The sequence below is a fragment of the Miscanthus floridulus genome, chromosome 7, assembly GCF_019320115.1.
Source record: "Miscanthus floridulus cultivar M001 chromosome 7, ASM1932011v1, whole genome shotgun sequence".
Lineage (NCBI taxonomy): Eukaryota > Viridiplantae > Streptophyta > Magnoliopsida > Poales > Poaceae > Miscanthus > Miscanthus floridulus.
The window spans coordinates 8,171,820-8,242,537 of record NC_089586.1 but is presented as its reverse complement, the minus strand read 5'-3'; the positions used below and the strand labels follow the sequence as shown (position 1 = coordinate 8,242,537).

The 70,718-nt window shown below is 45.3% G+C and overlaps 3 protein-coding genes, 1 non-coding gene and 2 pseudogenes across 5 annotated transcripts; 1 reads left to right on the top strand and 5 right to left on the bottom strand.

The window, feature by feature from the left end:
• Window positions 1-525: 525 nt before the first annotated feature.
• LOC136462471 (glutamate receptor 3.1-like) lies at window positions 526-12,549 on the bottom strand (annotated as a pseudogene).
• Window positions 12,550-25,069: 12,520 nt separating this feature from the next.
• Window positions 25,070-31,001, bottom strand: LOC136462470 (signal peptide peptidase 1-like; annotated as a pseudogene).
• Window positions 31,002-32,454: 1,453 nt separating this feature from the next.
• Window positions 32,455-38,175, bottom strand: LOC136466496 (uncharacterized). Of its 2 annotated transcripts, none has more exons than XM_066464929.1 (9): window positions 37,846-38,101; window positions 37,346-37,372; window positions 35,552-35,631; window positions 35,261-35,333; window positions 34,809-34,929; window positions 33,913-33,967; window positions 33,467-33,491; window positions 33,199-33,290; window positions 32,455-32,931 (listed from the first exon to the last, which is right to left on the bottom strand). In XM_066464929.1, exons 1-9 carry the CDS (start codon window positions 37,966-37,968, stop codon window positions 32,901-32,903), a joined length of 627 nt encoding a protein of 208 aa, XP_066321026.1. In that variant the 5' UTR covers window positions 37,969-38,101; the 3' UTR covers window positions 32,455-32,900. The 2 variants fall into 2 exon arrangements, with proteins under 2 accessions (XP_066321026.1, XP_066321027.1); XM_066464930.1 differs by having other exon boundaries at window positions 32,458-32,931; window positions 34,872-34,929; window positions 37,846-38,175.
• Window positions 38,176-38,236: 61 nt separating this feature from the next.
• LOC136466495 (protein LPA3-like) lies at window positions 38,237-41,963 on the bottom strand. Its single transcript, XM_066464928.1, has 12 exons — window positions 41,495-41,963; window positions 41,314-41,344; window positions 40,573-40,665; window positions 40,417-40,479; window positions 40,212-40,323; window positions 39,690-39,775; window positions 39,533-39,591; window positions 39,359-39,461; window positions 39,202-39,262; window positions 38,924-39,006; window positions 38,716-38,796; window positions 38,237-38,602 (listed from the first exon to the last, which is right to left on the bottom strand). The coding sequence occupies exons 1-12, from the start codon at window positions 41,842-41,844 to the stop codon at window positions 38,543-38,545; spliced, it is 1,182 nt and encodes a 393-aa protein (XP_066321025.1). The 5' UTR covers window positions 41,845-41,963; the 3' UTR covers window positions 38,237-38,542.
• A 132-nt stretch (window positions 41,964-42,095) lies between these two features.
• Window positions 42,096-42,168, bottom strand: TRNAA-CGC (transfer RNA alanine (anticodon CGC)). Its single transcript has one exon. It is a non-coding gene; the product is annotated as a tRNA-Ala (tRNA).
• A 1,318-nt stretch (window positions 42,169-43,486) lies between these two features.
• Window positions 43,487-44,660, top strand: LOC136462469 (DNA-directed RNA polymerase II subunit 4-like). Its single transcript, XM_066461567.1, has 3 exons — window positions 43,487-43,711; window positions 43,840-44,236; window positions 44,324-44,660. The coding sequence occupies exons 1-2, from the start codon at window positions 43,663-43,665 to the stop codon at window positions 44,220-44,222; spliced, it is 432 nt and encodes a 143-aa protein (XP_066317664.1). The 5' UTR covers window positions 43,487-43,662; the 3' UTR covers window positions 44,223-44,236; window positions 44,324-44,660.
• The last annotated feature ends 26,058 nt before the right edge of the window (window positions 44,661-70,718 follow it).

The following is a 70,718-nucleotide window of genomic DNA, read 5'->3' as shown; positions in this document are numbered from 1 at the left end:
AGGATAATCGAATAGTGATCACAGCAATCCACAGGCCGCAGCAAAACAAACACAGCACGAAACTAATTGGACTGAAGCAGACAGTAAGATTATTTATGAATCGAAACCCACAGCCGCAACAGAGAAATGAGAGATCTCGCCGCACGAACCACTAAGTTAAAATATCTAAAGTTTGACTAACTATATATAAAGAAGATCAATATTTTACGATATCAAACAAGTACCGTTACATTTATCATAAGATATACTTTTATATACACTTATGTGGTGTCATAGACATTAATATTTTTATCTGTATACTTGGTTAAACTTTTGCCACTTTAATCAACAATGCATCTAGAATTGTATTCTCTTGTGGACAAAGGTAGTACCTTGTGAAATCAATGTGTTCCAAGAAAAAAAAAAACTTGTGAAATCAATTCATGGTGGCCAGAAGATGCATCGCAAGCATAACGAGAGAAATCTGAAAGAACAAATCAACTGAAACAAACATTTATTCCATTCATAGCACCATCATCATTCGTGAACAAGGGTTGACTCTACAATTTTACAGTTTTGCCAAACTCGGACTACTTGTTATCCACTTGACCACTTATCATTGGGCGGTTGGGGTTGTTGGCATTGAACTTTTTGAGAGGCTGGTCCGCTTTTTCTTTGGTGGCGGCTGCCTGTCATCGACGAATGAAATGGATTTTCTGAGGCTGCGCTTACGATGTCGATGATCCTGCATCCACGGAAATTGCTGATCCCGGCTGTTTATGTCTCAGGTACTGCCGTAGCATGATGCCGAAGTAAATGAGCAGGGCGAGGACACATGCTGCGCCACAAATGAGGAACAGGCCCATGAAGCTCTCAAGGCGGAGCTGGTTCGAGTCCACAAACTCAGTGTTGTCGCAATTGCCTGTCTTGAGCCACATGTCATGGATCTGCTGCAGTTCCCCACTCTCCGACAGTGTTAGGATTGCGGTGGACATGTCTACTTGCAGAGGGGAATCCCTTGGAAATACCTGATAGAGTGAGTTCTGTAAGAGCTATGTTCGAATTAATGAAACGAAGTTGCTACACTCTTGACATTAGACCTCTGCTGCAAATAAGTGCAAGGAAGGCTCCATAGTCTTAGAGAACGTGACCTTTCTCTTAAGAAAAAACTAATCTTGGAGTGTACTATCAGTTATGTGAACACTGGATGGAACGCTTGTAGTTAATGATGTAACACTACTTTGATAATCTCGAAGGAATTATAAGATGTGTTTCTGTTTATATTTCTACTAGAATGGAATATATTTCAAGAAAACTTAAAGTTAGATGCACTTACAAAGCCCCATCCAGAACTGGTGAATTCTGAGCCAGCAACAGCAATCTTGCAGTAAGTTGACAAAAATAGCTCAACATAGGGGCGCTCTTCAACAATGGCCATAACACCTCCTTTCTTCGGGCCTAACTTGAGGTTTTCAGCGTATTCTTCAGGAGAATCAAGAGCTTTTAGCCTCGACGGTGAGATGTTCAGTTGCTTGATCATGTATTCTTTGGCAAAAGAACCGGCGTGGAAACCAATAGGACAATCACTATGTTTCAGGTCATCAAGTCCTCTTATCGAACTATCAAGTTGTTGCACGGTTAGGAAGGAAGTAAGACTTGCAGTATAGCTTGATTGAATGATCAATACAACAAATAGCCATATGATCAAAACACCACGTCCTAAGGTACTCATAGTGTTTTCTCCTGGTAATAAAAAATAAGAGCAAAGGTGCCACATCAGAACAGAGGGTCAATTATACTGAAGGACAGAACAGGAAAGGTTAGTTTACTCACTCTGTACAAAAAATAGAGTCGAAAAACTAAACCTGCAGAGAATAAATAATATCATAAGAATTACTTTCAGAGGAAAGAATCAAGCCATCAGACAAGCATTTAACAATATGTGTGGAGAAGTACTTTGATAGGCAAAACTAAAAAATAGAGGATAATATACCATAATATCACGTGACATAGATTATGAGAGTGCAGACATCTTTTCTTCAACCAATCTAAATTACAAGATTTAAGTTCCTTGTTCATTGCTAGGTGTTCCATTTGGACAAAATGTCAATGTTGAAAAACACAGCTTAAGGCTGCCAATAAAGTGTAACATGTTGCACGGAAACAAAGGAAAAAAAATAACATTTGTAAGTGAAAACAAGATGTGTGTATATTAAGTGCAAAAGATGCGATTCAGATCCTTACCAAACAGTAGTTATTATTTGTTCCCGTGGCGAGCCGCGAAATTCATCATTTATTCGATGCTCAAGAATCCAAATAACCACACCCACAACAAGAATAGACAACCCTGTAACACCCCACATCCCCAATGTAAATGGCTGCAAGAATGCCAAAGAATTTGTGTTATGCTTTTCTATCGGAGCCAAGATAACCAGGCCAGACTGAATGAAGGGCTGGGTGAAATCAACAATTTTAGTTCGGCTCATTGTAATTTCGATATCCCCTATTGCTGCATCAAGATCCTGCAGGATAAAGTAACTCTGATCACTACTATACATGATGAAATGTGGAGGAGGAAAAAAAATTGCATGTCCACACTTACATTGTCCGCAACCATCTGTGCAAGTTGGTCATAATGAGGATTTTTAGTACCATTGCCGAAAGGTATAAACCTGTATGTAACTGGATAAGGAAGCAATGCCAATGCTTGAGTGAAGACATCGATGCAATAGCCCTTCATTGATCCAGTAGCATTATCTTGGCCAACAACCTCTTTAAAGCTATATCTGTTAGGGACGCCAATTTTCAACTCCTTGGCATTGGAAGGAAAGGCCCAGCCTCGAGGCTTCTATGCAGTCTGTCCAGGCCAAATGACATCATAGAGTTGTTCATTGGCAAGAGAAGTATTAGGAGGCTTCGAATATAGGTCCTCTGGAAGTACAGTCGATAGCAATCTTGTATAGTTTGACCAAAAACCAATGGTCCTCATGCCATTCCCAATTATGTTTATGATATCATAGGCAGGATGAATGAGTTCATACAGAGCATTAAATTGCACTTCGCCAGACACCCCAGTGAAGTTCACATTTCTAATCTTATCCAGTAATTTGTTTCCCATGTCAAAAATACTCATGGCTTCAAGGTGAAGTTTTCCCCCAGTTTTGTCACTCAACCTTGAATCATTTGTAAAGGAAATCCTCCCACCATCATCAAAGAAGGCATCCAAGGCCCGAGCTACAGTCCACACACTATCATAAACATAAAAACCATAAGCACTGATGCGAAGATCACTGTGGTTGTATTTCTTGCTTAAGCTGCTCCACCTGGACACCAGATTACTCTTCATCTTTGACTTTGGAGTGTGTGGACGTACAGTCAGAACACCTTGCATGCCATTTATAGTTTCAGCAGGGACCGATGAATTCGCATCAAGATAAGCAGAAAGCCAATCAGTTGCAATCCAAACAAAGCCGTTGCCCATCATGTTTAGTGAATTAGCAATTGACAAAAGCTTGAGTCCGGTTCCCGAACCAGTATGGAGGATAATAACACGAGACGCCATATTACTAACAGTAACCAATAGATTTATAAGCTCACTTGGTTTAGCATTGGAACGGAACCCGACCTTGTATGAAATTTTGCAGCGCCTTGCAGTAAGTTCATCATCCAAAGCAGCAATGCCGTTTCGACCATAATCATCATCAACGTATATGGCAGTCACTATCTTCCAATGGTAGTAATCAACAACTGCCGCCACAGCTGCCATTTGGTAGAGATCGCTGGGCATAGTCCGCATGAAGAATGGGAACTGGATTGATGATAGAGTTGCATCCGACGCAAAGGACATCAAAGGAACTTGGAGCTCATTTGCGACATAAGTAATGATATGAGCAATAGGAGAGCACTGTGGCCCGATGATTGCAATAACATCAGTCGCCATGTACTGCAAAGCTGAAAAAAAAGGAATATTGTATCATCATCACAAGTCTAGAATGGAAGCACGCAGTATTGAACAGTGAAATAAAAAAGGGAATCGGTATTAAAGTTGGTCTACCTTCAACCATGCCAAGGAAACTGTCATCACAATTTGTATCCCTCGTGTCAACTCGTAACATTGTTCCATTTAGAATTGTTGGATCTGAGTTGATATCATCCACTGCTGCATGGATGGCAACATCTGAAACACCTCCAGTGGTGGAGTTCAACTGAAGAATAGACCCAATACTCACAACTGGCGGCCTTGCAGCTAAGCTTTTGTGAATCCCATTAGGGAGGATAAACAGGGAGAGAACCAACAACATGAGAAAAGCTATCTTCATTTTGGCCGAAATATTTCAGAGGCTGTTACAAACATATGCAGAAGTTGGCAAATTATCAATGAGTGTGTGAACCCTATCGAAAGAGAAAAACATAGAGCCACCTTATTATTAGGATGAACATGTGCAAGAGAATAAATATACAGGACGTTTACTTGTAAATTGAAAGGAAAACAATAAGAAAAAAGGAGATCAACAAATATAGACAACAAGAAGAAAATATAGGAATAACATGAACATAATGGACTGAACGTTTGAAAGAAAAGCAACTTGGTGACTACACTAGATATATGATGAATGAAAAAAGAACTCATTTCTAATATGGTACAAATGTTTTGATAGGTGCCAATCATGATATCCACTTTCTGTATTTCCAGAAGGAAGATAAAGAGAAACCAGCGAACAAAATCCCAGCATTGATCAACCCTCACCAAATGAAGCTTAAATGGATCATGGATTCTTCTGGCAATCATCATCCAGAACCTAACTTTGCTCATATGGTCCTATCCCATAACCTAGATGCAACGTGTGGTCTCCATGAGTGAACAGCGATAGATAAAACATGTGGTTGTCTTACTCGATCCACATATTCATTTGGTGCACCCTTTCGCTGTGAACGAAAAGAAGAAAAGCTGGATATTCATACCTTGGCACTGTGCAAAGGCATAAGAACCAATCAAGGTATCAATTCTATTCCTTGTGTCGATCAGACCAGAAGAAAAAAACACGCATTCCACTCTGTAGTATAATCTTATTTTCTTTTAGTAGTGAAATGATGAGGTCAGGTATTGCCAAGCACGCTTGCCATGAGGAGGTACGCTTCCATACACACTAGTTGTACGTTCCAACAAACTTTTAGGGAGGGGGCTTCCCAGAAAAAGTGCAACAATGCCTGACATATCCATGCGGTTCGTGCTCGTTTTAGCAAGTGACGATCGACAGGACGGACCTAAATCACAGATCTTCTAGCGAATTCCTTGCTCCAATCAAAACCCAACAGTGTCAGGTGCTAACAAATGTTACTACTAGAACTAGGAGAAGTACAAAGGATCAACAGAGATGCGCAGGAACTAGTCCAAGAAGAACTTTTGCTCCAAATCACCACTAAGAGCAAAGGAAACGGCCCGAAACGGCAGCCATTGGCAGGTGGAGACATAGGACGTGTTTGTTTGCTTGGCCCGAATGGGGAGTCGAGCCCGGGGATGCAACCTGACCTGTTTGTTTACCTGGACTAGCCCGCGAGCCAGGCTGGCACGACCCTTAAAGCACCCCTGGGACTAGCCGCGGGGAAACGAACCGAGCTCTACTAGAGCAGGTGCTCGCCTAGCTCATTTCAGCCCCAGACGGGTGGCCATGGAGGGCTCGTGCGGGAGGCGGAAATGTCCGCACGCGGCGCCGCTAGGGTTTTTGGCCTCCGATTTATCCCCCTCGTCGTCTTCTCCACCGCTTCTCGCTCCCTCGCTCTCTCCGCTCTCACTTGGCCTGGTGTTGACGACGCGGTAGCAGACGCTCCCGGCCCTTGGGGTTGGGGAGTTCACCCGCTGGCGTCGGTGTGGTGGAGGTGGCGTTGGTGTTCTGCCTGCTACATCTCAGTCTCCGCTCAGCCAACCGCTTCATCTCCTTCGCGGGGTGCTAGCTGGTGGTGGTTAGTGTTTCGCGGGCCTCTTCTTCTTCCTCTGTTCTGGATATGCTTCCTATCGAGTTCATAAACCCGGGGTCCCTCATGGACCGGCTTCACAACAAAGGCTCAGCCCAGCAAGCAACGTTGCAAACAGCGCTCAACTCATGGGCCAGCCCAAATTCCTAAACAACAGGTCGGAAGGGCTATCCAATCACTGATCGGAAGGCCTGGCCGAGGAGGAATGGCGCCTGCCTCCGACTCTGGCTCGCCTCTCTGACCGGAGCGCTCGCTTCGGTCTCCAGCCCGCCCCCTGACGGCCTCTCCGATCGAAAGACTTGGCCAAACGTCGCTTCCGACATCTACCCGCGTCTCCGACCAGGGATATGCCAAACCCCTGCTTACAAGCTCCTTTTCAACTGGCGCAATCGGTGCCGACTGGGGCCAACCGACCGGGGACGCCCGCTCGGTAAGGACCAGGAAACGGACAGAGAAAGTAAGGCAGGGCGCACAAGTCAAATCGCAATACCAGGGACCGTACCCTGTGCACTTGCCAGGCAGTACCCTGCGACTCTCCTGGCACAACAGAACTCAAGCAGTGTTGTAGGTGCCGATATTTTCCCCTACAGTGTTGTGGGCGCCATTAACTCCCATACCAGGCAAACACGGTAAGGCTCTCCCCACATGCCTCTGGGCATCAACAATGTTGTGGGCACCGGCATTTACCGTGCCAGGCGGACGTGGTAAAACCCCTTGCATACCTCCGGGTATCAACAGTGTGGCAGGCGCCGATGTCTGCCATACCCGAAGAAGGCAATGCGACCTCCCACATGCATCTGACATTAAACAGTGACATCGACAGTATTGTGGGCGCCTACCATCATCTTGTACCCGCCGACATGGGCAACAAGGCTTAGTAGCACACGCACTCTCACTCTCTCACTTGTAAGGTCATCCCCTTCATCTATAAAAGGGGATGCGCTCTCTCCTAAAAAGATAAGTTCATTCAGATCGATCAAGTTCACATAGCGCATAGCGGAGCTCTCGTCACTCTTGGCCCCTCTGACCAGAGTCCGACCGGACCTCTTGTACACCCCATCTTTCTCCTTCTTGTTTGTAACCCTACTACAAACTTCGAGCACCTAGGCTCAGGAATAAAGTCACCGATCGACTCAAACTGGACGTAGGGCACGTTGCCTAAACCGGTATAAACCCTATGTCATTGAGTGCTAGGCCACCTCCGATCACAACATACGGCAAAACTACAAATATTTATGTGTTGGTCACTTTTTGCACCGACACTTCCTCTTCCTGATTACTATATGCAAATGTAGTTCACTCTGAGGCCAACAAAGGCATGCCTGAGTTCTAAAAATTGTGTTTAATGCCTGCATGTAGATGGATCCAACGAACCAGCATTCTATTATGGCCACTCAAGCTGTTGCCATGGTTACTGTCATGGTAGCTTTTGTGTTTTCCATAATAAAGAGGCTAAGGGGTGAGGATGAACCCATAGCATATGGTCCTAGGGCTATAGCAGATGAGCATAGGCACAAGAACTTGTAGCTCATTTACAACTCTACCGATGCAGAGTGCATTGCCATGCTAAGGATGAGTAGGGGCCCTTTATTTGCTTTTTGTAATCTGTTTAGGCAGAGGGGCCTTGTGCTAGACAATATCAATTCAAGTGTTGAGGAACAAGTTTCTATGTTCCTGCATGTTGTTGGCCACAACTAGAGGTTTAGGGTTGTCCACCAAATTTTTAGAAGGTCCGTGGAAACCATATGCCACCATTTTCGCCAAGTCCTATATGCAGTTAGAGAGCTTAGAAATGAGATGATCAAGCCACCTAGCCTTGAGACCCACCCAAAGATTTTGGGCAGCCAAAGATGGAACCCTTTCTTTAAGGTACCTGCACATTTCTATCGAGTCCATTATAGGTACTTGAATTACTTAACATAACTGTCTAAAATTAATTTGATTATGTCTGACCTTGTCTCTAGGATTACATTAGGGCAATTGATGGCCTCATGTGTTGGCAAAGGGTGCCTAGACACATGCAAGGTGCCTTTAGGGGTAGGAAGAGTAAACCCACACAAAATGTAGTGGCTATTGTGGACTTTGATCTCAAGTTCACCGGCGTACTAGCTGGGTGGGAGGATTCAGCACATGACGCTTTGATACTGGCTGATGCTATTGAGAGAGATGATGGGCTGAGTGTACCAGAAGGTAACTCATTGTCCATACAAGTCATACTATTGTGCACATAACACACACATTCTTACCAAAATATGTTAATTGCACTTGTAGACAAGTTCTACCTAGTTGATGCAGGCTATGCTTGTCGGACGGGGTTCATGCCACCCTACAGAGGTGTGTGGTACCATTTGTCAAAGTATTCTAGCCAAAACTATCCTAGTGATGCCAGGGAGCTATGCAACTTGAGGCACTCTTCACTTAGAGTGACGATTGAGCAGGCTTTTGGGGCTTTGAAGAACCGCTTTTGTATTTTAGACAATAAGCCCTTCCACCCATAAAAGACCCAAGTGAAGCTTGTCCTTGCTGGTTGCATACTGCATGATTGGATACTTAGTTTTGGCATTGATGATGTTGTGCCAACAGAAGAAGAGTGTGGCCTGCCAATCTCGAAGTTGATGTAGATAGCCAACCTGTGAATGAGTAGCAATCCTAGGAGAGCACTGGGATGGCAGCTAGAAGAGATTTTATTTCTTCTAGCATGTGAGCCAATAGAGGTACTTCTAGGACTTGATAATGTTGGGCACATTTATGTAATAATTTCAAACCATTTAGGCTACCTTTGTATGGAATAAGTGAGCGGTGTCTGTGAGCTTAATATGTAATGGACAATGTTGAGACTACTTTTCATTTTGCTTTTTCATGTTGGTTTGCAACTTAATCTATGAATGATGCTCTTATGCTATTAAGTTGTTGTGTTAGTTAAATGCTACCTTGTTGCCCTACATAGGATGCCTACTGTCAATGTGTTTGGTGATGGTGCTGCTAAGGGCTTTGTCACTGCTGCCTCACTCATGGGGGGTTGGGGTGTCTGCTGCTACTCCTACCCCTGATGTTGGGGCTCCTCCACCTGCTAGTGCTAATGGGCAACCACCTACTGTTGTCAATGGGGCTGCTACTGGTGCTAGGCCACCTATGAGGTGGACAAACAGCACTAGTGGGTTTGTGTTGCGTAGGATTAGTCAGCTCATCCAAACTAGTGCTAGGGCAGACATGGGTTCAAGGAGAAGGATGTAAACCAGGTGGCTGAGGCCCTTAGGGAGTTTTTTGGTGAGGAGGTGACTTTCGCACAGGTGTACAACCACCTTAGAAAGTGGAAACAAAGGTGGAGAAGGGTGTGCAAGTTGAAGGATCTAAGTGGGGCACTTTGGGATGATGACACCAAGGCCATCATGTTGGAGCAAGATCACTATGTTGGTCATGTTAAGGTACCGCCTTTATTTTCTTGTAATACTTACTATTTTCAATTGTTGCAGCTTACTGTTTTGATATGCATTGCACTAACTTATGCTTGTTTCTCTTGTTGCAGGACCACCCCAAGGATGTTGACTTCCTCAACACCCCCATTAGGTTCTATGAGCAGATGGAGACAATCTTTGGCAGCTCCATGGCCACTGGTAGATTTTCCTTGGGGTGAACAGCAATACAATTGACACATCAGCATGGAAGATGCTTGGAGGGCACATTTGGGAGCGTGGATGACAAGACTGAGGATGGGGAGAGCAGCAAGGCAACCGACTAACTGAGGTGCTTACCCCAACTGTGGGTGGAAGAGGAAGAGGTCTTACTTCACTGAGGATGGGATGTTGCTCATGACCAACATGACTGATGCTATGAACAATGTTGCGGATTGGGCCTTCTCATGTTGATGTTGATCTCTACCAGGCTGTCATGTACATGCCTGGTTTCTCAGAGGAGGCTATGATTGTTGATTTTAGCCACCTGTGGGACAACATGTCCCAAGGTAGGGCTTTTGTGGACATGGTGGACAACCATAGAGTTCTCTGGCTTTGCACTTTCCTGGCCAAGAACTACTACCTCTAGGCTACTTGCACTCTACTTCTAGAGCAAGCTAGAGGAGGGAAGAGGTTGAGAAGTATATGTTCTCCACCCTCCTTAACCACTCTCCTTCCCAAATCTTTTATGCAGTGACATAGGATCTTTTGTGCAACAAGGTAGCTTGACTGACTAGGGGTTTTTTCATTGCTCATTTGGGGGGTGGCTAACTCTATGTAATATTTGTCCAACTTATTGCTGGTTGTAGTAGCCCTAGCTGCTGGTACTTGATCTGGTGAGGCAATGTGATGATGTTGTTGATTTAGTGAACACAACTGCAGTGACAACTGTCTTACTGCTTCATATATCTATCTTACTCATGTACACATATGTCTTACTATCTTCCTGTCTTTATTTTGCTAGTACTTGAACTTATGATACATCTATCTTACTGTTCTGTTGTTTTTGTTGAATGTTATGTACCATGGGCCACATCCATTATATTGGTTACCAACACTCCAATGGTACATGTGCATGTCATGCTAGAGCATGAGGTACAGATGTATCATTTTGGTGCTAGTAGTAGTGCATGGGGTGTTGTCCCATGGTAGCATATCATTCAGTAAAAATGATGCTGGTTTGGACTACTTATCTGTGAAGGTGGGGATGACATTTGGTTATGCCTACGATGATGACAAGAACTATGATGAGGTGGCACTTGTTAGTTTTCCTGTTGATCTCCTGGTTGGTTTTTCTACTGATCTCTTGGTTTTCTGTCTATGGTGCAGCTAAGCCTGTCTCTTGCCTATTTGTTCTTATGTCTAGGCAAACAAACATGCCCTTTGGAACAGTATTGTCATGTGCTTGCTGTTGTCCAGTGCATGCTTGAATGAACCTTTTTTGCATCTTTATGGTCCAGTGCTTGCTTGAATTATGCCTTCATCTTCAGTCTTGTTAAGTGCCACCAATCATTCTTTATACATATGAGATGTTGGAAAAAAATCTAAGGCCACTACTTATATTTGTTAGTGATGTCTATGATGTTGGATGGATTATAGGAGCAGGCCGTCTAGTTTGCTTTCTGTGTCTCCTCCTTGTGCCCAAACCAAATGTCAGTTTGGCTTACAACAAGATGAAGGCATCTAAAGCAAACTATTGGTTTGTGACCAGCAACCACATAATTGAGGCCTGGAGATCAATGCTGCCAATGATGTTTACTTTCATTTGCTCATTGTTATACTACTTGTCAAAACTGATGCAGCATGTTTGGGTTTTGCAGAAAAGTGATGACTGGATGCTATGTTGTGTTCAATGGCTGTCGGCCTGGAGTTTACTCCAACTGGCCTGACTGCCATGACCAAATCCATGGGTTTTTCCTGATGCTTCTTACAAAAAGTTCAGCTCCTATGATAATGGAATTGCTACATTCAACTCAAGAACCAACTCAAAGCCAGGCACAAACACCATCCCTTTGTGGTAGTTGAAGGTAGTTAGGGAAAACTAACACATGGTCCAAGCAAACAAACAAGGAAACATGGGGATAGTGTGAGCCAGCCCCAACTGGTCTAGGGCAAACAAACACCACCGGTTGCATTGGCTAGGGTGGCCTGGTGCTGACCAGACCCAACTGGTATGTGCCAGCCACCCTAGTCCAAACAAACAAACACGCCTATAGGGATTTGCTCGGTCGGCTCCAAGAACAAAATGGTGGAGAGGATGTGTCATGTGCCTAAACCAGAGGCCCAGCGTCGGGATCAATGGGCCAGGAGAAGCCCACGACCTAGCCCTGGCCGACCCCGGGAACCCCCGGCGCACGGCAGCAAAGGCGCTCGGCCATGGGGGTGGGCCACCTCCGCTTCTCGAGTCTCCCAACATTCAAGGTGATTTAGAAAAAAAAATGGGGGAAGTCATAAAAAGGTAGGGAAATAAATAGAAAGTTGCTTAGATAAAATAAATTAGGATTTAGTCACGGAATAAATAAGTTTGCTTGTAAATGAAACCATCCGAATCTATAAGGACTCTTCTCTTAGTTTTTTGGAAGAAAAGTCTAGATTGTTTAAGGACAAGCCTCCAATAACTATATATAAATAAAGGGGTCATGTGACCACAAGGAATAAACAATTCTTCCCCTGTCCTCTCCCTCTGCCACCGCCTCTCCTCCCCATGTGCCCGTGCCCCCTACCCTAGCCGCCCGTTGCCACCTGCGCCCTTAGCCCCCCTCCCCCCTGCCACCCCGACCAAGGCCGTGACGGGATGATTTGTGCTACAGAAATAGCAAGCGTGAGGAGGAGGAGAAAGGGACTTACGTCGGAGCTGGCGTCAGTGCTCGTGCTCCCCCGAAAGAAAGAGGAAATTAATCTTGATCGTCTCCAAGGGGAAGCTTGACTCCAAGCGGTGGCGCGCGGTGGCCTTCCCTGGCCCTGGACCTCCCCATTTGCTCTTCAGGTCATTTTATTTTGGAGCTGGCTGGGCCTGTGCAGCTGTGCTGTGGAGCCAGCAGCCAGAGGAGAAGACGGAGACGGCGATGGTACTACGTGGCAGCAGGTGGGCCCCACTCGGGGGAGCAATGCCAAGGGTAATCATACCCGTACCGTACGACGTACGTGGTGCACCACGTCAGCCGTGAGCCCATCATTCGTTGTTACTATATACGGAGTAGCAGGTAGGTTCGCACGTTCGCTAATGAGTCCGTGGAGCGGCCATTGCTTTCAGGTTCTGATCTCGGCCGGGTTGCAAAGCTGGTGAGTCCGGCTCGATCAGGTTGGAATAGTTAATTCTTTTTCCATATCGTCTAATCAGGAGAGATGAAGCCGGCCGGTGGACAGGTGTTTGCATGGATACGATGATTAGGAAAGAACCACGAGGAGTCCGAGAAGAATACTGCAGTTGTTTAATTGGCCTGTGCTAGGAACGTGCTCACATGATTGGCCGGTTGTGAGTAGGAAAAGGACTCTATTTTGTTTCAACATGCACAATGATCAAAATACGACAGCATTGGTGGTTGCATGCATGGCGACGAGCCGACGATCGAGTCCTCCGATCCAGCCCCACCGATGCTCTTCATCTGTCCATCATCGCAAACAATGCAATTTGAAGCATAGAAGCGCACTCTTATCTCCCTGGTTACGTAGTTGCAGATGACAGGCCGGCCGGGGGGCAAGGCATCTTCTTCAGAATTCATTTTACCATGCATATCCATGGTCCATGCATTAGTATATATCCATTGCTCCCGGTGCCTGCAACCTTGAGCCTAGCTTGGAGTGCATGCAATGCCATATACTAGTAGTAGATTTTATTTTAAATTTGTCTGTTAATTTTGTTTCCTACTACCACAGAATAAAGATATATAGCCATAAATTTACGGCTCAAAATCATGGCATAGATTTTTATGATTGGGCAAAGAAAGGAATACGGATTAAATTAAAGATAGATTATATATGTTCGTCTCCTGATGCTGCTCATCAAACATAAACTAAGGCATGATATGATTGAGCAGTAATTGTCTTGATCACTGCTGTTAGCTAGCTAGCTGCCTCGAGTACTACGTGCAAGATGTATGTATATGTACGTATGTTTCAGAGACAGAGACAGGCACAAGCTAAGGGTAACATCAAGACAAAATACTAGGAGATGGGAACAATGACGAAGGTGATAGCTAGCATGCGTGACAGCTTCCTCCGAATAATCATTTTCAGTACTTGCTGAAGAACCTACTCGATCGTTCCATCCATCCACCCCCATCGATCTCAGTATAATTCTAGTTTTTTACCCAAAAAACAATTAATAACCTTACTTAGCAAGTGACCCGACCTGTTTATGATTGCTGCTCGGTGCATCTGGAAAGAAAGAAACGACTTCATTTTCAATCACAAAATCCCAACCTTGACGACCTGGAAGCAGCTCTTCAAGACTGAAGTTAAACTTCATCTCTATAGGCTACCTAGCAATCACCGTGGGTTAGTGTTGAATTGGATCAATCTGTTGTAATCAACTCTTTTCCTTGGTGGCTGTTGCCACTTGTTACTTTCAGCTAGCTAGGTGTGAGTTTTCTTTTTTTTTTTTTTTTGTTCTTGTTAGCAGCTAGCTAACGCTCTGTTCTTGCTCTGTACTTCTCTGTTTTATTAATATAGTGCTGGGAGCAGTGTGCTCCACAGTTTCCCTTCCACCCATGCATTTTTATTATATTAGACTGTGGTTAATTTTACTTAGGAATAATTTGGAAACTCAAATCCCTTTGAAATCCCTGACTTTTTCCAGGGCGGGAAATCCATGGAAAATAATTTGGCCTGTGCTAGAACGTGCTCACATGATTGGCCGGTGAGTACGAAAAGGACTCTATTTTGTTTCAACATGCACAAGGATCAAAATACGACAGCATTGGTGGTTGCATGCATGGCGACGAGCCGACGATCGAGTCCTCCGATCCGGCCCCACCGATGCTCTTCATCTGTCCATCATCGCAAACAATGCAATTAGTTTATATCAAATCATGAGAGTTTGGCCGCCTCTCAGGGTGTCCACGTCGCCCCGAATTCTCCTGGCCATTCAATCATCCGTCGTGTGGCCCAGATTTCTTGTAGCCGCTTCTGTTGGAATCAGCTTCTGTCGGCTCCTCGTCGCTCTAGGTTGATTTTGCTAGCTTCTGCGGCTTCTCGTGCGAATCCGGTGGAGCAAATATATACTCGAGCTCCTGATTCTCCTTCAGGAAACTTCTCATCCCCTCCTCTCTCTCTCCTGTACGCTCCCACCCTCGCTCCCCAGTCGTGACGCGACCGAGACGACGGCGCAGGGCGACCTCGGCAGTGGCCGGCCCTCCCCGCGGCCGCGGCCACCCTCCTCCTCCTCCTCCTGGCCCTCCACCACGCCGCTTCCTCCTTGCGACGCAAGGCAGCGGGTTGCGCGTCCTAGGGTTTGGCCCCTCCGTCGCCGGTCGTCCCCACGGGCTCGCGGGCAGCCAGCGGAGGCCCTGACGCGGCCGAGGGCTCTGGCGGCGGAGTGACCTCCGTGGTGGGCGTGGATGACGATGGGGAGGTCACGTCGGCAACCTCGGTGGTGGATCTGAAGCGGCCGCTCGCGGGGCCCCTCCCGACGGCGGATCTGAGGCTGGAGCACGACGTGGAGCTCGCGCCAGCAACGGAGGCGGTGGATCTACAGCCAGCAGGCGGATCCAGCGCGAGGCCTCCCCATCTCCACTAGATCCAGCTGCATGGGCTCCACCGATGGCCGGTGCGCTGGCTAGACGGTGGCACACGTCCGCGAGCTGGCCCCCGCTGCCCCCCGCAGGTGGACGCCGCCGTGGCTGCCACCCCGACGCGGCTTCATCTCGCAGGTTCGCCTCTCCTCGCGCGCCGCGCTGGCGGGGCGATGGCGCACCCGACCTGCTGCGCAGCGCCGCGCGTGGGCCCTGACGGCGGTGGACGTCCTCGGCCACGGAGCGGCACGACAGGCCCATGCCGGTAACCGCCGCTACTTCCCCCACGCTACCCCTTCCCGCCGCTCCACGCGTGCTCCACCAAACCCAAGCTACCTGCGCCGCCGCTGCTTCCCCCGCGTTGCCCCTTCCCGTCGCTCCGCGTGTGCTCCACCAAACCCTAACTGCCTGTGCTCGGCGGCCATGCCCCTGGCCGGGGGTGGGTGCGAGCGCGCTGCTGCGAGCAGGCCCGCTGGCTGCCGCCACCGCTGCACACTGTGGCCGCGGGCCACGGGAGAGGTGGCCGCGGAAAGACTGTTGCCCGGCCGTTGTACACGTAAAGGTGTGCTCTCTCTCTCTCTCTTGCTTCCCTCCCCTTCCCTTGCCGGCTCTGGCGACGGATGGCCGGATCCGTCGGCTGCATGGTTGGATTTCTTCGCTCCCCATTCAATCTATGCAGTGAATCGGGTGCCAAAAAATTCCTTTTATCTCCTTTCATACCTTGCCGGCGCGCGAGGGAGCGCGTGATGAACTAGTTTGAAGCATAGTAGCACACTCCTCTATCTCCTTGTGCCTGCAACCTTGAGCCTTGGCGTGCATGTTTGGGCAAAGAAAGGAATACATGCATGCAATGCCATATACTAGTAGTAGATTTTATTTTTATTTTCTCTGTTAATTTTGTTTCCTATTACCACAGAATAAAGATATGCCCATAAATTTACGGCTCAAATAAATCATGCCATAGATTTTTATGGTTAATTGGGCAAAGAAAGGAATACAAATTACATTAAAGACAGATTATATATGTTCTCCTGATGCTACTCATCAAACATAAACTAAAGGCATGATTGAGCAGTAATTGTCTTGATCACTGTTAGCTGGCTGCCTCGGGATTTGAAGAAAGTGTACTTTTCCTAGTGTGTGTGTGTGTGTGGATGTACTGCGTACGTATTATATAACCACAGTTTAGACGGTAGAGAAAGACTATCTAATAACAAGTAATATACGTGCAAGATGTCATATGTATGTTTCAGAGACAGACAGGCACAAGGGTAACAAAGACAAATACGTCTCGACAAATACTAGGAGACGAGAATAATGACGAAGGGGACAGCTTCCTCCGACTAATCATTTTCAGTACTAGCTGAAGAAGCTACAGGACCATCCATCCCCATCGATCTCAGTATAATTTTTGTTTAAAAATACAATAAATTTTGTTTAGCAAGTGAGGAACCAAGTTATCATGAGGTTGCTATTTTTATCCATGTTCCACCTTCTCTTTTCTAATCCTCCTCTTTCACTTGATACCTGGGTCCGCCGGTGTATGTGCATGCATGTGTGTGAGAAGAATATCAAGCCTAAACATGTTTGCCACTCGCCTGTTAGCGACCCGATCGGGACGAGATCGGACGCGGGGAAGAAGAGCAGTGCCTCGGGCCGACGACAAAGTAGCTAAGAATTTTGTTACAAGTAATTGGATGATTCCCCTCTTTAGCTCTCTGCCTCTCTTAACTACTACTCCACTGGGGCGCACTGGACGCAAGCCCATTGTGGGCCGTGTACCTTGGAGCTCTTGCGATGGGCCTGCTTGCTTCTTCTCGATTGTTGGGCTTCTTTGGGCTGGCTTAGGTGAGGAGCCGTGACATCCCCCCCCCCCCCCCCCCCCCCTTGGGAACCGGCATGTCCCCAGGCCGGAGCTTGTGGGAACTGCTGATGGATGGCTTCTACGTCTTCCCATGTTGCCAGTGAAGGGTCGAGGCCTGACCACTTGATGAGGAGCTGGGGTACTGAGCCTTCACGCTGCTTCTGAAGACGACGTTGGAGTACTGCTTCAGGCACTTGTAGGTTGTCGTCGATGTCAGGAAGCGACTACGAGACGATGTACTTCGTCGAGGATGCCGGCTTGAGGAGCGACACGTGGAAGACCGGATGAATCGACGAAGAAGGAGGAAGTTCAAGCTTGTAGGTGACGGAGCCGATGCAGTTGATCACCTTGTAGGGGCCAAAGTAGAGGAAGGAGAGCTTCTGATGGGCTTACGGCGCGTATGAGGACTGCACGTACGGCTACAACTTCAGGTAGACGAAGTCGCCGACGACGAAGGTGCGCTCGGACCGGCACTTGTCTGCTTGCGCCTTCATGCGTTGTTGAGCTCGGTGAAGGTGTTGACACACAGACGCCATCATGGTAGCACGTTCAGAGAGTAAGTCATCCACCTCGGGTACAGAGGAAACTGAAGATGCTGAGATACTGAAGTGGAGGGTAGGATGACCATAAAGTTCCTCGAATGGTGATCTATTGATGGAGGAATGCAGACTGGTGTTGTACCAGAACTCTGCTAGCGGAATCCACTTCAGCCATTGTCATGGACATGAATGGACGAAGCAGCGGAGGTACATCGTGAAACATTGGTTGACGCGCTCTATTTGGCCGTCCGTCTGTGGGTGGTATGCCGAGCTCATGGACAGTGTGGTCTGGGCAAGGCGAAAGAGCTCGCGCCAGAACACACTGGTGAATATGCGATCATGGCCACTAATGATGTGTGTTGGGAGCCCATGAAGTCGGTAGACATTGTCCAGGAATGCTTGAGCCACCTGCTGTGCATTGAACGGATGTAAGAGTGGAATGAAATGTGCAAACTTGCTAAACCTGTCCACGACGACCATCAAGCGGGTTGCAGCACCGGATCTTGGGAGGCCTTCGATGAAATCCATAGATAGGACCTGCTAGGATTTAGTTGGGACCGGCAGTGGTGCCAACTGGCCAGGGTAGTGTGCACGATCAGGTTTGGCCTGCACACAAACTGAGCAAGTAGCCACAAAATTCTTGACATCCGTCTTCATACCGCGCTAGGCAAACAGTTTCTTAGGGCCTGTTTGGGACTACTCTGCTCCACCTTTTTCAGCTCTGCTCCATCAACTCTACCACAGAGCAGCTCCACTGTGGAGTTTCTGGAGCAAGTGGGCCTGTTTGGCACGCAGTTTAGCTCCAGCTCTGGAAACATGAGGTTTTTACAGGAAATGTCTACTATGCCCCTGATCGATGTTTGGTGTATGTTCTGTTGTATGCAGAGCATGTGTAATTGAATATTTTTTTTACCAATTCAAATATGGTGTAAATATTATAATCTCATTTAATTATTGGAGAAAAGTAAAAAACAAATATTTTGGCCAAATAATTCCATACTTTTATCACGTAAATTTCAGAGCGCTTGATGGATAATTGACAAAGTTCATATTTCATTTTTAGCACTCCAAACGATCGCTCAATAACATTGCGGATGGATGAGTGAACATCTGGAGTGCTAATATATTGACAGTGGTATGCAATGAGGTGAGTCAGAAATATATGCAGGCAGTATATGAAGGCTCAAGGATATGGTGTTTATGGCATAACTAGAATGCATATACCGATCATTGTAGCACCGGTACAGTTGACAAGCCAACATAGCAAGCGCGAGACCCCATGAATTCGCAGCGCAATCTGCAAATTCCTCAAATGCAGCAAGGTTGACAAGAGTACCACGCAGTAGTAGGATGAAAAGCTGCAGAGCGTGGATGTAGCTGATCGCGTGCCTTTCCAAATTGTCAAATTCGACAAGCCAATCGTATCCCAACAGAAGAGAGTAGGATCTGAAACCTCTGAATCGTTCCAACACGAAAACAAAGAGCCCAAGGCGCACCATCGACCCAAATCGAGCCCGCGACATCGGAAGCGACAGAACAGACAGAGCATGCAAATCAAACGCAGATGCAAGGGGCAGGCGAGGATCGTCGGAGGAGACTGGCCCACCCCACTCCCACCCACCCACCGTGTTCTGCCAGCGGTCCTGGGCGTTGACGTCGGCGCCGTTGGCGATGAGGCACTCGGCGACGTCGTGCCAGCCGTGGAGCGCGGCAACGTGGAGCGGCGTGCGGCTGTCGTAGTCCCAGGCGTTGACGAGCGCGCGCCCCCTTCCGAAGTCCCCGCGCCGCTGCTCCCGCCTCCGGATCCCCCATCCGCCGCAGCGGCGTCCTCCTCCAGCAGCTTCCGCACGGCGCCGACGTCGTTCTGGTGCGTGTGCCACAGGATGAGCGATGTGCGGGCGACGAAAGAAGTCGCGAGGGAGGAGGCAGGTGGACGGGGACTCGCGGAGGGAGAAATAGAACGAATGGGTATTCTTGTGTAACGAGTGGCAGTGGTGGATAATTTTTCACGAACTCCACGAGGACATACAAAAGGCTATTTTCTGAAGTACCCCTTGAGGAGCTCTGAGAAAAATATAGAGTTGGCCTCTAGCTCCACCTTTTTGTTGGAGCAGAGTTCTTGGAGTTTGACCTATTTGGTTAGCTAAATTTGGAGCAGAGCTAGAAAAGCTGAAGTGGAGCAGTCCCAAACAGGCCCTTAATCTTGCTGAATGTAACGGGAAACCCAGAGTGGCCTCCCACGGCGCTGGTATGCATAGCAGACATGAGGAGCTGTTGGAGAGGAGTGTTGTTCCCAATCCAGATACGATCACACAGCCAGAGGATGCCATCAGTCAGAGTATAGGGTGGGTGCGAGTCAGGGGCCAAACTCAGCTCTTGTATAAGCTTCAAAGCTGCAGGATCCTTGTCATACCCAGCCACCACATCATTAAGCCATGTCGGTGTAACAGATGATAAAGCATGGACCTGAGCAGATGGAGACGGATGACGGGATCGCGTATCAGCGGCCTGGTTAGATGCTCCTGGTTTGTACACAATCTTGTACTGCAATCCCACCAGCTTAGTGTAAAGCTTAAGTTGCCACGGATTATGGAGCCTTTGTTCTATGATGTGTACCAAGCTCCGTTGGTCAGTGAAGATGTCGAACTCTCCATGTGGAAGATACACACGCCATTGTTCGACGCTACCAGCATGGCCAGGTACTCCTTCTCATAGGTTGAAAGTCCATGTGTTCTTGGTCCGAGGGCCTTACTGACGAAGGCCAGAGCGTGGCCGTCTTGAAGTAATACTGCACCCACACCATAATCGCTGGTATCCATCTAGATCTAGAATGGCTTGGTGAAATCTGGTAAGGCTGAGACCGGAGCCGACATAAGAGCTTGTTGTAATGCCTCGAAGGCCGACTGATGAGATGGTGTCCAAATAAACAGGGCCCCTTTCTTGAGCAGGTCTGTAAGAGGTCAAGCTATGATTGCAAAATGGCGCACAAACTTGCGGTAGTAAGCCGCGAGACCGAGGAAACTCTGTAATTGTTTCACATGTTGAGGAGTCGGCCAATCTTTGATGGACTGGACTTTGCTAGGATCTGTTGCAACACCAGCATAGCTGACAACATGGCCCAGATATGAGATGCTTTGCTGTGCAAATCGGCACTTGGAGAGCTTGACCTGCCACTGATCTTTGGCCAGAAGTGATAGCACTTGCTGCAGATGTTCTTCCAGTGTCTTACTATAAACTAGGATGTTATCAAAGAAAACAATAACACAACGGCAAAGAAGAGGGTGCAGTGTTGTATTCATGGTGCCCTGGAATGTGTTTGGAGCACCAGTCAATCCAAATGACATGACGGTGAATTCAAAGTGACCCCAATGGGTTTGGAAAGCCATCTTGTGTTCTTCCCCCGGAGCCAAACGAATTTGGTTAAAGCCTGCCCGTAAGTCCAAAATTGAAAACCAGGAAGCACCCGAGAGTTCATCAAGTTCATCAATAACCGGAATTGGGAATTTGGGCATGATTGTGAGAGCATTAAGCATGTGGTAATCCACGCAGAATCTCCAACCTCCATCTTTTTTGCAGACCAGCAACACTGGGGAAGAGAAGGCGCTTGTGCTTGGCTGAATCAATCCAGACTACAACATATCCGTGACTTGAGCCTCAATTTCTGATTTTAGAGCAGGTGCATAATGGTAGGGCCAAACCAATAGTGGCTGAGCGCCCTGTACTAGGGGAATGGTATGGTCACATGAACGCCTAGGAGGTAGGCCGACAGGCCCAGCAAAAATAGCCGCAAACTCATTGAGGATAGCCTGAACTGTAGGATCAAGTGGAGGAGACGCCACTGATGGAGAGTCGCTGGCAATGTGAAATAACTGAACCAGAGAACAAGTTTCAGTCTCTGGCAGCTGACCTTGGAGTAAGATCTGAATTGAACCATAGGGTATCATCATCCATTTATGAGCTCAATGGACCTTCATAGGCGAGAAGGCTTCGAGCCAGTCCATCCCAATAAACAGATCATAAGACCCCAACGGAATGACCTTGAGCCTGGAGTGAAAAGTATACCCCTGGATTATCCATTCTACTAGAGGTATCTCCTGAGAACAGAGTATAGAACCACCATCGGCCACTTGGATAGAAACAGGAGATGACAACAGACGAATATCCAGGAGCTTTGCAGCAACAGTACTGCTGATGAAAGAATGACTACTACCTGAATCAATCAGAATAAGAATGTCCTAGACTTGTATAGTTCCTTTGAACTGCATAGTTCTGTTGGAAAGGTGACCAGAGACTACTGTTGTGGATAGGAGAAGGAAGAGTTGCTGTTGGGGAACTGCAACCTCAGCTGTATCATCAGTACCCGTTTCTTCTTCTTCGATTTCAAACGCGCCTTGGCAAAGATTCCAAACTTCTTGGAGAGCATGCAACTAAATAATTGGTGCACATTTGTGACCTGGCTGCCAACGCTCACCACAGCAAACACATAGTCCTTGGGCTTTGCGGTAAGATCGCAAGGTTTGCAGCTTGTCATCCACAGGTGTGTTCCTGGGTGGGTAGCGGCAGTCCTCTTGCTGCTTCTTGTCATCGGCCTGTGGTGGCGCGCCAGCATGTACAGGAGGCGACGGAAGAGGCAGAGCGCCCTTCACGGCCTACTGCTTGGGGAAGGGAGACCCCTCACTCTTCCGAACATCTCAACGACGCCCAGGCTCCAATGCTTCCTCCTGCAAGAGAGCCAGAGTACACGCAGTATCCAAATCCTTGGGATGAAGTACAAGAATAATAGCGCAAATATCATCTCGAAGGCCATCAATGAATCAGGTAGTGTAGGATAGATGATCAGGGTTAGGTGTATAGGCTAAGAGTTGCTCGATCAGATCGACAAACCGATCGACATAATCCTGAACATAGGTGGTTTGCTTAATGTGGAATAATTGATGAATCAGTAGTTCATGTTGGGCGCGGCAGAAGCATTCACGGATCAGACGACAGAAGGATGGCCAATCCAGACCGGCTACTTGGCGCTCAACTGATTGGAGCCGACGACGAGCGGCACCAGTGAACTACATGGTTGAACACTTGACCCACATGGAGAGATTGATGGCATACAGATCAAAATAATTACGAGCACACGTCATCCAGTATCGAGGGTCATCGCCGTCGAACTTAGGGAAGTGCATTTTGGGAAGATGGCCAAGGGCAGTCGAGTGGACCGGAGGAGGAGGATGAGGTGGTGGTGGGTGGGTAATTTGAGAATTGGGAACGAATTAAGGTGGTGGGGGATTGGGTGCGATCTGTGGTGGTGAATTTGGGGGTGGAGGATGGGGGATGAACTCAGATGGGTGGAATCGGGAATTTGTAACAGGAGTGTCGAGATTAGGAGGGAAGGACATACCATTGGCCAGGGACGGCACTATGGTCGTGACCGAGCCATAGGCCGGCACCTGTGTAGTCATGGTGATGCGGTACCCGTTGGACCAGTCAACCGTGCCAGGATGTTGCTCGGCGGCGGCCGACTCCTGACGCGCCATCAGCAAGGGTTGCCGGGTCGGCGTCACAGTAGGCTTGGGGAAGCGGCGAAGCTCTTAGCGGATGTCGTCGATGTGGCCATTGACCACCTGACGCCACGACTGCAGCTCCCCAACGGCGCCCTCCAACACCTCTACACGGTCATCTCGCTCGTCACGGATCTCAGCCAGCCTGATGAGTTCAAGATCCACCATGCGCTGCTCTAGATCCGAGACGCGTGAGTCCAAATGGGACCCCCAGTTGTCGGCGACGATGGCGGCGGTGTACTGGGAAAAAGCGAAGCTCTCCAGGGAGGCGAAGCGGGCATCGATGGCTTCCTCACGCTCCTGGACGGCGGAAGACACATCCTTGAAGCGCTTCTCCAGGCGCTCCCAACGCTCGGCGGAGCGCGCGTCAAACTCCTCCATCTTCTTGAGCATTTCATCGAACGTCTTGGAGACGACGGGATCCATCGCTCTCCTTGCACGCTGCAGCCTGGTGAAGTGCTTGTGGGAGACCGACGCCGACTCCAGAGCTCCACCGGCGCCCCCGGCTCGACGGCTCTGATACCAAATATGTTAGCGACCCGATCGGAACGAGATCAGACGCGGGGAAGAAGAATAGTGCCTTAGGCCGACGAGGTCCCGGGTTACAGAGTAGCTAAGAATTCTGTTACAAGTAATTGGATGATTCCCTCTCTAGCTCTCTGCCTCTCTTAACTACTCCGCTGGGGCGCACTGGACGCAAGGCCATTGTGGGTCGTGTACCTTGGAGCTCTTGCGATGGGCCCGCTTGCTTCTTCTCGGTTGTTGGGCTTCCTTGGGTTGGCTTAGGTGAGGAGCCGTGACAACGCCCAGTTAAGCTGCAAATGGAATGTAAACGCAGCATGCTTCTTCCAGTTAGTTAACACCTGCAGCGCGTAGCCGAACATTTTGACGTACAAGGCAGAATATATATATACAATATAGTCATTCTTGCTTTGATACCTAGCTGTGTGATGGTGCGATATCTGCGGATTTGATGCTTCACACACGACCAATTATAATAACTAACGTGTGTAGTTATCAAGAACATACACATAACTAGTATATATTGTCCGTGCTAACGCTACGGGGCCACTTTCCTAAAAAAAAGCTGCGGGGCCACATCAAGTGCAAAGCTAATTGATCATACTGAACAACTTACAAAAGGCATGTAACTACAAATTAATCAATTAATAATACAAAGCTGCAGATCTTGTTTGTTTGCTTGTTTCATTGAAATTCTCGTCATCACATCTTGTTTGTTTGCTTATTTCATTGAAATCCTCATCATCGCAAGCTAGTGGACAGAAAGAAGAAGCGAGAGAGGCAGCAAAACCATCATCACCTGGCTTTGGATAATTCCACATGCTGCAACAAAATGTTTAGGGGATGCAAGGAAACCAAGACGCCAACCCATCGTAGCAAAAGCCTGTAAAAGTTCCATCATCAATATTTCAGAACTTGGTTATATTAGCCAAGCTCTGGTTTTGGAATAAATTAGACATCTACTTCTGAAAAGGTACATTCTAAAATTTACGATAAGGGCAATAAATAAATCTAATAAAGCATCAGCACTAAATATTTTAATGCTACAAGCAATAATCATCTATGAAGACATGTCACTAACATCCGCTATCCTGACCATTAATTGTTCTACATAATGTGGTAATCTGCTAGAACATAAATTGCCCTAGCAACTTGAAACAAAAAAAAATGTGATGCAAGGAAGAATATAGCCATATCAACACGGGAATTAGTAAAGCATCTCTTTACTGAGTGCTAACATCCATCTCTTTGTTGAATAGTATATTGCCTATGCCATCACTACGGGCCACATTAATGATATACAGGAGGCATGATTGTTGTTTCATGAGTTCTGGGTAAGCCCATTCTGCCTCATGAGTTCGTCACCCCTAATAAGCCTAAAGTAACGTAGGCCATCAACCCATTCTGGGTTTGTCAACAACCCTTATATAACAAGGAAACAATTTGCCCCAAGTAAAGTAACAATTATGAGTCATGACTATATGATTAAGCACGGTCGGTAAAAATCACTTGCTCTTCAAGCCCATGCTCTAAGACCTGAGTTGTTTTCCCTGAGCTGATTCGACCTGTAAAATCCCTAATTAAATTCTTGCCTGCAAAAAAAACAAAGCTAATATGATGCATGAATGTGTCGGCCCAATCAGAGTTCTGGTGAATTCCTTAATGAATCAGGTGCACGTCAGGACATCACAAGTAACAGCATCTATTTTTCCCTCATCTTCCACTCTCCAGTCCAGGCCAAATAATCCTCAAAGCGAAAAAAAAATTGTATCATGTTGAACCATTTCTAAGTTCTTAAGTAAACCGACCCGGTATTAGAGGTCATCAAGCCTATTTAGCTGCCAGACGACCTTACACGAAAACTGTCTTCCTGTCATGTTTTCCTCCAGATCTAAATCCTGCTAGAACGCTAGTCCACCTTTTTGTTGACTTTGGAACTATCGTCATCTTGCTCTTCTGCACCGCCTTCCTCTGCCTCAACTTTTGACTCGTCAAACTCCAGCAGCTGCATTTGTAAGAGATGTGGTCAGAACTCAGGTCCTGCGTTCTGATACATATTTTATAACATGCCTACTTTTGTGGGAAACAAAAAGAAAAGCACACCTCCCCCCACCCCCAAAAAAATAAAGATGATATGCATCGCCATCAACATTCTTTGAGTTCAATCATCAACAAGTGTAATAGTAGTAGTTAATACCAACTTAGCATAAGGACAGGTTCTTCATGACTAACAGTAGTACTGATAGAGTGATAAGTACAGGTACCCAAATGTACAGATGAAAGGGCCATAAGGTGCCTGAGTCAGTCGGATACTCCAAGTGAAGCAATCAGAATGCAAAACAAAAGTTATTTGTATTCTTTAAAAGACACTAGTTTACACCCAATACTAAATTGTAGTAACTGTACTAAGAAAGTTACTTTTGACATGAAATCCTTTTCTTGCATGCGCAACACTAGTTTTAAAGATGTGACATGGTTTTTGTAGTAACAGTAAAGAGACAAGCATCAACCAAGTAGAAAATTCAGGAACAGAATTAGGCCCATCCAAAGAAGCATATTTACTGTGTCTAACAGTTCATCTTTTATTTAACTTTTATGCTACTCAAAGTTCAAGGTAAAGGATGCGTTACGAGGCTATACAAAAAAAATTCTTTTAAATGGTAGCTGCAATAAGTATTCAGAATTTGACCTATTTCACCTCTCCAAACCACAGACAGGGAACAGCGACGAAACCGACCACACCAGGAACAAGGTATAGTAGAGCAGGCTGCAATAAGCCCCAAAAATAATTATAGTATTAATATTACAGGGATAACAGAAACAAGGGAAAACAAGACAATATAAACCTGAGTAACAGAACTCACCTGTGCAGCTTGAAACCAGTTCATTACAATGATGGTCACCGTCATACCCACAGCGTATCCCAAAAATGCACCGTTGAAGTAACGGTTCTTGATACCTCTTGAGACATCAAAGTGCAAGGCAAGTGCAACAAATATACCTGGAAGCATAAGTACAAATACATATTATGTGCTGAATGTCTTCGAAACTGCCTAAATTCATATTCAAATACCACATTTTTGTATGCAACTTGAATCAATTGAAATTATAATTTGTTTCTGTTGATACATATTGTGTGGTCCTCCAGGGGCCAGGAATGGACACAAATATTGGTTGTATTGGCAATAACTTAAGGCTGCATGTAACGAGATGGCCTAAAAGTGTGTCTGAGCATGGTTGTAGCAATATGGTGCAGAGCATGATCTAAATCCAGTAGGACCAATTCTAGTTACAACATTGATTCTCTGTCAAGTGCTACAAAGAATACATAGATACCAAAAGTAACCATATCATAAATCTAAAATTCTGATCAATCCCCATGAATCAACAAAAGCAAGAGCTCCATTGATACAGCATATCAATAAATGACATTATAACAATATTCCAATATATAGCAGTTCTGTACAGATAACCTAATCATGTAGAACAAAGTTGACACTTGACATAGCACAAGGAGAGAAATTTTTATTACTAACCAGGTATTACAATGTCACCAAGGCCAAGCATGGAGAATGGCCGTGCAGCATCTGCAGTTGGAAACAGAAGCTGTACATAACCAAGCAAAGCCAGATCAGCTGAAGCATCAAGATGAGAAAATGGAACTAACTGACAATGGTATTAACAAAGACCAAGTTCAGTAGGAAAGAGCACTGACCTTTATTGGAGCATCAAAAGATTTAGCCACACTGACCATAACTGGAGTGAAGAACACCTAGAAAATGTCATACACAAAGAGTCCACCCTGGAAATGGAAAAGGAAAAATGCATTTAGATATGAATGTAATAAAAGAACAGAGAATGATTCAGTGGCACTATGTTGAAACAAACAGAAGAAATCAATTCAGTCAAAAGTGATGAAATGGTTGTAAAAATTATTTTCAAAAATAGTGCAGTAAAAAATGCAATGGCCCAGCCCAAATTACTCCAGAAATCAGAACTATTAATCTATTATACATCAGACAAAGGTTCGATATTTTAATATTCATGATTAATATGATCACACTTCAAAGCTTGCTAAGAAAAACTACTTTTTTCAAAGTTTAATAAGTATATGACAAAGTGCACGCTAAAAACACCCCAAGGCATCGAATTAAATTAAATTTACCAACATGGTGACACTGCTAGGACAAATATTGTAGTCAAACAAATGTTTTGGTCAATACAGGGGGGCACAGCAGAAAGCATGATCTGAATTTTGATTCTTAAATACACTTAGTGAAGTGTTAGAAAATATATTGAACTGTTATGAAGATTGGAGCACAATACAATTTGACAAGAATAAGAAATTGTACACATTTGAATCCACAAACAGACAAGGAGCAATACTTTTAGCTTCCTATGGTGCATAGGAGATAATTCCTTTCATACACAAATAAAGTCAAGATATATTGAGACCAGATGATCCGTAATGAACCATAGATATATAAAATGTTTCAGTGGTGATTATGATAGTGCAGAGATAATAAAATAAGGATAGGTTTGTGACTGAAATAATGAGGATGTTCTCTTAGAAGTTATCACATAAAATAGAAATATATAATGTTCAGGCCAAATCAAGCAAACATTGGGAAAACCCTTACCAAGAGAATGGCTCCAGTTTTAAATGATCCCAATGACAGCGTCTCAATCCCCTGCAAAATTGAAGTGTTAAGGTTCTGGTCAACTAAAAACTGGTGCGTAAAATAAATCAAACGATTTTAGGTTTTATTCCATAATATTTAGTAATGTATATGAATGTTAACCGTACAAACAAACCTGAATACAGAAAGCCAATCCCAGAACATTGTTTGCAAGCCAATGCTTCTTTGACGTATACCACAAGCAAAAGAAAAATCCAGGTATTGAAGCAACAATCTAGGACTTTGTGAACTCCACTGAGAGTGCTAAAATAAGAAATTCATGGACTTAAATCATCTTCAAGAATAAAGATTGCAAAGGGAGGCTACTGGCATAGTTAAATCCAGTACTACATGTCCTTGTTCTGAATTAAGAGTCTAAGCCTCATAAGAAGTCAATCAAATGCAAAGGTTGTATTAAAAGTTAACACGATGACAGCCATTGTAACTGAAATCTTATAATACGTCTGTTTCAGAGGGAGAAATGGAAGCTTCCATATCCACAAAAATGTTGTAAACAAAGAATATACATCCATGCCAGTATTTAGATTTCTAATGTCAAAAAATGGAAGCTTCCATATCCTCATGGAGAAATATCATTTTGTCCGTAGCAAGGTTAAAAGATTCAATGGTGAAAAAGCTCGAGTTCATTCAGTACAAAAGATAATATATCATTCAGTACAAAAAATGCGCAGCAGTACTTAAAATACAATCAAATAGTGCTCTAAAATAGCACTGAAAACATAGGTGTAGTAATATTTCAAGATCTGCATAACTGGATCAACAAGACTGAGCAAAAAAGAAAGGGAGTCAGGATCATACAGTGGAAAAATGGAGCCCGCCAGACGATGGGATTATCATTCCACTCTTGTGGAAGAAAATGTTTTATAGAAGGAAGGAGTGTTGCACTACATAAGAAGGGCCTCATAAGTACAGCATATCAACAGCTTAACATGTTTGCAAAAGTTGTTAGAAGAAAAAATGAACTTACGAGAGAGCAACAATGCCTAGAATGAAAAAGTAGGCAGTGAGCACAGCGTTGACCAAGTCTTTTGAGAGAAACTTGAATAGAAGGAACAGTGATAAAAGCATAGCACTTCCAAATAAGGGGAACCGCATAGCATGCTCCTTGGACATGGTCTCCTGCATAATAACAAATGCAAAAATAATTCAGTTGGTCGCATGAATTACAAGTCACAATAATAGCCAGCAGATACATCGACGTGTTACTTACAGAGGGTGGAGTTGGCTTGACATAGCGGTAGCAACCCACATAGAAAGTAAGGCATGCTGTCAATACCACATTCACATTTGGGTTTACGTTAACAACAAGTGGCGCCAAGCTCAGACCTGCATATTGTAAAATACATATGCTGCTGAGGTCAGCACGGGCTTATTATATCAAAGGGAAAGGAAGAAGGAAAGGAGCGATGTAAAGGCAGTCATGGCTCAACTGCACAATTAACATACCGGCAAGAGCCAAATTGGCAACACGTTCATGCGTCCTCATTGTTAGGAAACAATCTAGGAGACTAGCAAGGTGCCCTTTGTTGGAATATCAAATTGAACCTGCGAAGATGATGATGCACAAGAGGTGTTTTTTAGATCGAAGGCATTCACCCAGCGTTATTTAAAGCTTAACGAATGCCCAAGATCCGAGGCTGGTGATACCAGCTTACGATTGGAGCACAGAGTTTAACTCGGCTCTCAACACGACTTAACCGAACTCTAAACTACACAAGAGGTGTTATCCCCGGCGACATACAAATAATGAGTTAGCTGAGCAAGTTCTGATCTGAAGCAGCTAGTGTTGAAGTTTTTGATCGAATAATCAGTAAGGCTAACGGTGGAAGAAATATCTAACGGTAGAACAGATGTAATTTTATCCAATTTGTTTTTCATTTGCATTCCACAATCCAAAAGCTGAGAGTTTTGTTCAGCAGTAATGTAATGTCAAAGAATGCTTCAGCTATTCACACTGAAACCCACAAGTCCAGCAAGCAAAACTTGGGAGCTACGAGCCTACGACAGCATAAAGGATACAAAGTTCCTAAGTAAAATCATGCAGTAATACAATAGCAAGTTGTCGTGGTTCTGATGTCTTTCATCTCACAACTCAATTACCAAATTTTCCACAAGATTAACTGAATCAATTTCTCCTGAAAATCAACTTAAGAGAAGTGACTCCCAAAGGTCTGGTTTGCAAAACCCAGAGGCATAGTTTCTTTTTTTTATTAACATATATGAATATAAGACCCGTCAACTAGGATTACCAAGTCCTACGGGGTCAACTGAGATTTTCAAGGCATCAGGGAGGCAACCGGGATCGACACAGCGAGCCGTAGAGGAGGATAATCGAACAGTGATCACAGCAATCGGCAGGCCGTAGCAAAACAAACACAGCACGAAACTAACTGTACTGACGCAGACAGTAATATGAATGAAACCCGCAGCCACAGCAGAGAAATGATGGGGAGATCTCGCTGCACGAAACGAAGCCGCAGAACGTAGAGCGACTGGGGTTTACTCACCGAGGAACGAAGAGATCAGTCACCGGATCTCGAGCTGCTGTTGACCCCGTGCAGCCCCGGCAGAGAAAGGTTTTGGCGGGGGCGACGAAGGAAGGGAAGAGCACGGCGGACGGTGGGGGAAGCCCCGGTCTCCGCGTTCCGTCGCCGGCGGTGAGGTCGGCTGCACGGGATGGGAGGAGGAAGAATTTGGGGATGAGCGGAAGGGAGGGGAATGGCGGGAGTTCTGGGGGTGTGTCTGTCTGCATTTTTTTTTCTTGCGGCTCAGTGTGGTGTGGCCCACCAACCAACAACACAAGGTACTTGTGACGAACAAGTAAAGTTGATCAAAATTAAATTACCTCCTATAATTAAAAAATGTATACTAAGCTCAGAATAAAGTTTTGTCAAACCATCACGCTAAAACATTACTTTCTCATTCTAAATTATATAAGACATTTTATATTGCTATATATACTTAAATATACGCTATGTCTAGATGTATGACAAAAATAGTGTACGTATACGTATAAAATCCAAAACTTTTTATAATTTAGAACAGAGGGAGTAGTAAATAAATTTTAACTTTTAGATTGTTTGGTTTCAAAATATAGTTATATGTGTGAATTTTTATTGAAAATACTTGTTAAATAACAAAATTTTGAATGATTCTGGAAAATACGTTCTATCTAGACATCTAGTAGAATAAAATAGTGGTTAAATGTATGCTTCAAAATCGTGCAAAATAAAATGTGACAACTCACGTGTATTTTTTATCTTTGGGGGTAACAATTTTGAAAATAAGAGTTCTATGGACTATGGTAGATATGGATATAGGAATCTATATCTATCAATCCATCTATATCTATGTCTATATCTATATCTCTTATAAAGTTAATTCCCACCGTAGTTTTATCTCAACATGCAAGCTATCAACGTCATGTCCCATAATAGTCATATCATCACACTAACTTCCAAACTCCTATCAGTATCATCGGTAAGAATAATTACTACTTTCAATATATAAAGAAATATAGAATACATCCATATATTGATATTTGTTTTGCCATTCCATTAATTTGATCTAATTATATCAGTTTTTTATTAGATGTTTTCAATTGCCTTGTCCAATTTTAATAAGAATGGGTATAAGAACATATATATTCAACTTATGTATGCAATAATTTAATTTTTAAAGAAGCCCCGCAGCAACGTGCGCGGTATATGAAAGAAAAGAAAATCAACAGTTTAAAAGGAATGGTTTGTGATGACAAATTGGCGATGTCAACGAGCGCACAACACTTTGCGAATAAGGGGTATCTTGGGGTATAATTGGTGCATTTGATGACGTCGTCATAGATATACCGTACAGCAAAGAAGACGAGCACATGATATTAAGATGTTCATTCATTGGAAAGAAGATATTGAGATCTTCAAGTGCACTTGGAAAAAAAAGGATATGGCAGTTCAGCTTTATTTAGCAAATTGCGTCCACAAATTTCTAACTTGTTATTTATTGCAATCCAACTGTATTAGCAAATTGCGTCTTCAAACTAAAATGCATATAATCTTCGGTGATCTTCTATCAAAAATGCATATGATCTTTGGTAATGATCTTCTATCTAAATGCATATGATCTGTGATCTTCTATCTAAAATGCATATGATCTTCGGTTATCTTCTATCTAAAATGCATATAATCTTTTCATAAAAATAATGCATATAATCCTCGGTGATGATGCCATTGACCTACATGCAGTCATCATCAAACCTACTCAGCAACAAAACCTTAGAATAGAACATTCAGATTTCCGATAGCCCCTGACAGGATAGTTCAACCGGCCGTTTTTAACTGTAGTTCATCAGTAAACAAAATTTGATGTCCACTTGCTTTCTCTACAGATCAGTCTAAGCTTTTGACCAAGAATATCATATGGCACGAATTACATGTCCCGTTTACAAGAAATACGAGTGAAACACAATCAATCAGAATTGGCAGCTTCATGTCTCTCTAAATGGCGTCAAGGACTACTAGAGCTTTGTTCCTTAACATTTCCCAGCCTGTCGCTTGTTTTGCTTTGCCAAACAACGATCTGCCCGGCATGTCATAGTTCATCATCGATCTGGATGGTAGAACTGGAAGGAAAAAGAAACGGAAAGGCATATTTTAGAGCAATTAAATTAGGAGAAAAGTGTGTGCGATCTGTGAATGTAAAACATGCCTGCATTGTTATTTTACAAGTGTGTTAAAAAAATCTAGCAGCTGCTATGGCATTGTGACAAAATGTTGTTTTGAAATTTGGCTGAAAGGAAAGGATCATTTTTTGGAATCACCACATTGACATGCATGCTCACTGCGATTATTTATATGCAGGCACAAATACCATTATCAGCTGTAAATACCTTGTGGATTGACAGTGTTTGCTAATATCTTCACAAAGGGCCTTGCTTACATTTTCTGATTCTGTGGAGCTTGTTTTTATCCACTCAGCAAGCTGCAGATGAACCAGAAAAAAGAATCAAAATCCATATAAGATCATGTTCCGACTAAATGCATGAAAACCATATGATTCAAAACATTGAATGCAGCTATTAAGCATGCTAAAGATTAGGTGTAACTCCGTATTTGCTAAAACAAAATTGTAGTCAATTCCACCCAACACAAGCCTACCTCATCCTCTGTTTCCTCCAGTAGCCTGTGTAGTAAGTGAAGCTGGTTAGCTCATCCACTCAAATAGTTGATATGATTCTTACAGAAATCACAGAAAGCCAATATTATCTTTACACAACCAATAAAGTTATGCTTTAAAGCACATGGTGACTGAAGAGTTTGTTTAGACTTGCCTTTAAGTCAAGTAATCAAGAGTGGAACTTAACAGGTAATAAAAAAAATAATAAGCAATTAGGAAAAGGCATGCATAACATGTTTGGGAGGGAGAGGGATGTAATTGACCAAGACACATACAAATTTTGTATCCACACAAATGAGAACAAGATTATGCGTACATTCTATGTTCTGCCAGCTAAATATTAAAAAAAATTAATGAAAATTTCAAACAATATATGCTGCCTATTCTATACGTCAATTTTTTTTAAATAACTGGGAAAATTTTGTACCTTCCACAGAAGGTGGACAAATTTTTCGAATGCGCTCGTGCTGCTGCCTTCTTTTCTGCAAAAAGAACGACAATAAGCAATAAATGTCAGATATTTAGAAACAGTCCTTATACACAGATAAATTTTTATTACAATGAAGCAAAACAAACCCAAAGGCAGTGCTTGTTCTTTGCTTGGCAAGCATTCAGCATTTTGATTTACCATAAGAAAATGCAAGTTCATTTCCTTGTCTTGGATCAATTACTAGGGCCATTTCTTTTTGTACTATCCTCCAAGATTATATATTTACATCACTGAATCAGAATTTGCTTGTAATAAGACTATCATGTAAGCACATACAGTAACTATCAAAAACACAGTTCTAAACCTAGTGCCTGCATTTTTCTGGGATGATGCATGTAAGAGAACGATTAAGCAGAAAGAATGCATTAGCATAATTGAGAAACTATGGATTGACATTGCACTTCTGGCTCTCAGTTTCAATATAGTAACAGGCCATCAGAAGAGTAAACAGGAGCCACAAAGTTGGTAAAAATTACCAGTTTGAAAGCTATTCCCCATAAGAAAATGCAAGTTCATTTCCTTGTCTTGGATCAATTACTAGGGCCATTTCTTTTTGTACTATCCTCCAAGATTATATATTTACATCACTGAATCAGAATTTGCTTGTAATAAGACTATCATGTAAGCACATACAGTAACTATCAAAAACACAGTTCTAAACCTAGTGCCTGCATTTTTCTGGGATGATGCAGGTAAGAGAACGATTAAGCAGAAAGAATGCATTAGCATAATTGAGAAACTATGGATTGACATTGCACTTCGGGCTCTCAGTTTCAATATAGTAACAGGCCATCAGAAGAGTAAACAGGAGCCACAAAGTTGGTAAAAATTACCAGTTTGAAAGCTATTCCAGTCTGTTACTAGTAAACAGGAGCCACAAAGTTGGTAAAAATTACCAGTTTGAAAGCTATTCCAGTCTGTTACTTTAACCCATCCCTTTTCACCTGATTCCAACTGCATACAAAAAATATGTTAGGTGGATAAATGCTTAGCATATTCAAAGTACACTAAAAAGTGAAAACCTAGTTCATATTTATGGCATGTTTATAACACTTGATACATATTCCCTCCATTCCAATTTATAGGTCGTTTTGACTTTTCTAGATACATAACTTTTATTATGTATCTAGACATATCGTATATCTAGGAGCATAGCAAAAGCTATGTACCTAGAAAAGCCAAAACTATCTATAATATGGGGCAGAGGATGTAGAAAAGGGACGCAGCATCAATAATATAGTGTTAAGTGCAAATTCTAAAACAATTATAAATCTTTATTTCCTACCTTCTTTAAGGTATAATCTTGCATCTTATCACATAGGCCATCCAGAAGTTCTACAACCCGAAGCTCACTGACCCTGCACCATGTATACAGAACCAAGTACATAACATTACAAAAGTAAGTGACAAAATGTGTCCATAAATTGCTACAAGTATGTGAGGCCAAACGATGCTTGTCAAGATTGAATGGTCTCCATGTGGAATGTTAAATCAAGGATTATTCCACTAAATATTTTTCAAGTATACATCAATTTTTTCATTAAAAAATGTATGTGCTCATGCTGTCTTCTTTTACCTGTAATCAATGACCTTCCCCTCCCTCTGACCTTTAGAATTTAAGCGGTTGCGCAAGTCCAAGTGATTTCTCGGCTTCTCCTGCATTACAGGATTCAGGAACAAAAAATTGACCAAATGGTTCCAAAAAACTAATATGATAATACACTACTAAGATTATGGATTGATTGCTTTGTTAATTGTAAAAAAAATCACACTTGAGAAAGATTTTTTTGAACGCAATGGCAGGAGCTCTGCCTTTCAATTAAGATAGGGAAAGATAGTTTTATGTACAAGCAAGGACACTCCAGATAAGGGTTTCAAGCCCCCCGAAGCAGGTAAAGGAGGGAAACACACGCCCCAATAGGGGAACAACAGCTAAACATAAGTGAGTGCTCTCTTCCTTTGCTCTATGTCTTCCTTTATCCCTGCGGCTACTTGCGGCACCGTTTCTATCTTGTTGTTGAAAATTCTCCTATTTCTCTCTTTCCAAATATTCCAAAAGGTGTAGATTACTACCTCGTTAAGTCGTCTACGTTCAGATCTTGGCACTTTCCTTGCCGCCTCTTCCCACCATGCCCTGATATGGATGGGGTCTGCCTGGGGTTGCTGTTGCAGTTGAGTGAAGTTTTCCCAAGAGAGGATTTGATCCCAAACCGCCTTAGCAAAAGGGAAACATAGGCATAGGTGGAGGCCGGTTTCTAAGGGACCGTTGCACAGCACGCAGTGTTGTTGGTGGCCACCCTCTCTTTTGTAGGTTTTGCGTCATAAGAATTTTATCTTGCACTAAAATCCAGGCGAAGATCTTGCATCTGTTCTCCACATGCGCTTTCCAAATCAATTCCGTACGGAAGGGGACGAGCAAGCCTTTGAATTGAATTCTGTAAGCTGAGCGGGTGGAGTAAATCCCATCCTGGGTCCATCGCCAGATGATGGTGTCCTGGACGCCCTGTTGTAGGTGCACATCCTGTATTCGTATCCAAAGGGACACAAACTCCTCTATGTGGACAGCCGAGGTGATTTTCCTTTCTAGCGAGCGCATTCAATTGTTGTTCCGGAGCTCTTGTTGCACCGTTCGATTTCTCCTTGAAACAAGGCGAAACAAGTTCGGGGCTAGGTACCTAGGAGCTTGTCCATCAAGCCAATTATAGTGCCAAAACTTAGTCTTTGCATCATCCCCCAAAGTTATAATGATTGAGGAGTTGAAGAGAAGACGATCATCATCAGTACATGGAAGCTCTGAGCCGCTCCAAGACTTGGAGTCGTCCACCCATTCTTGCTAAAGCAAGCGCAACCGGAGGGCTCCCCCAAACCTATCAAGGTCAGGAACGCCTAAACCACCAAGGTCTTTCGATCTGGTAACTGTTGGCCAGTTAACCAGGCAGTGTCCGCCATTGGCATTCTCTTCCCCCTTCCACAAGAAAGATCTCCTGATTTTATCGATCTTTTTCTTAGCCCATGCCGCCAAGGGAAACACTGTGAGGTGGTAGGTTGGCATGGAGGAGAGGACAGAAGTTACTAGAGTGAGGCGTCCCGCTCTGTACACTTGAGAAAGATAAAGATACTACTCCCTACATTCCAAATTATAAGACGTTTTAGCATTTCTAAATACATTGTTTTTATTATGTATCTAGACATAGTGTATATCTAAATGCATAGCAAAAGCTACAAATATATAAAAGCCAAAACATCTTACAATTTGGAATGGAGATAGTATTTAATAAAAATAAAACCGTAATCAGCATTGTAAAGAATAATTGGAAACTCGGATCACTAAATTAAAGGCAACTGAAGGAGAAGCTATTGATTCACTTACACTCGAAATTCCAATCTCTAGCTCCGCCTGGAAAGAAGATAAAGAGACACATCAGAATGTATAGTGTACATCCCAAATTGCTGGAACAAAATGCAGCATATGAAACACAAATCCCATTTGGTGACAGTAGAGAGGCACTAAGAGGTACTAGCATATGTCACTGGAACTCAAAATTGAGTCTTTCCAACAAAATGGTGTGTTCACACTACCTCAGTGCAACATCTCGTTAATCCATTCAGCAATTTCAATTTATCAACACAACAGTGCTAGTCAGGGCCCTGTATCTGCAAAAGTTCAAACTTTGACTCCACCAGCATCGAAATTATTCAGAGAACGCTACATGATCCAGGCCACGATCTATCTTGGACTACAGCTTCACGACGAGCGGAAAAGATCGAAGCTAATTTCTTGACTTCGCTAACGTAAAACGTTTCCAAGACACACTTAGTAGGGTGCTCCGATAATGGGAGTAGAGAAAGGCGAAGAGAAGAGGAACTTACAGCAACGGCCTTGCAGGCGGCGCACTTGTCACCGATGGCGGATGCGGCGGTGACAGCCGCTGCGAGGATGGCGGCGAGGAGTAGGAGGGCGCCGGATCTGTGGATTGCAGCTCTCGGCTCCATCTCCGGCGATCTCGCGGGGTCTCGTCTCTGGTCTCCCTCCTGATTTCCAGTCTCCGCTTCCGCCTGGGCGTGGTGGTCATTTTACAGATATGACCTCGAGATCTTGCACATGTTTAAATACGTCCGTACTGTTTCAGTTGCTATAGAAGTTTCTGGAATTGGGTCAATTCTCTCCTTACGACTACCACTCCACTTTGGCATGCGTCCAAGAAAAAATTCACAGCCATAAGCTTGGCAAATGAAATGCAAGACTGAAACACAAGTAGCAAGACTGAAATGTTTTGGTTGAGTCCCCTGCATTTTAGCACCTTCAAGCTGAAGAGCCCAAGGACACAAAGCACAAACAGAACAAATGTACAGTCACCGTTAAGAAAAAGAAAACATTCTTGGTGCTCACATGCTCACATGATAATAATGCTACGATATTAGCACAAGCAATGTTATTACGCTGTACATGGACTTCTCTCTCTGTAATTTCAGATTTTTCAATTACATACAAGAAGACATGGACGCTCGTTTGGCCTATTTTCCACTCCCAGGTCAGAAAAAGCATTCAGCCAGCAGCTGCAGCATCTCAAGTTCGCCACGCAGCCGACGTCTCCTGATCAACGTTCTCTTCCCACCAAGTAGCATTCTGCATCACAGAAACTCAGTTACTAAACCTCATGATGTGCTATAGTGAAATGCAGTTTATCCAAGCAGGCGCTTTGAAGCTGCAGCCAACTGTTTGACTAGGATGAGATGAACCTTGTATCCTCTTCTGAGAAATTCAAGTGAGCTTCCCTCTTCTTCTTGTAAACCAATAACTCTCAATAGTTCTTCTTTCGCCTGAAAGAAGAGAAATTGCATGGCAGGCCCAACAAGCTTGAACGAAGTTAGTATTTTATTTCCCCCAAACACACAAGAGAGCAGAAACAAAGTAGAGCAAATGTATTCGAGTAACTAATGGTATGACCTGTCCCAAAGTGAACCGAGCTTCGCTCTCTGCAACACATGCATAGGAGCCATCAGCCTGCTTCAGCATGACCTGCCAGGGGCCTGAACAAACAGTAAACCAGAAGGTCAGTAGCTGACGATGCTGATAAATAGGGATGACATTGCCCGCCAAAAGATTGACTTTGCATAATAAATTATTTAGTTTGATCTTCTATTGCATACCCAGCACACCAGATCTATCTTCCAAACTGTAATCTTTTCTAGTGAAGAAATCCAAATAAGCTCTCCAGTATTTACCTGGGTATTGGCGGAATACAGCTCCACTGTAATTCACTATGTATGGAGCGACTGTGATTGTCTACACGGTTAAGAAGGGAAAGTAGTCACAGATGGTACAGGAAGCCATAAACAAAAAGGATATGTGTAGATGGATAAAAGTAAGACAAATGAATACCTTGGAGTAGTCACGCTGTCTGATATAAAATACTGGGGTGAATTGAGAAAGGAATCGGTAGTGCAGATCTTTTGGGGGAAACCCCAGAAGCCCCAAGTCAGAACTGCACGGTGAATTGCGTAAGTCACTGCCTCATAAAGCAACAGGCTATGGTTTGGGGTATATGAGATATACCGCAATGTATCTAGTTCAAGATTGAATAGAAGGGCTGGAACAGATGTGGCAAACTTTTCCTGAAATTAGCAAAAGCACGAAGAAAGAATCAACTGGATGTGCAAATAACACCTACATGCACATCACCAGCAAATGAAGCATTATATTCTAGACATACCACATACTTCTCTATAGAAGCAAGGTCACGTGTGCTGCTGTTGATGAAGATATATAATGATGGTGGTTCATCAGATTTCCATCTATCTGTATCCACACCAGGCAACTGGTTATGAAGAAATTATTCATGGGTATTTATATGAGAATTATCTCATAATAATAGCATAAAAACTGACTGATGTTTGTTATTCGATGGTGGAAAGGGAACTTATGCTTGATTTATACACACTAATCGGTCATTTCATTTCCATTTTTCAAATTGTGATAATTCATCAACACGAAAAGGCTTGCTATTTACTAAAAAATTGTAAAGAATTAACATGTATCATTAGCTCGCGGCCTTGGCAAATTGGCATAAAGTGTTTGCCATCCAGTTAGCTCCTCTAAGAAGATGGCTTCCATCATTCCACGCAAAAGAGTGTCATGAACTCTTTGATAAAATAATATCATGAACAATGTCATTTTAGACTTGGAGTCGCATGGCTATTGCCTTCATTACTACATTTGGATCAATATATTTTACCTTCATTGTCATCTGAGAAGTCAAAATCCAGAGTATTTCTTATCGATTTGAAGAAGCTGTTGACAGGGTCGGTGGGTACATCATCCAGGGAACTGATAGTTACACCCTCAATCTAAAGATGTGTCAATTAAATTAAGTGCCACTGTAATAATGAAGAAAATTGTACCAGAGGTTGATTAAGAAAAAAAATTGATACATCATTTACCGTGTCTATAGCTGTCTTGAACAACTGTGACGCCCTACGCTTTTCAGGTTGATCAGGAAACACCTGAAATCAACTAGAAGAAAGCAAATGAGCACAGTTTTGCAGGCATGGAGCGTGTCTGCATCAGGGAGGATAGCGTGTGAAGCTTGAACTTACTATACAGGACCTAGTCCCCTTGAGTTCTTTGAGCTTCCTAGCAACAACAAGAGCAAGCTGGATGTTGGCATCGATGAATTCATCTGAGGAGCCCTGCAGGAGTCCAGCAGGATGATCAGAAACAGAGCAGCTGAGATAGACAGAGAATAGAGCAGTGGCCTATAACCCTCTCCCTAATACAGTAATAATTAAGTAATGGCCATTGGTTTTCTTTCGGCAACTGTTGAGTTTGGGGGTCATGGGATACCTGATTTAAGAAGCCTGGCGTTGTTGAATTCCTGAATCTTTAGGTATCATTTACAATCCAATTCTATTTGGACTAAGATTGTAGACCATAAGTATAGGACTAACAGACCAAATGTTCTGTTCTGTGCTGTGCTCATAATATGACTTCCCCTTTTGGAAAGGGGTGATGTGGGCTATACAGGCTACTCAAACGGGCATTGGAATGGAAGGTTGGACGAAATGGGGAAAAAATCGTTTTTGACGACGGGGCTGTTTGGATTCTCCTCGTCACACGAATGAAGACTCGATGGTGACACAAAGTAACAAAAATGTATTCGGGTAGTGGTGCTGTTGGGTTTGAAGGCCTTTTCTGTTTGTGGCTGGCGCGCCAATACGCTGAAACTTAACTGTCTTGAACGCTTTATGATCAATATAAAGCGGGGGAAACCTTTTCTTTTTCTCTAAAAAAAAGATAGAGTGATGCATGGACATAAAGCGATGAGTAGATAGATGAACCTTGTACGAAGAGATGCTGCTTGGCAGAGGCCTTGATATATAACACATATCGTCACAATACAGAAGCAGGAGTCGTCCAGGCCAGGAAGAAGGCACGAAGCAACAAGGAAACGAACGGTGAGAAGATAATGCAGGAACGGTGGCAGCAATTGCAGCAGCGAAGGGAGCGAGGTTAGCTCACGGGAACTCGATCTCTAGCCGGGTCTTGCCGTTGTCGATGGCGCAGGCGAGGGAGCGCGCGGCGTCGGTGACGAGCACGTCGTAGGACCGCGGCTTGTACACGGACACCCCGGCCCTGAGCGCCTCCACGTCCCCGGTCCCGGTCCCGGTCCCGGTCCCCGTCCCCGTCCCAGCTTCCCTGCGCGGGGAGACGGCGATCCGGCGGCGGCGACGGAGCGGTGAAGAGGAGGCAGAGGTGGTGGCGGCGGCGGCGGCCGTGGACAGGCGGGGCGGAGAGGGGGAGGAGTAGGGGAAGTGGAGCCGGAAGTGGCGGGCGCAGAGAGCCGTGGGCGGCGGGGCGGCCATGGCCATGGCCGTGCGCGCGCTTCGACAGGCCGGGCGGCAGCGTCGTCTGTCGCCTGCGACGAGGAGAGGAGAGCGTGGAGGAGGGAAAGAGACGACGGGTCGACGGCACAGCCGCACGCTGCCGCGAGGCGAAGGGGCGACGGGACCAATCGAGTCTACTGCCAGGTGGGCCCAGGAGTAACCTCTCGCCTCAGTGGCAGGTGGGACCATGCTTAGTAAGTGAAGCGAGCAAAAAAATAAAAAATATAAATAGGTGATGGAGGTGCGGGGAATCGAACCCCGTGCCTCTCGCATGCGAAGCGAGCGCTCTACCATATGAGCTACACCCCCGGATGATGCTCTCATATGGAAACGAGCCTAATTATCCTTTTATTTCATGTGGCACCAATTTCACAATTACAATTCCTCTAAATTTGATTGGTTGCGGACTTAGGCAAAAGCATGGCTGACAAGCGAATAACCCCCGTGGAAGGGGACCCAAAAAAACGCTCTCTAGGTTATCGTGGTGCCACATCACATAAAGTCACCATCTAAAAATACTTAGGGCATCTTTAAAAAAAGCTTTCCTAAATTCAACCTTTAAATCGTTATTTAGAGAGCTATTTGAATAAGATTTTTTTTTCTAAATCTTTTTATCATCCAGTAGTCTTTTTATATCTTGTACGCTCTAGAGCGCCAATTTGCTTTTTTATCTTTGGCTAACGAGAAATCCGTAATAGAAAACGGTAATATTTGAAGATCTAGTTAAATAAGTTGTTGGAGTGTATTTTTTCACCAAACTATTTATTCATATTAGTAAAGAAAGATATAAAGATACTATTTGAGTTACTCTTGGAATGCAAAACAAATAAGTTTAAAAGTTAAGGAATGTTAGTAATCGACACCGAGCAGACTATTGTAAAAGTTGAGGGGTAATCAGACTAGGAAAAAAATCCACATTACCCCCCTCAAGTTTTGCGAAAGTCTGATTTTCCTCCCATAACTCTAAAACCGAGTAAACCACCTCCCTGAACTTTTAGAACAGTTCGTTTTACCTACCCTACTGGTTATAAATGGCTTTCAAAGACGGTTTTGTCTTTTTCTTTTTTATTTATTATTTATTTCGACTGAATCTTTAAAAAATTATAGTAAATCACAGAAAAATCATAAAATGGAAAATCCAATTTTGTTGGACTCCACGTGAGTAGATCTACACAATGAGCATATAATATGGTATGCTTTAGTACAATTTTTTTGTTGAAGCTTTAGATCTATAATTTTCTATAATTAATTCATAGCAGCAGTTTTATGGTCTATTTGTGGTGATTTTTTTTATGGTAGGCTAATTATTGTATGCTTGAACTGTAGTAAAAATTTCATACTCATTGGATCATGTATAACTTAGTTATAGATTTATTTAGGTGTATGCTTGTTAAAAAGTATTTATAAAGATACTATTAGAGTTACTCTTGGAATGCAAGACAATTAAGTTTAAAAGTTAAGGGATGCTACTAATCCAATTACATATATATTTTTGACTTGAGAATCAGTAATCCAATGGACTATTGTAAAAGTTGATGTGGGTTAAAAGCACCAACGGAGTGAGTGGACGGGGTCAGTTTATTCCGAGGCCCACCCCACTCTAGAAGTTCTCGATCAGAGCCCATGGCGATCCGGCCCAACGCATAGCCCTCCCGCTCCGGCGCCGCCATCATCCCTTCCTCGATCCCCCTGGTTTCCCCGCTGCCGTCGACTCCAATCGCAATTCCGATTCCAAGTTCCCCCGACCTCGTCGACTACAGTGAGTGATTTAGCTCCGGTCGGAAGCGCCAGGGCGGCGGCAGGATGTCCGGCGAGGAGGAGGAGAACGCTGCGGAGCTCAAGATCGGCGAGGGTCCGCTCTCTTCCACGCCGCCCTCCCTCCTCCCCCTCTTCCCCTCTCAACCACCGTCCAGTCCTTGGGCGGGCGGCTAGGGTTTCGTCCCTCTCGAACTCGACTCACCCGTAAGCCTGTGGCTGCAGAGTTCCTCAAGGCCAAGTGCCTGATGAACTGCGAGGTGGCGATCATCCTGGAGCACAAGTACGAGCAGATCCAGCAGCACTCGTCGGAGTCGGACCCGACGTCGCAGGTGTCCCAGGTGTTCGAGAAGTCGCTGCAGTACGTGAAGCGCTTCAGCCGCTACAAGAACCCCGACTCCGTGCGCCAGGTCCGCGAGACGCTCAGCCGCTACGGCCTCGCCGAGTTCGAGCTCTGCACGCTCGGCAACCTCTGCCCCGACACCAGCGGCGAGGCCACCGCGCTCGTCCCCTCCCTCAAGTCCGGCGGCAGGTTCGTCGGCGACGCCGGGGACGAGAAGATCGAGAAGATGCTCAACGACCTCTCCCTCATCAAGAAGTTCGAGTAGAGTTAGCCCCCAGGGTCCGTGCCCCCCTCTTCTCTTCGAATATCATCGAGAGAATTCAACATCAAGATGTACTACTAAATTTTTTCTTGCTACTTGTTCAGGTTCACGCTAACTTGATGTGCTGCTCGATCTCCATCGTGATTTATTGATGCAACCTTGTTGGTCGATAATTCAAGATACTACTAGTAATACATGTGTGGTTGATGATCTGTCTGAAATTCTACACGAAAAGCCATGGCCAGGCCCTGTTCTGTTCTTCAGTTCTTCCAGCTGTACCAGTAGGACTCTTGTACTCGAGAGAGTTCAAAGATCAAACAAAATGTACTGATTCTTTGCTATTGTTCAGGTTCACATTATCTTCATCTGCTCTCTATAGTCATGTATGAATGGATTAATGCAACCTTGTTGCTTGATAATTCAAGTTACTACTTACTAGCACATGTGTGGTTGACCTATATCTGAAATTGTTTCTAGTTTTTTTTTTTTTTCTACACGAAATGCCTCCATTATGTGGATTGAACCGAATAGTAGAAGGCCTTTGATGGAAAGCACCCTTTCCAGGTCTTCTCTAGGTGAGAACAGAGAATGAGACAAGTGCTTGGATTTCTGTACACTTCACATTCAGTATCGCTGCTACCCATGGCCTGTTCTGCTCTTCAGTTCCTCCTCTAAGAGAGAAATGAACAAAAATTCAGTATGATTGCTACCCTTGTCCTGTTATGTTCTTCAGTTCCTCCAGCTGTATGTAGTACTCCTTCAAGAGAAATGCACATAAAATAGAAAATGATGTCCAAAATTTCTTACTAGTACTCAGGTTCAAGTTATCTTCATCTGCTCCCCGATCTTGATGTATGAATTAATGGAACCTTGTTGGTCCATGTAAGTCAAGTTCATTACCTTCTCAAACATGGTTAAGTTCCATACGCATGGTCGATTGATGTTTAGCAAAGGTTCTTTCCTGAGCTTGATATCACCTTATATTAGTCGGTTAGAGAGGTGCTTGACTTCCTGTTCTGTAAAGTTCATTATCATTGCTACCTCTATTATAGTGTGGACTGTAAGTATGACCATCAAGTATAGATAGAAGAGCACAAATCCTATCCAGGCACAGCTAGTATGGAGGACTCTTGGTGTAAAGTTTATCACATATATGGACTAGGAATCCAAGCTGAGCCTAGCTCTGAACCACACGACCTTGAATTTGGTACATCTGTGACACTTACAGTAACTACACAGCACAGGACACATGGAGCTCACATCTTACATATATGTATACAGCTACAACTTACAAGTGACTCATTCTTGTGTCACACATATCTACGAGGCCATGATTCATATCATTAGCTCGTACTTGTAGACGTGGGCGCTTCATGGCAGGGAAGAGAGCTCTCTTGCTATGTTCTTTTTTTCTTCTCCCTACGAGCACCAGTTCCAGCAGCCAAATGAAGGCGGCACCCGGCCGGTTCTCCTGATGTGCTCTGCCTGTTCGGCCGTCCTTGCGACTGCACGGTTCCTTTTCAGCTCTGCGGCAGCACGCTTCTCATCTGCGTTGTGCCTTGCCGAAGCGAGCTGGGTCATCAGCTTATCTTGCGCACGGGCACGCATCCGCTCCACCCCAACCTTCAGGAACACAAATCACAAATCATGATTAAAATTATTGATACAAACAATGCAGTATCCACAAACACAGTGACAAACATATCTAAACTTTGTACTCTTTGGCTTTACATGTTCTGAACCTGAACATCTATAGCAAACTGAAGAAAAGAACTGAATAAGAGTAGTGGCACAACGCCGTTGACTAACCTAGAAAACTTGTCATCCTATATCAGAATAAACAATACTTTAACTTGCTATGTCACATCCAAATGGATACCAAGACCAACTGCTATGCCGAAGTATTATCTCGTGCTAAATTTCAAAAGAAAGACTAGAGAAAGCATCGCATCTTCATCGGGAGTGACCAAATATACAGATAACTGCAGCCTAAAGGGCAATGGCATTGGATTCAGATAAATAGTAGCTGCAGGTGGTGTGAGAGGCTGCAAATATTTTCCCTCTGTTTTAAGCTTTTACAAGTTGCACCAGGGCGTGCACTATTAACAGAGCTAGGATAACTACTATACTATTCACAACTGAACAAACTTCCCATGAAGGGATTGTTGTATGCATATGCATTTTGCAAATGTTATGGCAAAAAGAATAAAACAAGGATGCTAAAAAACTCAAGGGGTGGAAAATGCATCTTAGTAACTTGAAGATTTTGTCAGGAATCTATTGCCATTGTTATGTTTCTGTTGACGTGCAAAATTGAAAGGAAATAATCTGCTAACCTCAATTTTTCTCATTTCAGCTTCTATTTGGGCTTTCTGATGATCCTCCCAAGCCTGGATCTTGATCTCTTCTCGTTTGAATCTGGAGAGTAAAAGGCACAACATATTAAGTTACCAAGCACCCAGAAAATTCAAACATAGATATAAAGACAATTAAATATAAGCACCTTGCTAAATATTTGGCCTTCTCTGCCTCTTCCCATGCAGCTGCACGGATTGCAGTTATGTTCTGTGTTGATTGGTCCATGGGCACTGTTTTCAGTGAAAGTGATGCATCTTTTTCCTCTTCCTTCTTGCTTGCCCATGCTGCAATATTGGTCTTACCTAGCTGTGTGCCAAGAAGCATTATCTCCCTCCTAGTTTTTGTTTGCAGTTCCTGTTCACTTAATTCCGAATTGCTACATTCCCCATGGCTGATAACAGCACCAACTGCATTGGGGCCTAGCGTCCTTCGTGGAGTTGTTGGCCGAGAACAATTTGGACTTGTTGCTCTCACCGGTGTTCCTGTCCGAGATGGTTCTTGGCTTGCAATAGGAGTCATTTCTGTGCCCATATCCCTCATTGACACTGACCGAACTGTTGATGGAGGAGGTATGCATGTTGTTGCACTTTGAAGCGTGGTGGATGCGTCATGACGATTAAAAGTAACTGCATTCATTAAAAAAGTTTGCATCTATGAGTGCTACTTTTCCAGTTAGAAGAGACCGTGGGGAACAAAATCATATTATGAGGGGAAGGCTAAGTGAGCAATACAACGCTTACCAGCTGAAGCAGCCATTGTACTTTCTGCAGCAAGTGTAGTCTTTGGACACGGCTCCACTTCGGGACAGGGGTTGGGCGGCGCCCAACTCACCGCTTTCTGCCACCCAATTTCCCTCTTCTCTTGGCTCGGATCAATCCTCTTAGTATCTATCTCCTCTGTGGCCTCCAACACAACCTTGGTCGCCGGCAGCCTCCCGATGCCAGCGCTAGGCTTCTCTGTCTTCTTAGGTACAGGAGCCCCACCGCCACCCCTGGTAGGACGGTTTGTCGTCGGGCTGGCGATCCACTTCTGGGCATCGTCCCACTTTGATGGGGCAGGCTTTGACAATGGAGGGACGACCGATGCCGCCGCTGACCGGGCGGTGGCCCCTCGCTCCTTGTGGAACTCAAAGTTGGACGCCACGCTCTCGGAGTCGCACGAGTCCTCTTCGGGCACCCTGATCCTGGAACCCATGGGGACGGGGTGGGTGTCTCGGGACCGGTGCCCGCCCCCCGTCTCCAGGGAGGATGAGGACTCTGAGATGGTGCTCACCACGTCGACGTCCTTGTATTCTTCGCACATGGCGCCTCCACCACCTACATGAGAAGACAGCCATGCGGTCTCAGACTCTGAAATAAACTGAAAGTTCAGGCAAGCACATTGTCTTGTCCCATGTACAATTTGAGTTCAGTTACCCTCCGAAGTACACTAGTGAAAACAACAGAGTATGAGAAGATTCTCCATTCCCCTTCCCCTTTGGGTACAGAGGTGCCTCTACTTTACAGAAAGAAAAAAAAAAGATGGCTCTGCATATCCAGACTAGTACCATCCATCTTCTCGCAGCAACCAATGCCAAATGTTGATCTTGGAGAAAAGGGCACACTAGCAATTACCGGTATGGTTACTATGAGGAGAAATCAAATTGCCCTATCCAATTCCAAGCAATGCCAATGCAGCATCCCATTCCAAGCCATCGCGAGGAGTGGGAGGTGGAAAAATCAAAACGGGGGAGATCGGCGGAACGAAGCAGAAGCACCCACCGTCGCCGGCGTTGGATCTGGCGTAGGCCTTGGGCACGGCTCCATAGTCGTCGCCGCCGCCGTCCTCCTCCTCGGCGTCGTCGTCCTGCCCCTTGCGGCGCTTGTCCACCCCCAGCAGCATCGCGCGCAGCCGCTTGGGCGAGAACCCGCCGCCCTGCTGCAGCAAAGCAAGCGACACACAGAGAGTCAGAGAGAGACACAGGGCTCCCGCATTACTCATCCTGGTACCAGACCGAGCCCAACGGACAGAGAGAATCTGTCTGGGGAAGAGAAGGCGTGTAGCAGCGGTAGCAGCAAGGAGGGAGGGGCGGAGGGACCTGGACGGGGAACGGCTTCTCAATGCGCTCGTACTCCATGGCGGCGCGTTGGAGGCGGAGATCTGCGGCGGCGTGGCGCGTGGGTGGCGGCGGCGCCCTCCTGGCGAGAGAGAGGAGGAGGAGATCAAGGAAGGGAGTGACGAGGTGAGTTAAATGTGCAACTCGGGAGTGAGTGTACTTTTGACCGCCCTTTGACGGGACGGACCCCCAGTATGACTCTTCTGCCCTCCCAGGTTGGCGAAGATTTACTACCCATGCCAGTGTCCCAAACGCCGAGACCGAGGGCAGGACGGTAAATCGCTGGTGCACAGGACGAGGCGTGAGGTGGTGATTACCTCACCGGCAGCAACGGCCACTCCGGCACTCCTCTCTCTCTCTCCTCGTCACCGGCCCCCACTCTTTCTCACGCGGAGCTTGTCGCGCCCCGGTCACGCGCGCACGGGACCCAGCTTGTTGGGCCCACATGGAGGTGGGCGGTGCGGTGAGGGACAGGGAAAGGGAAGGGAGCGGCCGGGGCATCGTGGTGGCGGCCTGGCTGGGACTGACTGGGGTGTGCTCGCTGCCTGTGGGCCCCACCGTCCCAATCATGCTCCATTGTTCTTGTTCGTACTCGTACCCTCCCATGGCTTGGGCATGTGACCAGATTATTGTCACTGGCTCTCTACTAGCTACTAGAACTACTCCTATCCGGCCTGGTGTTAGCGACAACTAGTAAAAGCGGAAGAGAAATTTGGAGGGGAGGAAAGGATTAGCAACGGGGAACGACGAATGATTCAATTCAGAGTTTTAGTTTAGTTACAAATGGCTCATCCCCTCTTCAAGCAACATCACAGATACATATACTAAACCCACTCAGAACCGCTCACACGTTTGTTGGCCCAAGCTTGTCTTCTGGGCCTCGTTGGGCTGGACTGGGTTTGCTCCTGGGAGGCTTCCTCTGCATGGTTAACACTCTCCCCTTCTTTAGAAGCGGCTTGCCCCCAAGTCGGTGTACGCGGAAACTGCTGACGTAGTTGCTCCAGAGACTCCCAAGTGGTCAAAGTCACAGGCATATGAGACCATTCAACCAGTCCTTGCTCAACCGGATGGGCACCCTCGGACCATCGGCGCTGAAGAATGCGAAGAGGAATATGAAATTCCACTAGGTCAGGAGGAGTTGTACTTACAGTCTGATTCCCTGGAGAATGCTTCAGTTGCGAAAGGTGAAAGACAGGGTGAACTGACGCCGAATCCGGTAACTGAAGCCGATAGGCAACTTTGCCGATACGCTCCAAAATGCGATATGGACCAAAGAACTTGAATGCCATCTTGTGATTGGCTCAGGGAGCGACCGAAGACTGGACGTAAGGTTGCAATTTGAGGAACACCATATCGCCCACTGCAAACTGACGCTCCACCCTTGTTTATCGGCCTGCCTCTTCATTCGTTCCTAGGCTTGCAGTAAGTGTTAGCGAACCAACTGTTGCATCAACTCGCACTCTTGCAGCCATTCTGATAATTCTGTGACCGGAGCAGCAGCCGAAAGGTCCAAACCCAAAGGACAGGGAGGAAAGCCATATAACACTTCAAAGCGAGTTCGGCCCAATGCTGAATGAGAGCTGGTATTATACCAAAACTCTGCCAGTGGCAACCAACGAGACCAGCGACGAGGACAAGCTTGAACAAAGCACCTCAAGTAGGTCTCCATGCACTGATGAACTCATTCCGTCTGATCATGCGAGTTGAAATAGCAGCTGCCAGAACTTGCTGGTAAATACCCTATCGCGATCAAAGATTATGGCAACCGGAAGTCCATGAAGTTTATATATGTTATCTAGGAAAACCCGAGCCACAGACGCCGTAGAGTAAGGATGTTACAATGGTATGAAATGAGTGAACTTGGAGAATTTATCCATGACAACCAAGATGATGCTGAAAGTACCAGACAATGGAAGGCCTTCCACAAAATCAAGCGAAACCACTTCCCAAGACTGTCGTGGCACCTGAAGTGGCTGCGACAAACCGAGGTACCCTGCGCGATCCGCTTGGCCTGGGCACACACAGTGCATGACTGAACATGCAGGAGAACGTCCTTACGCATACCTAACTAATAGAACAAGGGTCGGAGTTTGCTGAAAGTTGTCGAAGCTCTAGAGTGCCCTCTAATAGGGCTATCATGAAGAGTAGTCAACACTTTGCGCTTAAGATCTTGATTATAGCCCAACCAGATGCGGTTCTGATATAAGATGATTCCATCCTTCAGCTGAAATGGTGGCTGACTCAAGCCATCCAAAAGCAATTGTGACAACAAAGCTTTGGCCTCAGGATCTGTTGGGTACCAAAGACGAAGCTGATCAAGCCATAAGTGAGTAGGTGAAGAAACCGCATTCAACTGTTGAGGATGGTCCCAGCGTGACAGAGCATCTGTAGCCTGATTCTCAAAGCCTTTACAATAAACCACCTTGTAATGAAGTCCCAACAATTTGGAGAACACTTTCTGCTACCAAGGCATATGCAACCGCTACTCATTGAGGTGGATCAGGCTATGATGATTAGTATGGATGATGAATTCTGAATTCATGAGGTAATGCCGCCACTGATCGACTGCCATAAGAATTGCTAGGTACTCCTCGTAAACTGACAATCCTTGATTGTGAGGTCCCAATGTCTTATTGATGAATGCCAGCGGATGACCATTCTGTAGCAATATTGCACCAACTCTAGACCCAGATGCATCAGCCTCCAAGTGAAAGGGAATCGAGAAATCTGGAATTCCTAGTATGGGTGCAGAACTGAGGGCTGCTTTCACAGCCGAGAATGCATTATCATGGATAGAAGTCCCGATGAACAGAGAATCCTTGCGGAACAGATCATTTAGAGGTTTGGCAATGAGCCCAAAATGCTTGATAAACTTGCGGTAGTAGCCCGCCAAGCCAAAAAATCCTCACAACGCCCGGACATTTGTTGGCATAGGCTAGCCGAAAATAGCCTGGATTTTGGCAGGGTTAGTGGTAATACCACGCTCACTGATAATGTGGCCTAAGTAGAATATTTTCCATTGAGCAAATTTACACTTTGAAAGCTTGATTTTCCACTGATCTTTTGCCAGCCACTGGAACACTTGAGTTAAATGATCAAGATGTTCTTCAAATGTTTGGCTGTAGACAAGGATATCATCGAAGAATACCACCACAAATTTGCGCAAGCCAGGGGCAAGAGTAGAATTCATCGCCCCCTGGAAAGTTCCTGGTGCACCAGTGAGGCCAAAGGCCATGACCTAAAACTCGTACTGCCCCACATGAGTTTGAAACGTAGTCTTTGGTTCTTCTCCCGGCTACAACAAGATCTGATGAAAACCCGCTCTAAGATCAAGAGTAGAGAACCAACTGGCATGTGCAAGCTCATCCACTAGCTAATAAAAAATGGGCATATGATATTTTGACTTGGCAGTGATTGCATTCAACTAACAAAAGTCAACACATAAATGGTATGAGCCATCCTTCTTCTTTACCAGCAATACAGGTGATGAAAACAGGCTAGTACTGGGCCAAATCAATCCTTGGGCCAACATTTTCTTGACTTGAGCTTCAATCTCATCCTTTAGTTTTGGAGGATACCAATAGGGGCAAATAAACACCGGCTGCACTCCCGAAATCAAGGGAATAGAATGATTACAAGACCGGGAGGGAGGCCGTTTGGTAGGCATTGCCAAAACTATAGGAAACAGATCCAATACTGACAGCACCAATGGATGTATAACAGACGAGCTAGACTATTCATCAGTGACATCAGACAATTGATAGACTTGAAGCATCAGCTTATCAGGTAACTCAGCATTGAGACCTTGTAAGAAAACCCACTGCCCCTGATATGGAATCATAAGCTACTTTTGATGTCAATGTATCTGCATCGGGCTGAAAGACTCAAGCTAGTCCATACCAACAATAAGGTCATAAGAACTCAACGGTCGAATCTAGAAACCAGTCTGAAATGTACAATCACTAATAGACCAAGAAAGCTGATAGCAAATGGCTGGGCTAAGCAAAATACCACCACCAGCAACCCAAACCTCACTATGTGTAGGAGTAGATGAGATACCGTTAAGTTTAGATACAAAAGCTGAGCTAATAAAAGATACAGAACTGCCTGAGTCCATAAGAACCAAGACTGAGTGACTACGAACCATACCATGCAGCCGAATAGCTCGAGCAGAGGAAGAAGCGCCAATAGCAGCCTTGGACAGAGCCATGAACAACTGTGCAGGCTCAGCAGATACTGTATCATCAACTTCTGAAACCGCATCTGAATCCCCAAAAGAGTCCCAAACAGCTTCAACAGCCAGCAAAACCTCAGGAGAACATTTATGATCCTTGGACCATTTAGCACCACACTTATAGCAGAGCCCAAGAGCCTTCCTGTATGACTCGATGGCTGCAAGCTTGGAATCGATCATAGAGGAAGAAGACTCTGTCGATGTTTTACCACCAATAGCCTACCACGGGGGTCCCGGGACAATATGTTCGGGCTTCGGCGTATGCAGAACTCGACGGTTAACGCAAGAGACAGTCGATTTATCCTGGTTCAGGCCCTCGATCGTAGATCGAGTAATAACCCTACGTCCAATCGGCGTTAGCCTTTGCGTTGGATTGATTGCGATATGTTGTGTTGTACAATTGTCGTTCTCTTCGTCCAGGAGCCCTGCCCTCCTTTATATAGTCAGGAGACCAGAGTCCTAGTCGGTTTATAATGAGAGTTACTAGTAGGATTACTGAATAGTACTACTACTAGGATTACAAGGGAAGAATCCTAGTTAGACTAGATCTTCTCTCTCCTTTGTGGGGTATCCTGTGGGTCCCGTATCGACAAGCCCCCGAGCACTTCATGGTTGAGCTCTAAAAGTCTCGTTTTGCTCTTTCAGGTCTTGATGAGTAGTAACAAACGTCATCCGAGTGCTTTCTGGAGTGAAACCTTGTAGCGCTTCTTGGGACCTTCGAGTGGTGAGTACTTTTTTGAAGAAAAAGTATGTCCATCTGGTTGTAGCCCCCGAGCCTCTTGCTATTTGGAACAAGTAGCTGGAGGATCTTGTCTTGAAGTTGCTCTGTTTGTTCATTGAAGTTTTATCAAAAAGAACTTGAATATGGCTCGTTTCGGGTTCTTTTTGTCGTAATGTCTTGAAGTGGTCTGCGTTGAGGAAGTCTTTTGGTGACGTGCGCTTTTTCGAAGAAAAAGGGCACTCACTGAGTGTAGCCCCCGAGCCTCTTGCTATTTGGAACAAAAAGTTGGAGGGTCTTGAATCTTTATGTTGTTTGAAAATTTATGTTCTGAAGTAGTTCCTGAGAGTTGGGTTATGTCATCATTTGAGTAGTTTTGCGGCATCTTTTTGAAGCAGCCCTTTAGTCTTGGATTAAACCATCATCTGAGTAGTTTCGTAGCATGCAGCCTCCGAGCGTATATCCTTGTTGTTTTGTTCAGGAAGAACTCGGATGCGAGGTCTTGGCGTATTCTTTGATAGTCTGCTGTTGTCAGAGGTAGTTGTATGGTGGTGGTTGAGTGTAAATGCCTTTTGTTCACGGGTTGTACTGTGCTGGTATATTCTTCCGAATATGCCCGTCTTCGAGTAATGTTCCCTCTCGCCTGAGTCATCCATTATTGAGTCCTGTTTTTTCACTGTGTCCTTTGTTAGGCTTATTTCGTTGGTGCTCCTAGTCCATGTGCGCCGCTCCTTTGATCTATAAATACTATCCCGGAGTGCTTGTTTTCATCTATTGGACATTCTGTTTAAACCTTCGTGGTCATGAACATGGTAGTTTATGAAGTAGAGCAGCCCCCGGGCATAATTTGTAGTTCCTTTGCGTCTTGTCGTAGTTGGAGGAAGTCTTGTGATAGGGATTAGAGGTAGGCTAATCCCGCGACAGCATTGTGCCAGGATGTATGTGGCGGTAGTTGGAGGAAGTCTTGTGATGTGGGCTTCGTTCCTTCATCTGGCAGTTCTGGGTTGATCCTCGTCGCCTGTCTTGAGACTGTCCGGTGCAGATCAACACCATATCTAGCATCACATCGGTCTTAGATAGACAGATGCCCGCCGGCCTTCTCTGCTCCATGTTGCCCTGCCGTGCTGCCGATTTCCGCCTTGGATGCACTACGTCCGTCCTTTGAAGAAAATAGTGTAGCTGATGGCGGTTTGTCCTTCCGAGTAGCAATTTGGGACACGTAGTCGTTCCAGAGCCTAGCCGTGTCCGTGTTCCTCTTTGCTACTTTGTTTTTCGTGGTACCAAGTTCGTTGGGTCTTGTAAGATTTGTAATCTTCTATTTTTGAAGCCGCTTGTAATAGAACGAATCTTGTCTTCTGAGTTGTCTTTTACTTTTCTGCTGTGATCCCTGTTCGTTCATGAGATTACCGAGCTCTTTCTTAAATAACCGGGTTCCTTTGTTCCTTGTGAGGTATCCCTTTCTTTCTTCTTGGTTCGACGAGTTGTTCTTGTAGCGATCTGATAGCCTTGCCGTGGTGTTGGACGGATAAGTCTGAAATCTGCCCGTTGGTTTGTACCGTTGTGTGGATTTGTGCCCTCCGTCGTTTTAGCTGCGTCGGTAAATGGACCGTTGCGTTCTCATACTGTGTTTTAACGGGCCTTGTGGGCTGTTTTTATTACTGAAAAATCTATTTAAAGACCTTTTATCTTCCTTTCCCTTGCTGCCCAGCTCTTGCCTTTAAACCCTAGCTTTCAGAAATCTGCCGCCGTCATCGTCGCTGTCACCCGAGCACCATCATCCTAGCTTCATCTTCCCTAGTTCCTTTTTGCTTCCGCCAGTTCATGGGAAAGAAGAAAACCGCAAGCAAGTCCCAGGCGACCTTCGTGGACAAGGAGTCATCTCTTTCTTTGATCGAAAACCAGGAGTTCGTGGCCATGAGGGCTGCTCAGAAGGTTTGGCCGGCTCCAACAACAAGCGAAGACCAGCTGCGCGAGCTCGTCAGCGACGGCTTGATCCAAAGCAAAGTTATCGCTGAATGGAGAGTTCCGGGTGAGCATCGGGTTCCAGCTCTGGGTCCTGGTGAGATTGTCCTCTTCGTTTCCTTTGTCCGCGCCGGACTTTGCCTTCCTGCTTCCGCCTTCCTTCATTAGTTTCTTGGTTATTTTGGGGTTAGTCTGAACCATCTAACCCCTAATGTCGTTCTCCATCTTTCTGTTTTCGTTCATCTTTGTGAAGCTTTCCTTGGAATCCCTCCTTCTCTATCTCTTTTTCACTTTTTCTTTCGTCTGAAACCTCAACCCCGTCGTGAAGAAACCAGCGTTCTTGGCGGTTGCGGGATTTAGTTTTGCCAGGGTCTCAAGATTAAGTTTTTTGACTATGACCTGGTCGATTCTGTAAAAGATTAGCGTGCCGAGTGGTTTTACGCTGCCAATTTGATCCCTTCCCTTGTCGTCCACTCTAGATCTGGTCCTGTGATGAATGACCGATGGGACAAGAAACTTGAGTCACCTGCTGAGATTCAAGTGATCCAGCCACTCCTTGATAGGATTAGTATGCTGAAACAGCAGGGTTTGACCGGCTTCGGTATTGTTTTGAGCTTTCTTCGTCGCCGGGTTCAGCCTTTGAAAGAGTGGGAGCACCTTGGCTTCGAGTATTCTGGGGCCGAGGATCCTTCACGCATGGTCCCAGCTCTTGAGCTAACCAGTGAGGAGGTACTCGAGCGTCTCTAGAAGATGCTGAAAGGAGTGAGCATCATTCCTCCTGCTGTCTCCGAGTTCTCAGCCAACAACCCGCCCTCAGCTATGAGTTGTCTATCCTTTTGTTTGAGTACTTTATGTACTCTTGCTGCATCCGTTTTTGCTTAGCTTTTCTTTGTCTCGGTGTTTTATCCTTTTTCGCAGGAGCTTGGGCGGAACTTTTCGACCTGATCCCTCTTGATGTTCTCCCCGTCGTGGTGGAGACTAGGGATAAACTTGCTGGAACCTCTGCAACTAGTAAGTCCCAAACCTCTACAACCCTTCCTGGGGTTTCTTCTGGATTTGTTGATGTATATGAAGAATATGTTCCTCGTCTAGTCCCTCGCTGTCCTCGCAGTGTCCCGAAGAGGGGGCAAACAGATGGGTCTTCATCTGGCCTGCCTGTCTCCAAGAAGCCTCGCAAACCAAGTACTCCCTCAGGTACTCCAGTTGTTGCTAGCATGCTCTTAGGTGAGCACATTTAATACTCTTTGTTCCTTTGTTTTCCTTTTTCTCTCTTGAACCGAGTACTTTTTATTCTTTTTTCAGCAGGTGCTCTGGTTTCCTTGGCTGAGGGAGACGAGGATGATGAAGTACCCCTCATCATGCGGCGGTGAGTTGTTTTTTATATTCCTGTTGCATTGAATTTTTCTTCTTTGTCTTGACTTTTAGTCTTGAACTTTTTGAAGTAATCGAACGTCGGGTGTGAGTTCTTCTGAGGCTCCCGTGTCGACTTCTTCTGAAGCCCCGGTGCCGAGTTCTTTGGTAGCCTCGGTACCGATCTCTATCGCTCCTCTAGTGCAGAGTTCTTCCACGGCTACAGCCTTGGCTTCTTCCGTGGCTCCGTTGTCGGCTATCCCGCTCCCATCGCCGGGTGGCGGGGACGTTTTCACCGTCGTGGTTCCCCCTGCGAGGCCTTCTTTTGGCTTCGCGAAGAAGAAAGTGGTTGGGTGAGTAGATTCTGGCTTTATCTTTTTGGCTTCTATCTTCCTTCTTCTGGTTCTCATCGGTGCTTCCTTTTATCAATTTTCAGTGTTTCGTCTTCTCTCGTTTCTTCATCAACTTCTTCTCTGCCTTCCGCCGTGCCAACGAGTTCCGAGCCTCAGCACTCACAACATACTGTTGATGAAGTTGTTGCGGGGGCCTTGGAGCTACCTGGCGAAGTTGCGGACTTGGCCACTCCGGAGGTGACTATGGCCGTCGCGCCGGGTCCTTCTGAGGGTTTGGCTCTGGCTTCCCTAGAGGTTGCTTTGGTCGTTCCTTCTTTGCCACAGCCGGCCTCTCCTTCCCCTTCTCTTGCTTCCGGCGGTCCCTCTTTTTTTGGTGACGTGGTGCAACAGTTCGATGCCACCCATCGGTTATCGAAGCTGACCACAGCCTAGGGGAGCTTGTCGATCCTCGCGACTTCTTTTGGTGAAAAGCTCCAGGTAAGTTTTACTGCCACTCCTCTTTTGCATGCTCGTTTTTCTTCTATCCTTACGCCTTGTTTCCTCTTTGTCTCTTTTTGCTCAGTCTTTCTCTCGTGATCATTCTGGCTTCTTTTTCTCATCTGAAAATGAGAGAAAGTTGTCTTCTGAGGTGAACGCTGTGAAAGCCAATCTCAACCTCCTCCGGGCTGAGTTGGAGATAGAGCGTCAAATGTACCAAAAGGAGGAGAGGACCCTTCATGCCCGGGTAGTAGAGATGGAGAAGCAGAGGGATGCTGCGGTGGAATCTGTGAAGAAAGAATGCAAAGGTGCCGTGGGTTCTGCTTGTTTCTTCTTGTATTTTGACTCCTTTTTTCGCTGACTTGTTTTTCGGTGTCTTGTCTAGTTCTTCGAGCTGAAAAGCAGAAGCTCTTGGAGAGTATCGATGAAATGAAGGCTCTTGTCCGCTCTAGTCATAACAAGACTGAGGAGGTAATTACTCATGCTGAGGAAGAACTCGCCCTTGCTAAGCTGATTAGGCGTGGAGCTGACAGAGATCTTGTGTAGGCCCAAAAAACTATTGAAGGCTTGTCCGGGAAGCTGGCGACGGCTACTGAAAATTGGAACGTTTTGTGGAAATCTTTCCATTCGGTAGCTGATGTTCTCCGGACTCCAGCGGATGACGGGCAATCTTGGGCTCAGTTCATTCCTAAGATTTTGGCTCATTTTCAAGAGTTCGCGAAGAAGTGCGCTCAAGTATGTACCAAGAATGTGCTGGCCTAGGTCTGGTTCTTGCTCCAGAGGCGCCTCTGTCCAAGATAGCGGAGGAAGCTAATAGTCAAGAATACCTTGACGCCGTTGAGAGGATGGAGCCTAAAGTCGAAGATTTAGCCAGTAGGGTTGTAGACAGTCTTAATATTGATATTTCCCTTCCTGATGACAATGCCTGATCCAATTGACCAGCCTCTTGTAATATTACACTCCTCCTTAAATGAAGATTCTTTATTTTCGTTGATGTATTCTTTGCCTGGGTGTGGTCAGAGTTACTTGACTTGCTGAGTACTTTGTCCCGTTTTTGTCTCTGCTCCGCAAACAACTCTGTGCGTTATCTTGACGAAACCCCTCGATTTGTTGAGTACTTTTCTTTTCTTCCTCTTTTGTGATCTATCGAGTGCTTTGTCCATGCTATGACTTGTTAGATGTAAATCTTTGTGTTGACAACCTTTCATCCGCGCTATGTAAAAACGACTCGGCATAGAATGTTGCCTTGACGAACTTCAGCATCCGAATGCTCTCTTGAGTGGCGCTTGTGCTTTTCTGAGGAAAAAGTATTCCTATCTGGATGTAGCCCCCGAGCCTCTTGCTTTTCAGAACGAAGAGCTGGAGGGTCTTTTGAAGCTCAATTTCGGTCGACTAGTTTTAGGTGTTAGCTTTTAGCTACCCTCATCAGCGTGCTCAAGCGTCTTTTTAGCTATTTTGCTCTTGGCCGGGATGCTCAGGCATGTTTTCCGCCATTTTGCTTTTTGTTTTGGGTGTTAGCTTTTAGCTACCCTCATCGGTGGGCTCAAGCGTCTTTTCGGCTATTTTGCTCTCGGCCGGGATGCTCAGACATGTTTTCAGCCATTTTGGTTTTTGTTTCAGGTGTTAGCTTTTAGCTACCCTCATCGGCGGGCTCAAGCGTGTTTTCAGCTATTTTGCTCTTGGCTAGGATGCTTAGGCATGTTTTTAGCCATTTTGCTTTTTGTTTCGGGTGTTAGCTTTTAGCTACCCTCATCGGCGGGCTCAAGCGTGTTTTTAGCTATTTTGCTCTCGGCCGGGATGCTTAGGCATGTTTTCAGCCATTTTGCTTTTTGTTTCGGGTGTTAGCTTTTAGCTACCCTCATCGGCGGGCTCAAGCGTGTTTTCAGCTATTTTGCTCTCGGCCGGGATGCTCAGGCATGTTTTCAGCCATTTTGCTTTTTGTTTCGTGAAAACAACTCGTTGAAAGTCATGACAAGACATGCTGTGGATGAATATCATCTTTATTGATCATGAATATAAACTAATACATATGTTGTCGAAGAATATTTGTCCTTTGTCGGTTGTGAACGTTGGTCCCTTGTGGCTTGCATATCTGTTTTTCTTGAGTTGTTTTTATGCGTAGAATCTTCTTAGCTGGCTGATGTGCCATGTATTGCTGACTTCTCTTCTATCTTCGGTTATTAACTTGTATGTGCCTGGTCCGGTGACTTTTGTGACAATGAACGGACCTTCCCATGGACTGAGCAGCTTATGTCGTCCGTTAGTCTTTTGTATCCTTCTTAGCACTAAGTCTCCGACTTGTAATGATCGAGGATGGGTACTCTTGTTGTAGTGTCGTCTTAAACCTTGTAGGTATCTGGCTGATTGGAGGGTAGCGTTTATTCTGACTTCTTCTGAGCTGTCGAGTTCTAATCTTCTTGTGTGTTCTGCTTCTCCTTCATCGTATTGTTCTATCTTTGGTGATATCCAGATCAAGTCGGCAGGCAGTACGGCCTCTGACCCGTAAACTAGGAAGAAGGGTGAGTAGCCTGTTGCTCTACTTATTTGAGTTCGTAGGCCCCATACTACTTTCGGTAATTCTTCAATCCATTTGGGCCCATAGTCCACTAGTTCTTCGTATAACCTTGGTTTTAATCCGGCTAGTATGAGTCCATTAGCCCTTTCTACTTGTCCGTTGGCTTCTGGATGTGCAACAGACGCATAGTCTATACTGAAACCACAGTCTTGTGCCCAGCTTTTAAATTCTGTAGCTGTGAAGGGGGAGCCTAGATTTGTGATGATTCGATTGGGCATGCCGAAGCGGTGCGTAATGTCTTGGATGAACTCGACTGCTTTGGTTGTGTTGTACTTCGTGAGTGGTTTGTATTCAATCCACTTGGTGAACTTGTCGATTGCTACAAAGATGTACTCGAAGCCGCCTTTTGCTTTCTTCAGGGGTCCTACTTGATCCAGCCCCCAGCAGGAAAAAGGCCAAGCGGGTGGGATGCAGATAAGATTGTGAGCTAGTACATGGGCTTGTCTTGCAAACATTTGGCAACCTTTGCATTTCCTGACAAGTTCTTCTGCGTCTTTCAAAGTGGTTGGCCAGTAGAATCCGGTGCAAAATGCTTTGCCAACCAGTGTCCTTGAGGCGGCATGATTTCCACAGCAACCTGAGTGTATTTCGTTTAGGATCTCTTTGCCTTCTTCAAATGAGACACATTTTAGGAGTACTCCTGATGATGCTGCTCTTCTGTAAAGTCTATCTCCTACTAGAACGTAGTTTTTGCTTCTGCGAACAACTTGGGTGGCTTCTGCTTTATCTGCTGGCAATTTATTTTCTTTGATATAGTCGATGAAAACTTGGCTCCATGAAGTGTTGATTACCAAGATCTGAACGCCTTTAGCCTGAACTTCATGGGTTGTTTCACCGAGTTGTTTGATAGAGGGAACTGATAGCTCTTCTATGAATACGCCGGGTGGAACCTTCGCTCTGTCTGATCCGAGCTTGGCAAGGACATCTGCTGCAATGTTGGAATCGCGCAGGACGTGTAAAATTTCTAATCCTTGGAAATGTTTTTCAAGTTTCTGTATTTCAGCACAGTAAGCCCCCATGTTTTCTTTGGTGCAATCACAATCTTTGTTGACTTGGTTGATAACTACTGCTGAATCGCCGTATACGAGTAATCTTTTTATTCCGAGGGTAATTGCCACTCGTAGCCTATGGATGAGGGCTTCATATTCTGCTTCGTTATTTGTAGCTTGCCATAATATCTGAAGGACGTACTTGAGTTGTTTTCCTTCTGGAGAAATGAGGAGGACGCCTGCACCGGCTCCGCCTAGTTTGAGTGACCCATCAAAGTACATCTTCCAGTGGTCAAGGATTGTATCTGATAAAGGCTGTTGAATCTTTGTCCACTCGGCCACAAAATCAGCGAGGGCTTGAGATTTGATTGCTTTCCGTGGGGTGAAATTGATGTTAAGAGCTCCGAGTTCGACTACCCATTTTGATATGCGTCCCGTCGCATCTCTGTTGTGTAAGATGTCTCTAAGCGGGAAGTCTGTCACCACTGTGATATGGTGGCTTTCAAAATAGTGGCGAAGCTTGCGTGAAGTGATCAATAGGGCGTAGAGTAGTTTTTGTACGTGCGGGTACCGTATTTTTGATTCAGATAATACTTCGCTGATGTAGTATACGGGTCGTTGTACTTTATACACGCGTTCTTCTTCTTCTCTTTCTACGACTATTGCCGTGCTGACCACAGCAGTAGTCGCCGCAATGTATAACATCATGTCTTTGTCTTTCCTTGGGGGTGTGAGAATTGGTGAGGATGTGAGGTATGCCTTAAGTTTCTTGAAGGCTTCGTCGGCCTCCTTTGTCCACTCAAACTTGTCTGTCTTCTTTAGTAGTTTAAAGAAAGGTAACCCCTTTTCGCCGAGTCTTGATATGAAACGGTTGAGGGCCGCCATGCATCCTGTTAGTTTCTGCACATCTTTGATACTTCTAGGTGGGCCTATTTCTGTTATAGCTCGAATTTGCTTGGTGCTGGCTTCAATCCCGCACTGACTGACCAAAAATCCGAGTAGTTGTCCTGAAGGAACTCCGAATACATATTTATTTGGGTTCAACTTCCATCTCCATCTCTTCAAGTTTTCGAATGTTTGCTTTAAATCTTCAATCATAGTGTCTGGGTTCTTCGTTTTCACCACTACATCATCCACGTATGCCTCCACATTTTCACCGATTTGATCCCCAAGGCAAGTTTGGATAGCTCTTTGGTATGTGGCGCCGGCGTTCTTTAGTCCAAATGACATGGTCTTGTAACAGTAAGCACCGAACGGAGTAATGAAAGATGTCTTGCTCTGGTCTTGTTCTTTTAATGCGATCTGGTGATACCCTGAATAGCAATCGAGAAAGGATAATAGTGCAGACCCTGCTGTTGAGTCGACTATCTGGTTAATACGTGGTAGCCCGAATGGATCTTTTGGGCATTGTTTGTTGAGATCTGTGTAGTCGACGCACATACGCCACTCGTCTATGTTCTTCTTCTGCACAAGGACCGGGTTTGCTAGCTAGTCTGGATGAAGGATTTCTCTGATGAATCCGGCTGCCATCAGTTTTGTGATTTCCTTTTTAATCGCTGCCTTTTTGTCGGGTGAGAATCGTCATAGCCGTTGCTTTATAGGCTTGGAGCTTTTATTAACATCAATTCTATGCTCAGCCAACTCTCTTGGGACACCTGGTATGTCGGCCGGCTTCCAAGCGAAGATATCTTTGTTGTCCCGAAGAAAGTTGGTGAGCACGAGTTCCTATTTTGCAGAGAGGTGAGCACTGATAGTTGCTGTCTTGGAGGTATCGCCAGTACCTAGGTCGATCTACTTGACGTCGGCTTCTTTTGGTGGCGTGATGATGCTGGGCTTTTTAGCCGGTATTTCTAATTTTTCTTGGCTTATCTCTGCAGCAATTGTGGCTATTTCTTTTCTACTTTGGTCATCTTGTGCTCTGGCTGCAATCTGGATTGCTTGAACATCGTAGTCAAAGGCGCATTTCAAGTCACTTCGAAGGGAAAGTACTCCATTAGGTCCTGGCATCTTGAGCAGCAAATACGGGTAATGCGGTATCGCCATGAATTTTGCTAGTGCCGGTCGTCCAAGAATCGCGTGGTATGATGACTCAAAGTCCGCCACCTCAAATTTGATGAATTCCATACGGTAGTTTGAGGGTGTTCCAAAAGTGACTGGTAGAGTAATTTGTCCGAGCGGCATGGCTGCTTTGCTGGGTACTATTCCGTAAAAAGGTGTGCTTGTTGGTGTGATCATCCCAGCGAGTTATAGTCCCATTTTCCTTAGTGTTTCCGAAAAGATGATGTTGAGTCCGGCTCCCCCGTCGATTAATACTTTGGTGACAGTCATACCAGCAATAGTTGGATCTAGAACCAGTGGATAATGGTCTGCATTTCCTACGCTAGTCCATTGGTCTTCTCTGGTAAATTGGATAGGATACTATGACCAATTGAGATATCTTGGTGTAGCCGGTTCTGCTGTCATGATAGTCCGTAGTGCTAGTTTTTCTTGATGCTTGCTTCTACAATCTAGAGCCCCTGAGAAGATCACTGCTATCGTTCCCCTGGATTTTTGGAATCCTTTGTCCTCGTGGTTGTCTTCGTCTTTTTTCTGATTGTCCTCTTTGGTGTTCTCCTTACTATCTTTTCTTGTGTATCGATCATTGAAAGTGTAACAATTTCCGATGGTGTGCCTCCCATTAGGGTGCAATGGGCAACGTATGTTTTCAAGGTCATCATATCTTCTGGGTTTGGAAAACTTCTTTGATTTGTTGGCCATTGCCACGGTTTTGTCTGGTCTACATTTTCTTTCTTGATGTCTGCTATTTCGATGATTTTGCTTGTCCGGGTTGTCCTGGTTGCTTCTATCCGGAAACCTCTCTCGTGTTTTTTCTTCTGCAGTAATCATCTTTTCCACTGTTCGCCTGAATTCTTCATTGTTTCTTAGATTTTCTTTGCAGAAATCTTGAAATTGCCATCTAGCCATGATTCTATGAGAGAAAGCTTCAATTACTTCTCGTTCGGTGATGTCATGCACTTGAGCCTATAGTTCGCCGAATCATCGATAGTAATTTCTGAGACTTTCGCCTCCCTTTTGCTTGAGTCCTTTCAGTTCTACATGAGTGATTGGGTGTGTAATGATTCCTGCGAAATTTTCACAAAAAGCTCTTTGCAAGTCCTCCCAGTTTCTGATAGATCCTGGATTTAACTTGTCGAACCATTGGAGGGGCATAGTTTCTAGCGCCATGGGAAAGAACAGGGTTTTGATATCATCGTCTCCTCCGGCTAGTTCAATTGATTGTGAATATATTCTGAGCCATTGCCTTGGTTCGGTTTTGCCATCATACTTGGAGTGGTTAGACGGTTTGAATTTGTGAGGTAATCGTACTGATGCCAACCTGTTCGCGAAATAGGGGAATCTGTCGTGTGTTCCGGCTTCTTTGAATTCGGATTCGGCACCTTCTTCTGGCCAAGTGTTGTTTTGATGGGAATAAGTCTGCGAGGCTATCTGGATAGGCACCCTACTCCTGGTCTTCCTTGGTTGTTCAAATTTGTGGCCTTGATTATGTTCCTTCCTACTTTCTCCGTTATGGCTTCCACCTGGCCCAAGTCTTTCGAAAGCGGATTTCCTTTGATTTTGATCTTTTTGCCTGCGGGTCGTTGATCTAGCGGGTAGTCTCGATCAGGCTCTCTCTTCATGCGTTCTTGGGATCGTCGACCGGAGCAAGTCCTGGAGCTGTTCGTACTTCTCTCCATGATGTGAAGTTGCCCTGAGTTCTTCTAATGCTTCTCGAATCTTATCGTAAGGCGTATTCACCGTGCGTCTTTCTTCGGCTTCTTGTTGTGATTTTCTTTTATCGTATTCAGCCAAATCTGACTCGTATCTGATCCAGGCTTCTCTGCGCTGCCTAGCGCGGTGTTGGCGCCCTTGCTTCAACTTGTTTTTCCTTTCTCTAGCCTGTCTCTGACTCTCGGTTTCTCCATCGTAGCCCTGGGCAAAGGGTGATATGTTGGATTCTGATTCATCTGATGACCTGACATCGGGTGCTTCTGGGGGTTTAATGGTGACCGAGGACGTCGAACCATGAGTACTTCCCGTGCGTGAGCCGTTCTGTTATTGGTGTTAGTTTTCATATTGTCAGAGTCGCTGATGACTTCAGTAGATGCCTCGATGTCGCAGATCGAGTCTCCTTCTTGGTAAGGCAGAATAGCTATTGTTGTTGTGCTGACTAGTTGGGTTCCGCTATCTTCAGGAATGGAATCTGGCCAGTGGATGATATAGTCTTGCGATGTTATCGTTAGCATGAGACCCTCCTGGGCTCCTGTCAGTGGTATCCCAAGCATTGGATTGAAAGACCTTTCGAACTGTCCCTGATAGGATTTTGTCGTGTTGTCGAGCCCAAATGGAAAAGAACTTGACTTTTTGAAAGAACTCTGAGGGTAATTCGAGTTGTTTTGGGTCGTGCTCTGGAATCCTACCAAAAAAGAACTCGGTTTCTTGAAAGCACTCGAATAAGACTTTACCTTGGACATGGAGCTTGAATTCGAGTCGGATGCGCGTAGCCGCGAAATCTTATTCGAATCGGATATTATGAGCTGCGCGAATCTTCTGGTGAGCTGATCCGTCGTAGTTGTCGAAATAGGAAATTCTTCATGATGATCCGGATCTTTGAGGAGATGGTTTTGAAGCTTGCCATAGTTGTCTGCCTCGCAGATCCATGAGCCGAAGATGAAAGTTGATTCCGTCGGGAAGATCATGTTATCGAGGTCCATCGAGCTCTCGGATGCAAAGTCGCTGAAAGCCCCTACCTGGCGCGCCAGCTGTCAATGTTTTACCACCGATAGCCTGCCACAGGGGTCCCCGGGACAGTATGTTCGGGCTTCGGCGTATGCAGAACTCGACGGTTAACGCAAGAGACAGTCAATTTATCCTGGTTCAGGCCCTCGATCGTAGATTGAGTAATAACCCTACGTCCAGTCGGCGTTAGCCATTGCGTTGGATTGATTGTGATATGTTGTGTTGTACAATTGTCGTTCTCTTCGTCCAGGAGCTCTGCCCTCCTTTATATAGTCAGGAGGCCAGAGTCCTAGTCGGTTTATAATAAGAGTTACTAGTAGGATTACTGAATAGTACTACTACTAGGATTACAAGGGAAGAATCCTAGTTAGACTAGATCTTCTCTCTCCTTTGTGGGGTATCCTGTGGGTCCCGTATCGACAGACTCCCAAGCCTCAGCAACCGAAAGAGCTTTGTCCTACCGAGGGGGAAGCGGCAAAGGCAAAGGGCCTTTGTTTGCTTGAGCAAAACGATCAGTATGCCAATCACCAGCTTGAGGCGGCTTCGATGGGGATGCAGACGCCACTTCTTCCTGCAATAAAGCCAAGGTAGCAGCAATATTCAAATCCTTGGGACGCTGAACAAGCATGACCGATTTAATATCAAGTCGCAATCCATCAATAAAACGCATGGTGAATGTAACACCCTAAAATTTAAATTTTTGGAAATAGAGCTAAAGAGATTTAATTTGGAATTTTGTGCTCATAAAATATAGGAAAATAAATTTTTTCATTAAATTAAAATTCATCATAAGGTTTAGCAACATGTTTGTGCATACATGCCTTAGCATTTGATTTATTTGGTTGAGTGATTTTGATTGGAAATTTAAAATGGTTGAAATTGCTTTTTCAAATGAAATTAAACTTGACTTTGAAGTTAAAGAAAAGAAAGAAAAGAGAATTAGGAAATAAGAACATTTAAAAAGTTGTAAAAAATTATTTTGAAAATATACCAAAATTGTTCAGCTTACTTTGAATTTAAAGTATATTTGAAATAATATTTAAGTTTTGTTTTGATTCTAGGTTCAAATGAATTCAAAACCCATTTAAAAAAAGTTAGGGAAATCCAATTTGGAAAAATTCCTCTTCTCTCTTCTGGCCGTGGCCGCAGGCAGCCCAGCACCGGCCTGCTCCTTCCCCTCCACGCGGCCCTTTCTTCTTTTTCCCCATGCAGCCCATCTTTCCTCTTCCCACTGCGCCAGCCCGTTCAGTTCGCACGCAGGCCTAGCTCCGTTTCTCCGAACGACCCAATCCGTGGCCCAGGCCACAGCTTAGCCCCGCGCGCTCGGTCGCTCAGCAGCGAAAGCCGCCCACGCGTCCCCTTCTTCTTTCTTGCCCCGACAGGTGGGGCCGTCCTGTCAGCTCCATCCTCTCCACAAGCTCGTTATCCGCTTGGACTCCGTCGTCGCCGCCTAGAGTCCGTGCTGCCCACGCGCCGTCTTTCCCGAGCCGTCACTGCCGCTGGACCCGCGCCTCTCCGCACGTTGCCAGGTGGGCCCTTGGTGTCGGCACTGTCATCGTCGCCACGGACTCGACCGCTGCCTTCCGTATCGCCGACGAACCCTTGTCAAATCCATGTCCACGCTGCTCCCGACTCCTCCCCTACCGTGCGCGCCACATCACTCCACCCCATATAAGCCTCGGCGCCCATGTCATCCCCTACCAAGCCTAGAGAAAGCCGCAGCCGCCGTCTATGCCCTAGCGTGCTCATGTCGACGAGCCGCCTGCATCCTCAAGCGTAGCGCCGCCTCATATCCCAAGCTTGGGAGCACTGCCCTTGCCTCAAGCCTTGCCAAGATGTCACTTCACACTAAGCCCTAGAGCAAGCCCTCGCCGCTGGGAAACTTAGCTCCGCAGCTGTCCCGAGCTACCGTGAAAAAGCTGGGAGTCTGCCGCTGCCTCCATACTCCGAGCTCCAGCGCTGCAGTTCCCTTCGCCAAGACGCCGAGCAGCCAAAGCCTCAAACACCAGCGTCCGCCGTTTTGCTTGCTCCGCGCCGCCGAGACCCACCGAAGTAAGCTCACCGTTCTCTTCTCCATCTCTCCAAGTCCTTTCCGTTGTAAACCGCGCTCCAAATCACTGGTTTGGCGTAGCTCTGGTCACCGGCCATGGCGCCACTGGCCGAGAGCCATGCATGCGATGCGTCTCCGTGATTAAATTTGGTTGTTAGCTTGATGACATCATCGTCCACGTCATGCTCAATTTGTGGCCGTTTTCCTTACAAAAACAAATCTAGAAATACAAGAGAAATACGCATCATCCTGAGCCGTCCGTTTTTAGATCGATGGCCCAGATTAAAACATACCCCTTCACTGTTCTTTTTGCTAAAGAGACCCTGTATTTTCATAAAATAAACCCGCAGTCCAAAACATGTTTACAGATTTTGTTTTTTTCATTTGAAAGCGCATTTTGTTTCGGTTAAGTCTACAATAAGTTTTCAACTATTTACAGAATTGCCACTGATTTTGTTTTGGCCATAACTTTTCCGTTTAACTCCGATTTGACCCGTTCAACTTGCGTTAGGTTCATAATTTCATAATCTACATGTTCATACTACTGTTAAGTATGTTTTTAACTTTTAAAATTTGAGGTTAGATTTAATCTATTATTTTAACAAAGGAAATCTTGTTTATTTCATATCTTCTACGTTTCAACTCCAGCCAGATTGACTTTGTCCTCACAAGAAGAAAGGACAAACGAGCATGCTTGGGTTGCAAGGTGATACCAATGGAGTGTGTTGTTTCTCAACATAAGCTTTTGGTGGTAGACTTTCGTTTTCAGGTGCGTGCCCGTAGGGATAAACAAGCTAAGATTGAAAGAACAAAATGGCGGAAACTGAAAGGGGAGACGTCAGAGGTATTCAGGGAAAGGGTTATCAAAGAGGGCTCTTAGAAGGAAGAAAAAGACATAAACAATATGTGGGAGAAGATGTCAACCAACATTCGGAAGGTGGCCTCAGAGGTGTGTGGAGTAACCAAAGGAAGTGGAGGCGAGGCTAAAGATACTTGGTGGTGGAACGAGGAAGTCCAAAGGGCTATTCAGGAGAAGAAAGAGTGTTATAGACGCTTGTACCATGATAGGAGTGTGGACAACACTGAGAAGTACAAGGTGGCAAAGAAGACTGCAAAGCGAGCTGTAAGTGTGGCAAAGGGTAGAGCATACGAGGATCTTTACCAACGTTTGAGTACAAAGGAAGGAGAGAAGGACATTTATAGGATGGCTAGAGTTCATGAGAGAAAGACAAGGGACTTCAACCAAGTTAAGTGCATTAAGGATGAAAGGGAGCATCTCTTAGTGAAGGAGGATGAGATCCGATATCGATGGCAAGAGTATTTTGATAAATTGTTCAATGGTGAGAATATGGACACAACCTTTCAGTTCGATGACTTATTTGATGACACCAATAGGCGCTTTGTGCGGAGAATCCAAGAATCTGAGGTCAGAGAGGCGTTGAAAAGGATGAAAGGAGGTAAGGCGATGGGACCGGATGGTATCCCAATCGAGGTGTGGAGATGTCACGGGGACATAGCTATAGTATGGCTAACCAAGCTGTTCAACCATATTTTTTGATCGAATAAGATGCCTGATGAGTGGAGGAGAAGTATATTGGTACCGATCTATAAGAATAAAGGGGATATTCAAAGTTGTACTAATTACCGAGGAATTAAGTTGATGAGTCATACTATGAAGCTATGGGAGAGAGTTATCGAGCATCGCTTGAGAGCAATAACGTGGGTCTCTATGAACCAATTTGGTTTCATGCCCGGAAGGTCAACCATGGAAGCCATTTTCTTAATAAGACAAGTTATGGAGCGGTATAGGGAGAAGAAGAAGGACCTACACATAGTTTTTATTGACTTGGAGAAGGCTTATGATAAAATACCAAGGAATGTTATGTGGTGGGCTTTGGACAAACATAAAGTCCCAACGAAGTACGTCGGGCTTATTAAGGACATGTACAACAATGTTGTGACTAGAGTTTGAACAAGTGATGGAGACACAGATGACTTCCCAATTAGGATAGGACTACATCAAGGGTCAGCTTTGAGCCCTTATTTGTTTGTCTTAGTAATGGATTAGGTCACAAGGGACATACAAGGGGACATCTCTTGGTGTATGCTTTTCGCGGATGATGTAGTGCTAGTTGATGAAAGCCGAATAGGAGTGAATCAGAAACTGGAGTTATGGCGGGAGACTTTGGAGTCCAAAGGTTTTAGACTCAGTAGAACTAAAATTGAGTATATGAGATGTGACTTCGGCACTACTATTTGGGAGGAGGAAGATATTAGTTTGGAAGGTCAAGTAGTGCCTAGGAAGGATACTTTTCGATATTTAGGATCAATGCTACAGAGAGACGGGGATATTGATGAAGATGTTAGCCATAGAATCAAAGCAGGGTGGATGAAGTGGCGGCAAGCATCTGATGTCCTATGTGACAAAAGGGTACCACAGAAGCTAAAAGGCAAGTTTTATAGGACGGCAATTAGACCTGCTATGTTGTATGGTGCAGAATGTTGGCCTATGCAAAGACGACATGTTCAATAGATAAGTGTCGCGGGAATGCGTACGTTGTG

What these genes read in the sequence shown, in the direction of transcription:
- LOC136466496 (XM_066464929.1), bottom strand. Translation starts at nt 37,968, where the DNA reads ATGGAGCCGAGAGCTGCAATCCACAGATCCGGCGCCCTCCTACTCCTC. An exon ending in TAGAGATTGGAATTTCGAGT is followed by an intron (nt 35,632 to 37,345) that starts GTAAGTGAATCA and finishes CCTGTAATGCAG; the next exon opens with GAGAAGCCGAGAAATCACTT. An exon ending in GGGAAGGTCATTGATTACAG is followed by an intron (nt 35,334 to 35,551) that starts GTAAAAGAAGAC and finishes TACATGGTGCAG; the next exon opens with GGTCAGTGAGCTTCGGGTTG.
- LOC136462469 (XM_066461567.1), top strand. Translation starts at nt 43,663, where the DNA reads ATGTCCGGCGAGGAGGAGGAGAACGCTGCGGAGCTCAAGATCGGCGAG. An exon ending in GGAGCTCAAGATCGGCGAGG is followed by an intron (nt 43,712 to 43,839) that starts GTCCGCTCTCTT and finishes CTGTGGCTGCAG; the next exon opens with AGTTCCTCAAGGCCAAGTGC.
- LOC136466495 (XM_066464928.1), bottom strand. Translation starts at nt 41,844, where the DNA reads ATGGCCATGGCCGCCCCGCCGCCCACGGCTCTCTGCGCCCGCCACTTC. An exon ending in TCAAGACAGCTATAGACACG is followed by an intron (nt 40,324 to 40,416) that starts GTAAATGATGTA and finishes ACACATCTTTAG; the next exon opens with ATTGAGGGTGTAACTATCAG. An exon ending in CTCGGTTCACTTTGGGACAG is followed by an intron (nt 38,797 to 38,923) that starts GTCATACCATTA and finishes CTCTTCTTTCAG; the next exon opens with GCGAAAGAAGAACTATTGAG.